Here is a 72,089-nt window from a genome sequence, read left to right as displayed (position 1 = left end):
TGTTGGGGGGCAGGAGAAGGCAATGAGCTCAGTTCTGAAAACTGAGCATTCTATAAGACATCGAGGTAGAGGTGTACAAAAGGAAGGTTGGTATACAATTCTAACTGGTGAAAAGCATCAACAGGGGACACTTGGGCTTAGAAGAAACATAGTCTTACCATGTAAATCAATTGTAGGTAAGTATGTTTAGTCAGTGTTTCAACCTGATGGCCATTTGTGGAGAAATATAACCATGAAGTAGAGCAAACTCATGTATGCTGGTGAGCACATCCTTTCCCTGTAGACCTGCTCTGTGGGAAGCTAAACCATATTCAAAAGATGCTTGGGAGGCGTAGGTTTAGAAACAAAATGAATTACTTATAAAATATTTGTTTATTAAAATATTCAAGGCAAGGATGCAGAGAAAGGGGAAATCTCTTACACTGCTATGGGAATGCAAGCAAGTACAGCCACTTTGGAAAACAGTATGGAGGTTCCTCAAAAAGTTAAAAATAAAGCTATCCTATGACCCAGCCATTGCACTACTGGGTATTTACTCAAAGGATATAAACATAGTGATCCAAAGGGGCACCTGCATCTTAATGTTTATAGTAGCAGCAATGTCCACAATAGCCAAAATATGGAAAGAGCCCAGATGTCTTTTGACAGATGACTGGATAAAGAAGATGTGGTGTATATATACAATGGAATATTACTCAGTCATCAAAAAAAAAATGAAATCTTGCCATTTGCAATGATGTGGATGGAACTAGAGGGTATTATGCTAAGTGAAATAAGTCAATCAGAGAAAGATAATTGTCATATGATTTTACTCATATGTGGAAGTTAAGAAACAAGACAAATGAACATGGGGAAGGAGAGGAAAAATAAAATCAGACAAAATCAGAGAGGGAGATAAACTGTAAGAGACTCTTTAACTCTAGGGAACAAACTGAGGGTTGCTGGAGGGGAGGTGGGTGGGGGGATGGAGTAACTGGGTGACAGGCATTAAGGAAGGCACTCTATGTAATGAACACTGGGTGCTATGTGCAACTGATGAATCACTGAACTCTACCTCTGAAACTAATACTATACTATATGTTAATTACTTAAATTCAAATTTTAAAATGTATATGTGGAAAAAAATTTTTAAATAAAATACTCAAAAATAGTAAGGTACCAAGTTAAAGTATTTTGTCAGGCCCTTGGTTCTGACAGATCTCAGTTTGAATCTCAGTTTTGACACACACTGATTGTGTCAAAGTAGAAAAGTTATACCAGTTTCCTTATATGTTTGGTAGCAATAATAATTATAACTCATAGGTTTGTTGTGATGGTAAATGGAGCTCCTATATGTAAAAACACTTAGCCAAACTCTGATGAAAAGTATTGAACAATGTATGCTGACCATTGTTATGATAATGATTAATAAATTATTACCCATCTCTACAAAAGGCATGTGGAAGGACCACATCTTCCTCTCCCCAAAACCAGTTTCCAGGAAGATCAGTGAAGCATTCCTATGACGGCTTTCTGAAGGATATCGCTTTCCTTAAAAATGCTGATAATTTCAGCCAAAGTCAAGATGAGCTTGGCATGAAATATTCTGCAGCCATCAAAAAGGATGCAAATTTATAATTGTTTTTACAAAATAACATGTTTTTCCAGTAAAAACTAAATTAAAAACAGCTTTCACTCTTAATTATCATATTGTGTATTCTCTAATCTTTCCAAATTAACCAATATCAACTTTGAATCAAAATTAAGGGTAAAAATAGAACTCCAAGATGTATTTATTAAAATATCAGCGGTAGGGCTAAGTGTTTGTCTACCTATAAAGTTCTATGCATGAATATAATGACCAACCAACATTATGAACTACCACTTTGCTTAGAAACTATCCAGAGGAAACATTCCAGTGTATTGGTTATTTGTGACAGGTATGTTTTACATACCTCAAATGAATTTTTCTTTGTGACAATCATATGACTTCCATACCATTATTACCTCAATTTTATGGATGATGAAAATGAAGCATGAGGAATTAGTATAACTTGCCCATAAACACACAGACCACTGGCAAAAGCTGTCCAAGCTCAGTACTCACCTTCAGCCTCCATGGTAGGTGGCTCTTCTCAATGAAAAATGCATAAAACCCAAATGGTGAAATATCAGTATGCACGTAATGAGTTTTAAAACTGTCTTCATCTTTTTTCCCCAGCCTCACTAAGCCTGATTCCATCCTGGAATGAATAGCCATAGCTTGGAGTAGAGAAGAAAGAAGGGAGACAAAGAAATGGGGAGAAAAATATGAGGAAGGATCTTCTTCAAAGCTGTCTGCAGCTTCCCAGAAGGAGAGGAGAAAAACAAAGCTTCCTTTTCTCATTAGCCGTAAAATTGCTCTGCTGATATCAACCAAAAACATTTGTTAAAATTCACAGACTTACAAATATTAATAAATAAAGGGCTGGAGAGAAAGGATTCTGGGAAGATGACCAAGTAAGAAGCACCAGAAATCCCTCTCTCTACAATTGCACCAGCAGAATCTGTCTGATGTAACTATTTTGGAACTCTGGAGTCTCTTGAAAGCTGGCAGAAGGCTTTGATGGCAAATTGCAGTTCATATTGGTCAATTTCAACTCCTAGCACAGTAGCAACTACCCACCTCCCACCCTTCAGCCCTGGGACTGGCAGCTATGCCTATGTTCCTGGAGCAGCTTGTCATCGCTTACAGGAGCCAGGGTGGGCAATAAGGATTCTGTCTTCCAAATATCAGTGATCTGTGCTCTGATTTCTGATTGCTTATTCTGATCATGAAAGTGCAGTTAAAGAGGCAATGGCCATTGGTACTGATCCTCTTCCCATTGTTGCAAACCCCTAAGTCTCTGGCTGAAATGACAGCCAGGAGATGTAAAGGGCTAGAATTTTATTTTGTCCCCTTTATTGTTCTCTTTTTCTCCTTTTGAGAGACAGACATCAAGGACTGTGACCTTCAATTATGGGGGCGGGGGGGATTAGAAAGTCATCACGCATGCCCAGAAGGTATAGGCTCAGAAAAGATCTGAGAAGATGTAGAAGTCCTTAGGTTTACACCTTAGGCTGATCCTTGGAACAGAGATGGCCTACACCAGTCCTACAAACAAACTAAATAGCAAACCCTTGGGGATAGGGGGAAATCTGAATTTCTAGAATTATATCATTAGATATAAATATCCAGATTTCAAAAAAAAATCACAAAGCATGCCAAAAAACTAACAAGCAAACAAACAAGCATATAGCTTATTCAAAGGGGGGAAAAATGAACAGAATCCATCCCTGAAAAAGACCTAATGGAAGATCTACTAAAAAGTATTTTAAAATAACTGTCTTTTTAAATTTGTTTATTTATTTTAATTCCAGTATAGTTAACATATGGTGTTATATTAGTTTCAGGTGTACAATATAGTGATTCAACAATTCTGTACGTCACCTGGTGCTCATCACAAGTACACTCCTTAACCCCCATCATCTATTTCCCCCATCCCCCACCCACCTCCCCTCTGGTAACCATCAGTTTGTTCTCTAGAGTTGAGTCTGTTTCTTGGTTTACCTCTCTCTCTTTTTCCTTTGCTCGTTTGTTTCATTTCTTAAGTTCCACAAATGAGTGAAATCATATTGTTGATGGATTTCTCTACCTTTAGTGCAGCAGTTCTTGGTCACGCCACTTCAAAGAATGAAGAGGTAGACCAGACGAAAAGTGGTGGGCAGCAAAGCAAAGTTTATTGAGCGATCGTACAAAGCTCCTGGAAAGGGAGGGGACTCGAGATGGTTGTCATTGGAGTTTCTATGTTTAGGGGTTTTTATGAGCTCTTTTGTGGAACTATCTTAAGCAAGCAGGGTGTGCCGAGTCAAGCCAATCAGGGTTTTCATCATGTTTCTGTCTACCTATTAAGTTAACGTCTACATGCTGATGGTCTTTTTTGGCTGACATCTGGGGACTTATATCTTAACTGGCCCCGGCTCCCAATGGTTAAAAATGCTTTGTGGTTAATTTTTTTTTTTTTTTTAGGATATTTTGCAAAAGTCAGTTCTGCAAAGTCTATAAAACAGAATGCTAGTGTGGTCCGGTCTAAGCTGCAAAACAGGATGTTAGTGCTGTTTTATTTTAATTACCCTGACTCCATATTGTTTTATTGGGGACCCTGGCCCTGACTACCTAACTATCCAACTAACTCCTAACATTATGGTATTTGTCTTTCTCTGACTGATTTATTTGGCTTAGCATTATACTCTCTAGCCCCAACCATGTTGTTGCAAATGCCAAGATTTTATTCTTTTCTACGGCTAAATAATATTCCATTATACATATCACATCTTCTGTATTCATTCACCTATTGATGGACACGTGGGCTGCTTTGGGCTGCTTTTCATAGGTTGGTTATTGTAAATAATGCTGCAATAAACATAGTGGGTGGGGCATGTATCGCTTTGAATTAGTGTTTTCTGTATTTTGGAGGTAAATACCCAGTAGTGCAATTACTGGATCACAGGGTAGTTCTATTTTTTACTTTTTGAAGCACCTCCATACTATTTTCCACAGTGGCTACACCAGTTTGCATTCCTGTCAACAGTGCACATCCTTGCCACCACCTTCTCCAAATCCTTACCAATGCTTGTTTCTTGTGTTGTTGATTTTAGCCATTCTGACAGGTGCAAGGTGATATCTCATTGTAGTTTTGATTTACATTTCGCTGATGATGAGTAATGTTAAGCATCTTTTCATGTGTCTGTTGGCCATCTGGATGTCTTCTTTGGAGAAATGTCTGTTCATGTCTTCAACAAATGGTATTAGGAAAACTAGTCAGCTACATGCAAAAAAAAAAAACAAAGAAAGAAACTGGACCACTTTCTTACACCATACACAAAAATAAACTCCAAATGGATTAAAGACTTAAATGTGAGACCTGAAACCATAAAAATCCTAGAAGAGAGCACAGGCAGTGATGTCTTTGACATCGAACATAATAACGTCTTTCTAGATATGTCTCCTGAGGCAAGGGAAACGAAAGCAAAAACGAACTATTGGGACTACATCAAAATAAAAATCTCCTGCACAGAGAAGGAAACAACTAATAAAACTAAAAGGCAACCTACTGAATGAGAGGAGATATTGGCAAGTGACGTATACAAAAAAGGGTTAGTACCCAAAATATATAAAGAATTTATACAACTCAAGACACAAAAAACAACATAATCCAATTAAAATAATTGTCTTAATGCTTAAAGAACTGAGGGAATATATGGATAAAGTCAAGAAAATGATATATGAACAAAATGGAAATATGAAGAAAGGAATAGAAAACCTAGAAAGAAACCTAATAGAAATTCTGGAGATGAAAGGTATAATAACTGAAATGAAAATTCACTAGAAAGATTAAAAGGAAGATTTGAACAATCAGAATAAAGAATCAGTAGACTTGAAGATAGGACAATGGAAATTATCATCCAAAGAATATAAAGACTAATGATGTATTGTGTGGTGACTAACATTACATAATAAAATTAATTAAATTAAAAAAATAATAATATCTAAAAAAACAAAGACTATAAAGAAAAAAAGATTAAAGTGTTATAACTTCAAGGTGTTAAATGTAATTCCATGGTAACCACAAAGAAAATAGCTTAAGAATATACACAGAAGGAAATGAGAAATAAATTTAAAATCAACTAAACACAAAAGAACACAGTAATGCAGAAACTTAGAGAAGAAAATAACTTTAAAGTATATAAAAAACAAATACCAAAACGACAGAAGGAAGTCCCTCCTTTTCAATAATTACTTCAAATGTAAATGAATTAAACTCTTCAATTAAATGGCAGAGATTTGCAGAATGGATAAAGACATCATCCAGCTATAACAGCCATCTACAAGAGACTCATTTTAGACCCAAAGACACAAATGGTTGAAAGTGAAAGACTAGTAACCAAAATAAATCAGGGGTGGCTATACTAATGTCAGATGAAAGACACTTTAAGTTAAAAGAGATTATGAGATGGAACTGGAGGGTATTATGCTAAGTGAAATAAGTCAAGCAGAGAAAGACAATTATCATACGGTTTCACTCATATGTGGAAAATAAGAGAGATAGCTCAGAGGACCACAGGGGAAGGGAGGGAAAAAAGAAGGGGAAGAAATCAGAGAGGGAGACAAACCATGAGAGACTCTGGACTCTGGGAAACAAACGGGGTTACAGAAGGGAGGGGGATGAGGGATGGAGTAACCGGGTGATGGGCATTAAGGAGGGCACGTGTTGTGATGAGCACTGGGTGTTATATGTAACTAATGAATCACTGGATTCTATACCAAAAACTTATGATGTACTATATGCTGGCTAACTGAACATAATAAAAAAAGATTATGAGAGCTTTAAAAGGGCATTTTATGTGAATAAAACATTTATTTAATATAGTAAGCATACAAATCAATTATAAACATTTACACATCTAATAACAGACCATCAAAACAAACGAATCAAAAATTGACAGCATTGATGGGAGAAACAGACAGTTCTACAATAATAGTTGAGAGTTCAATACCCCACTCTCAGTAATGGATATAACAACCAGACAGAAAATTTGTAAGGGAACAGAAGCCTTGGACAATATAATAAACCAAGTAGACACAGCACCATATACATGACACTCTCCCCAACAACAACAAAATGCATATGGAAAAGTGCATATGGAAAAAATTCCAGGATATACTATATGTTAGGTCACACACTAAGTCTCGGTAGATTTTTAAAAAAGTAGATATCAAAGCATTTTCTCCTACCACAATAAGATAAAGTTAGCAATCAGTAACGGAAGGGGAACTAGAAAATTCACAAATTTGTGGAAATTATACAACACACTTATAAATGACCAATGGATCAAAGAAGAAATAACTTGGGAAATTAGAAAATAGTTAGAGACAAATGAAAACAAAACACGACATGCCAAAATATATGGGACAGTGCTAAAGGGGAAATTTAGTGAGTGCCCACTCCCACTCCCCCTGCTGTGTTCCCTCTCTCACTCTCTCTCTGTCAAATAAATAAATAAAATCTTTAAAAAAAAAAGAAGGAAACTACCTCAACATATTAATATCCATATATAAAAAACCCACAGTGAACGTCATACTGAATGGTGAACTATAGGAAGGAAATTCTTATACTCTCATACATGCTACATGCTACAATATGGAGAGAAACTTGAGGACATTCTGGTAAGTGAGAGAGCCAGTAACAGAGAGACAAATACTGCATGATGCCCTTTTCTTAAGGTACTTAGCATAGTCATAATCACAGGCACAGAAAGTCGAGGGGTGGTTCCCAAGGACTTGGGGAGGGGAGGAATGGGGAATTGTTCTTTAATGGGTATAGAGTTTCCATACCGCAAGATGAAGAGAGTTCTGGAGATGGATGGTGATGATGGTTGCACAACAGTGTGAATATACTTTACATTGCAGAACTGTGCACTTAAAATACTGAAAAAAGCAGAAAGACTAACATTTGCAGCCCTGAGAGCTGTCATGAACAGGTAAAGTAACTTTTCCAGTTGAAACAACAGAAATGACTCTTATTCAGTTGTTTATAAAATGCTTATTGAGACCCTGGAGCAGCACTGGAGATGCAAAGAAGAGACGCCTTCAAAGGGCTCACCACCCATTGGGTAAAGCCAGAAATCCTGGTGGAATGAGAACAATAATGGGAGTTCATATAAACTATGAATACGACAGGAGAGATGGGATAATTGTGATTTGAAGATGAGGAAGGTGGCCAAGAAAATCCTCCTGGTAAGAGTGTAACAGCTAGAGCAGGTCTAACATGCACCTAGGATTTCAGAAAGAAGAAGGCCAGGGGCAGTCCAAGCAGAGAGAAGAGTCCACGCCAAGGACTGCAGCATCGAAGGTCCATTCTAGCTACCTGCCGTGCAGAGAGAACACTAGTGCAGGGCACAAACATGCAATCCCACCTCGACTGTAGACTATGTATTGCAGGGTGAGCTGTTTCATCTTTCTAAAATGTACCCCCCTCATTAGCAAAATGAAGATAATGATCCCTACTTTATAGGGATATTAAAATAATTAGTTGTGCTTAGAGATGTTTGTAGCTTGACACTGATGCTGGCCCATGGGAAATGCCCCCTGACTTATAGCTCTTAGAGTGACTGCAGATTCCTCACAGAATATACATCAGACCAGCCTCCTGGCTGAACCTCACAACGTGGCCGCTGAGCAGCAGGACCACAACTGGCAGCGAGGATGCTGAGGCAGCCCTGTCAGAGAAGCCCATCTCCAGACTTTGCAAGTAAAAAGTTGGTGAAGGCTGCTGAAGGCCCGCAGGGCATGACCCCCGGGGACTTGGCCTCTCCCAGTAGACTTCTTCAGAGCCATGACTCAACTCTCTGCACTCCAGCCATGGAAACTTTATGTTCAGGAGGCTGGAGGCGGTTTTTCTTTCTCCAAACCAGTCTTCCCAGCCCTCTCATTCCCCAGCCCCCCGACAGGACATGGGACATGGAAATAAGTTGCTGATTCCAGTTGGTGCAGGGCCAGGTCAGATGACCCTTCACACAGCAGGGGGCACTGGTCTGGGAGGGGGATGTGCATCCATGGGAGAAATTCTTAGTCATGATGCAGGAAGTGAGCTCAAAAAATAACAAGACCTCCAGATGAAAATTCGTCCCACTACCAGCAGCCACAGCCTGGCCTTGGTGTGAACCTTGCAATCTTCCTGACTTCATCCTTCCCCTCGCTCTTTCACACCATCCTTTTGAAACTGCTTCCAATTCCTCATATATTTACTTCTACTTCATACCTCCAAATGTTTGCACAGGAGAATCCCTTGGCATGGAACAACCTCTATATTCCCTTTATCTAACTAACTTCTATGTACCCTTCCAAAAAAAAAAAAAAAAAAAAAAGGCTCAGCTCAAACTTAACCTCCCCCACCAAGAAGTTTCCTTGGCCACTCCCTTCCCGCTCAGATTCTGATATCCCACTTCTGAGCTTCATGGTCATACAACAGATACTTGGGGATCACCCAGGGGCTGACAAGCCCTACATTCTCATGGAATTTTGTAGATGCTAGCTATCAAATAGTATCACATGATTTTCAGTCATCTGTTTATATGCCTTTCCCACTTGAAGGAATTTTCTTTTTTTTTTTTAAGATTTTATTTATTTATTTGAGAGAGAGAGAGCACGAGAGGGAAGAGGGTCAGAGGGAGAAGCAGACTCCCCGCTGAGCAGGGAGCCCGATGCGGGACTCGATCCCGGGACCCCAGGATCATGACCTGAGCCGAAGGCCGTCGCTTAACCAACTGAGCCACCCAGGCGCCCTGAAGGAATTTTCTTTAATGGCAGGGACCGAGTTTGATTCATCTCAGTTTCCTCAATGCCTAGTGTAATATATTCAATATATATATTTAATGAAGGAAGGAAGGAAGGAATGGATAGATGAAAGGAAGGGAGGGAGCAAGAGAGGTGGGGGGGCGGTAGAGGGAGGGAGAGAGTGGAAGAGAGGGAGGGAGAGAAGGAAATGAAGGGAGGGAGGGGGGAGAGAGAGAAGGAGGGAGAGAGGGAGAGAGGAAGGGAAAGGGGGAGAGAGGGAAGCAGAAAGAGGGAGTGAGAGAGAGAGAGGAAGGGAAGAAGGAAGAGACAGAGGGAGGGAGGAATAGAGAAAAGGAAGGGAGGGAGAAGAAGGGGAAGAGAGAGAGGAATGAAGCGAGGGAGGGAGAGAAGGGTGAATCTCTGAAATCTCCCCTCCCCCCCACCACCTCCCACCACAGGGGGCAGATCTAGTTCCCCAGCCAGTTGCTTCATATTTAAGTGATCTACGCCTTGCTTTTGGTGCCACTCCACTGGAATCTTTCACAAGCCTGATATTGGCTCTAAACAAGCACCTCTTGGACACCTTTTGATATGAGATTGCAGAATGAGCGTGTGTTCTGGACTCCTTCAGACATCTGTTTACTCCCTCTCTGCTACTTAAAATCTCTCTGAAGTTCGGAAGGTTATTTTACATCTTTGCCTCATTTTGCTCATCTGTAAAAACAGTATTTATTATACCTACCTCGAAGGTAAGAGTAAAAGGACGCAAGGAATATTTGAGTTCTGGGGACTTTTTATTAGAGCCTAAAGCAATTGACAGGGAATCTCTCAGCTCTCAGAGTTATTATGAGGTTTTCCTCAGTTTCATTCCCTTTTTGAAAACCCAAGGAAGTTTTATAAGTAAACATTGTAAAAATGTCTCCTGCTTCTCACAATCACACACCTAGTGTACTAATAAAATTAGACCTCCTCTTGGCTCAACATATGACTCCCTCAGCTTAAATATTTCCTGCTAAATGGATCCTTTAAAAGTCCTGGGGGAAAATATTTGCATTAAATATGCCAAGAAAATGAATACATACCTACAGCATAACAAGAGCAAATTCAAATTAGTGAGAGAAGCATCAGGTTTACAGTAAATAAATAGGTAATGCATATGCATCTCCTGCTAGAGGACAGACAGCAAGCTGGAAGGTCCAACACAGCACACTTCCACATATGGCTACCCCCTTCACGCCGTCTCTGACCCTTAGAAAGCTATTCCATTTCTCTGGGCCTCAGTTTCCCCATCCATAAAATAGATGCAACAACAATGTCTTTGTAAGAGAGGTCGGGTGTGGATTAAATGAAAATAACACCAGACCTGTGACCAACTGCCTAGAACATAGGAAATGCCCAATAAATTGTCACTTTCTTCTTTTTCATAGAAATCCTCAATTTTCCTCATATTCAAAGATAGGGAAATTGCAATACAAATGAGGTGTCATCTATACCATCTAGATCACAGAGTTTATTATCGGGACAATACCCACTGCTGGCAATATGGTTAAGAAACTGATCTGTTTATACTCTTCTGGGAGCAAAGCAAATCGTTTCAAACCTTTAAAACATACACAGGTTGAGAGTCGTATAGAGATTTTAAGAAATACGTATAGCCTTTCACCCAAAATTCTACCCTTGGCTATTTATCCTAAAGAAGGAATTTCCAGCTCTCCTGAGGACCTCTGGGGTTGCATCTTGGAGGTAGGGGAGCAAGTAAGCTCTATTTCTATTATATATCTTGTGAGTCTATGTGATATTTTTGGCAGGGGGAGCTATATTTTTCTTCCCCCCAAAATAAAAGAACTTATAATTTGGAAACTGGTGTTCACAGGCAATAATCCAAAAGGAAAAGTTATAAACACAACGAATTTTAATTAAGCAATAACTTATATAAGATTGGGAAAAAAGTCGACTAAATATCCAACAGAGTGTAAAAAAATTTTTAAATGGACTGTTCAATAAAATGCCTGGCAACTTTTAAAAATAATCACTATAAAGACTGAATTTTAACACAATAGCAGAAATAGATGGAGGAGGAAGAGTGGAGGGAAAGCCAAGTCTTCAGCGTTTATTGCTGATTATTTGTCAGACACAGAACCACGGGCTCATGGAGAATGTGGAAAAAGCCTATAACATCTATTGTGTGAAAGAAACAGAACCCAACCCACTATATATCTGTCATCATGACAACTTTAACCAAACTCTTTATGTTCATGGTCAGGGACTACAAGAGAACTTTAAGAAGAAAAAAAAAAAAAACTCAGCAAACTTTGATTTTCTGAGATGGACAGGTGAATCATTTTATTTCTTCTGTTTTTCTTGTACTTCTCTTCTTTGTTTATTTCTCTAACATTGGTCTCGTAAGGAAAGAAAATTGTACCCTACTTGAAGAAGAAATTTGCAATAAAACGCCATCATTTCCAGTTTGTAAGAGAACAACCAAAGGGTTCTCCAGTTGAAAAAAAAAAAAAGCGCCTCATAATCAGATTGCTGAAAATAAACCATTTTATATTAAAAATTCTTTTTGTTGTTGTTGTTTTTTTTCAATTAATAGAAGCACACCAATTCCAAATAGAAACCGAGAATGACTACAGCCTCCCAGCGCCTGCGCTGCTCCTCCTCCGATTGATTCTGCCTGGCAGCCAGAGTGATCTTTTGAAAACAGAAATCAGGTTGCGTCACTCCCCTGATTTAAAAAAAAAAAAAAAAAAAAAAATGTCCAAAGGCTTCTCATTGCACTTAGTAAAATAATCCAGCTTCCTTGCTGTGGCCCCCAGTGCCCTACCTGATCTAGTCCTCATGTCTCCCTCCGGAGGCTCCCTTCCCAGCCTCCTTTGGCTTCCAGCCCCACCCCCACCCCCATTCTTCCTTCGCAGACAACCCCATGCATCTATCTCCATGTCTTTGTACTTGCATTGCTTTGAATACGTTTTCTCTTCAGGTTTTCTCCAAACTGGGTCCTTTTCATCCCTCAGATCTCCCCCAAAATTATCAGGGAACTGTTGGACTCCTGGGATGCACCAGGCCCCGTTTTCCGTGCTAGTGGTCAGCAGTTTACCAGACCAGCCCCAGCACCACGGAGCTTATGATTTACTGACTTACTTCAGGAAGTAAACAGGCAAGGACAATTCACTGTGACATGTGTAATGGGTGCTGAAGAAACAGATGGCAGGGCCCCTGGAGTGATAGAACCCAGTCTTGCACGAACTGGCCGGCGGGGGGCGGGGAGAATTCCAGAGAAAGTAGCATCTAAGCTGAAAGATGAAGAAGGGCTAGCTAAGGAAGGTGTAGGCAAATTGTTCCAGCCACGGAGACCAAGAAAGAGTGTATCTCATCTGGAAACTGAAGGTGGTTTGCTCTAATTGCTACAGCCTAGTGGATTCATCCAGAACTCTGCATACACAGGTTGGGGAGCTCTTAGTCATCTTATTGAAGAGGTAGGAATAGGGGGATCCCACCAAGAGTGCTGCATAGGCATATGGGTCAGTTGCCAAAACCAATTATGCACTACTTTCCTCATAGCCTTGCAGACACCCCATGCCAACCTCACTGCCCTCCCTCCTGGGTCCTCAGGAAAGTGGTGGTGGGCCCTCAGGCCCCTGAATGAGATCCTGACAGACTCCTTTCTCCTTCTAGACAACTCAAGTGTGCCTGGGTCACTCCACGCACCCAAATTGCCTCTGGGACAAGGAAGCTCAGAAGCTCCAAGGAGATTAGATTTTATGTTTTAGGTGCAGATCCCCAAGGGGAAGGAGAACGAAGGCATGGTCATGAACTTAGAAAGGGTCTGCCTCCCACCCCACTCTATGGGTACAGCTTTTGAACTGTGCAGCGGGGGAGACTGCACATAGGAGACCTGATGTGTTTTCCTATGTTCTCACCTCTCTTGGCTAATACTCACATGAGGGGCAGTTTGGGATGAAGTGGAGAGCAGAAACAACCCAATCCTCAATAATAAGCAGCCCCTGGGAAGAATCTGAGATGCCAAGAGACCTGGTCTCTACCCTGCTGTGTTTGTTCAGGCTGATATAACAAAATACCACAAACTGAATGGATTAAACCACAGACATTTATTTCTCACGGCTGTGGAGGCTGCCATGTCCAGAATCAGGGTGCCATCATGGCTGGTTCCTAGTGAGAACCCTCTTCCTGCCTTGCAGATGGCTGCCTTCGTATTTTATCCTCACAAGACTGAGAAAGAGAGAAAGCGAGCTCCTTGGTTTCTTGTTCTAGGACACTAATTCCATCATGAGAACTCCACCCTCGTGGCTTTATCTAAACCTAAGTACCTCTCAAAGGCTTCATCTCCAGACACATCCCACTGGGGGTGAGGGCTTCAACGTATGAAACTGGGGAGACACAATCCAGTCCATAGCATCTACTGACTCTGACTCTCTTGGGAGTTCTCTGTCATTTCCCTTTTCTGTTCTTTCCATTTTCCTGCCAAATGAGCAACGCCAACAAAAACAACAAGCATCTATAATTATGAAACACTTATTGTGTGCTGGGTACTATTCTAGAAGCTTGACATGCATTAACTCCTTCAATCCTTACACAACCCAAAGAGTCAGGCGACATTATTTTTGCAACTTGACAGCTCATAAAACCAAGACACAGAGACGTTATGAAACTTGCACCAGGTCAACTAAATAACCCTTTAGGGAAAGAACCCTAAAGATGTAAAGAAAGGACAACTAGGTTTGAGAGACCCTACTGAAAGGAGGAGGGTGTTGCTGGCAGAGAGAAGGCAGTGAGGAAGGGTGCAGCCACAGGGAGGTACAAAGTGAATTGGAGGAGAATGAGGGTGAGCCGAGAATTCCAGACCTCCCCTCCTGTGATGGCGCATCTCATCACCTCGTACAGACTCGGCACAGTCCCTGCTCAAATGATTGCGTCGCCAGTTATGACATCCAAATTCTGCCGTTTCAAAGCTCCTTTAGGAGGTCTATGCTTCTGTGTTCCCCAAAATAATTTTCTCTCATCTCACTTTTAAAGTATCTGAAAAGAGAAGCCTATTAATAAAATGAATAAGGAGGAAACCAGGCCAACTCGAAGCTCACAACCAGGGAAGCTTTGTGCTTTTTCATTCAACTTTTAGGGGGTGAACCCACATTTGTGGAAGGAAATTGGGTAGCAACAGCCCTGGAAATTGTTGCTGTTTTCTGAAATATGATACTTGGCAAAGGAGCATTGTGTGAACACTGTTCCAAACAGGACTGTGAGGGGAGGAGCCCCTGCAATTATGGCCACTGTAGATAAAGGGTCTATATTCAAAGACATCATTGTGAAGATTCAGATGAAGGGGTAGAATTAGTGAAATAATAGAAGTTAATTTCTATTTTCCTTTTTCTGAGTGAATGAGGCATATAATTAAGTCAAATAATCTTCACCCACTCACACGTATGCGGAGCACATGTACGCATGCTCAAGTACCTACACACACACACACACACACACACACACACACACACACACACACACACACACACACACACCCTCCTTCTGTGTCTTTAGTCATAGCCACTCACACCAGAAGAGCATTGACACAAAAATAACCAGTTCTACATGGATAGAATCCCTCTCTATCACTCTAACTCACTATCATCTTGTGAAATCAGCCAGTTGCTTTATTGGGAACCCATTTGTTGTACTGGTGTGGTGATGATTTCAATTGCAGATGTGGATTCCAGTCCCAGCTACATCAAAGGGAATTGTGTTAGCTCCCTCCGGTCCTCAGTTCCCTAACCATACAAATGCCTGCCATAACAGGGCAAGGGGCAGTGTTCTTACCTTAAGGATGTGGATTTTTTCCAGTGAAGAAACTAACAGCTAGGGTAAATGCAAGCACCCTCTCTCCTTGCTGTGGAATTGCCTAGACTAGAACACTTGCCGCCTGGAGAACATTTGCTTCTTGTCTTCACATTTGTTCAGCTGGACGATCAGCCCAGCATACTCAGGAACAAAAGCATCTGGCTAAGGTACCAGATCCTGAGCCCCAAGAGCTTGATGAAGACCAAGAGCTCTGCCAGGGCCACTCAGGCTCCTGTTTTTCTCAGGGCTGGGATTAGGGTGAGGCAAGTAAGGCACTTCAGGTGGCACATTTATAGAGGTGCCCCCTCTCAGGGCATGCAAGTACCAGGTACTTACCTTTTCTCCCCTGGGTGCCTCACTCACCTTGCCCTAGTATCAGCCCTGGTCTTGTTCCAGGCTTTGACAGGTCGAGATCTTGAGTCATGTTTCTTACTACAACAACCCCCTTCTGCTCTCAGAGGACATGGTGCTTGCATATCATTTCCCTTTACAGGGTTCTCCTCCTTCCCAAAAGGTTCGGCTACGTTTCCATACATCTTATATAGCTCCCTTCCCTTCTCTTAAACTATTAGGGCTGGTGCAGTTTGCTGGACATGAGTGCCTTCCTTTCTCTTTGCTGCTGACTTCAGAGCTTTCTGGGGCAAAAACTAATGGTACATTGTGGTCCCAGGCGGACACACATCACAGTCAAGATTAGTATTAGGGCAGTGTTTCTCAACCTATTTTTCATTATTGCTGTCTTCTGGGCCAGCTTCCTAACACATACATTCTAAATGGAGGCAATATATCCTCCCCCAGGAACTTTAGAGACATCATTTTCTCCCACTTGACCCTCCCTCCATGGAATTTGAATACCAAAGATATACTGTATATCTGTTTACCTTGTCACATAGAGTTCAGCTTTGGAGGGTTAAAAGCTATTATAATACCTAAGATGTTTTCACGCTCCTCACTTCAAGAATCACCTTGAGGGGTGGCATTGCCCCCATTGAAAATTAAGGTATTAGGGAGCTGGCCTAGGAAGATGGTAGCCAGACTCCCCTTTTGTTCCATTGATCTCCTGCAAGTGAGACAATGTGAGCCCTTGGTTGATTATAGGCTTAGTAGTTGAGTTCAATAGGTTAAGAGAACTAAAAATTCAGAGATTTTGGAAGCTGGGAGCTTTCACTTTTTCCTATTTTCCCTGTGGGAGATTCCCGGGTTTATCTTCCCAGCGGGTTGAAGAGATCGCGAGGGCTTAGTAGTCACTGGTCCACCTTTATTTCTTGGTGTAGCTAATCCATCTAAAGAACCTGAAAGTCTTGGGGATTCATTCTCCCATTTTCTATGTACCCATCCATATCTGGTGTGAAATAATGATCCCACGTGGCTGTGTCTGACTGGCAGACCTAGACTTTCTTTCCAGACTTGAGGCAGAGAATATTAGCAAGTTCCTCTGGCCACAGTTCTAAAGCCACGTTCTCCAATCATTCCTCAGTAAGTAGTAAAACTGACCATTTGAACTCCATCTCTTTCATACCTTATTTCTCACTTGGTTCTAAATTCAGAACGGGAAAAAAGAGGTGTTGTTTGTATGTCCCCTAACACTCCAACATGTATAGACCTCGTGTACGTTGTAGGTTTTCAAGAGAACACTTTGTGGGTTATATTTCATCCACTGTCCTGGGATCTAATAATAATACATTGTAGATAGTTTCACTAAATATTTTTGGATAATGAGTAGTTTGATGAGTCAAATATTTCTCTGAACTTTGAACTCTCATTTAAAAATGTTTATTCCAATCTTCAGTCTGCAACAAATTTGCTGTGTGATCTTGAATCTACTTCTTCTTCCCTGGTCTTCAGTTTCTCCATGGGAAAGAGAGCTCTGAAGGTTCTTTCAGCTCTGCTATTCTAGGATGCTGGCACAGATGCATAGATATGTGGTGACCAAGGCGTTTAAGGGGTTGGGGTCTCAGGCAAAGAAAGAGATCCCATGGAATGTCCATGGTCCTGAACCCATAATTGTTCAGTGTGTCAATGTTGCTTTTCCAATTTCTCTGGACCTGGATGACAGCCACTCAAACTTTTCCAGGTATCCAGAACAACTATGAAAGAACAAGGTGGGACACAAAGGATGAATGAGAGGGAGAGAGAGGAGAGAGTGTGAGGCAGAGAACATGGAGGTGGTCAGAGAGACAGAGGCAGAGAGTCAGAGAAAGAGAGAGAAACATAGAAGGAAACCGAGTTAAAGAGAATGGCAGAGTGAGATGGGGGAGAGAGAGAATCCTAGAGAATCTGAGAGACATAAAAAGAGACAGAGACACATATAGAAACAGGAAGGAAAGCAAAAAAAGAGAGACCAAAACACGGACTCAGAAAGAGATAGAAGCAAAGAGAGTATCACAGGAAGCACCAGAGACAGAGACAGAGAGACACAGAGATAAAAAAACAAACAAAAGAAAAGCAGAGCTCACGAGTTGCTGACCAGACACAGCCACGGAGAGATTTCCAAGGAAAATCTCTGGCTCAGGAAAAAGGGGGGAAAAAGAGGCATTTTTATAACCTTTCCAAATTATCACCATTACCGAAATTTTTCCCCTTTCAGGTATCTTGGGTAGGGGCCAGGGCCTCCCGTCTCTTTCCTGTTCTCCTCCTCCAAAGCTCTGCTTGTGCACAAAAGACAAAGTTATTTGAGTCCCGGGTGCTGTTAAATGCTCTCTTGCCTTCATTTACAATGTGCTAGAACATGATGTTCCTCAGGAGATTTCGTGTGGGAGAGAGTTCCTGCAGCCAAGAATAGCAGGGGCCGCCAGCCATCCTCCTGAAACCACGGCACAGCCAAGAGTGGATGTGTTCACACTTCAACTTCATGAGTTTGCAACTTCGGTTTAATAGGCCCAACAGTGCCGACACCAAACAAATCTCTCCCTGGCCCAGAAGCAACCCTACTCCCAGGCTGAGCTCCTAGGAAAACACTTGCTTAAAATCCAAAGCATGCAGCCTGGGCAGGAGTCCATGTACTGCAGGTATTTGCTGATTTGTGTGTATCCTTCTAGGAGTCTAGGAAGTCTTTCTTCATCTTCTGCTTCCCTGGACTGCAGGGGCTCAGGATCTGAAAGGTACCTGCAGTCATTCACCTCCAGTGGCGCTCAGCATCAACATCGATCCACATGTGACTCCGCTTCTCACTGCATTTTTAGGCCCATCCTATTTCCCAGTCTTTCCTCCCACTTCAGGCACCTACTCTCCTGTGTAGGGGAGATTAGGACAAAAAATAAAATAAAATTTAAATACCATCACCTTCTAGACATTGACCTTTATACACGTGCATCCATGAACGCGGACTGTATTATTCCATAGGTGTCACACTTTGACCTCCAGGATACTGTGCTCTATGATGCATTCTACTCCTTGTCTCATTGCTTCTCTGTAGTAAAAGTACCCAGCATGGTGCCTGCCACTTTGGAGGTGCTGTACAAATATCATGAATGAAGTAATGAGCTTTGATCTTCACTTGACCACTCCTCCTTACCACATGTGGCCAGTGAGTGAGGTTCACATACAGGGTTTCTGTGGGCTTCCTATAGGAGGTGGCAAAGAAGAAACTCCCCATCTGACTCTGGGTGTACTCAAGGAGGAATCAAATCATCCTGGGGCCATCCAGAGTAAAGTGAAAAGACCATGGGAATTAGAATCTAGAGATCTGGAATAACCTCCTGGGTCTACACATTTGTTACTTGAGGGATCTTGGTTTCACCTTTTCTTAAAACACGGGTATCAAAACCTAAGGCGTTTCCCTCTCACGAAGGTCAAATGAGCAACAGACAAAGGCTTTTGTAAATGGCAAGAATTTAGTTCTTTACTCTTATTTTAGGTTGTCTATGGTGTCATTAAGCCAGAGGCCAATGAAAATGAGTTTATTTTAAGCTCCATGAGGAACAGTGCCCTGCTACACAAGAGGCACTTAATATTTATTGAATAGGGGAATGTCCTTGATTCCTTCTCTCAACTCTCTTACTCTTCATTCTATTACCTACCTGACTTGTACAGCTTTGTCTTCTGTTTCACGCCAGACCCTGTGCCCTTGGCCTAGAGGACAGAAGACTTTCCTCCCTTCTCACTGTCTCTAGAACCTAACTTCTTTGGGATCTTGACCACAGAATCTTAATCACTTCAAACACACATGTTCATATCAAATCAATAGCCAGTCAAAAACATCTCTCCCTGTGCAACAAGCCATGAAAGAGGAAAGAATTTTTAATCCATATTGGTAACAGAGATTTAAAGGGAAACACTCTGCCCCTGGGGTCTCAGAAGGATGGAAGGAAAAGTTAGCCGACTGGCCCCCAAGGAGGGGACAGAGCTGAGGTCACCTGACCAATCTTTCATTTCACCTAATAATGTCCCGTCCGGTCTTTCTAAACTCATACCTGGGGCTCAGAGGTCAATCCCTCACACTCTGCAAAACCAGCAGTGCTCCATCAACAAGGATGAAGGGGCCTTCTAAATATCTGAGAAATCTCTAAGGAGAAACAGCATTGCTTTTGTGTGCATTTCCACTGGCAGAGCCTGCTAATAAAAACAGCTTCAAAATTCAGGCTACATCTAAGTCCAAATTTTCAAGCCTTTGCTGTTAATCCTTTTTTAATTGACATGGGATGTATTCCCAATTATTAATGGAAAGTGTGCTTTCTGGAGTCTAATTAAATGCTCTAATCACATTTCTACCATTAAAAATGGTTTCAGGTTGTTGTTTTGGTTGCTGTTGTTTCTCTAATGAGCTGTTTACTCTGCTGCTAACCACAGTGTGGACATAAGGGGGTTTCAAAAACAGCTCCAAATACTCAAAAGGAAATAGCTTTGCTATTGGTAAAAATATCAACCTCATGTACAGCAGGGGGTGGTAAGAAAGCCTAAATTTATTGCTGCTGTGTTGAATGTGCAAATGTCACTTCCTTAAAGAGGGAAAATTAGTTTTTAAGCCTGGTTTAGCAGCCAGAATCTCTGGCTGTCTGCATAATATTGGATTTTTCAAGGCTTCTATGATGCCCCGGGGTGGGGTGTTTTGCATGCAAATTGCAAATTATATAATGCTAAAGATGTTATATAAGGAAAAAATGAAGACTGGGTTCTTATTTTTTTTTTCCAGTTTCCTCTTCAACCTTTCTGGTCCTTTGACTTCAGCTAACATTTATTGAGCACCTACTGTGTCTTAGGTGCTTTTATATCATTGAAAATTTATGACAATGATTCAGAAGATGTAGAATTATTTGATTTTTATGGATGAGGAACCTGGGACTCTAAGAATTTAAATGACCAAGCCATCCCATAAGGAAGAGGTATTGCTCACTACTCTACACTAGAGCGTCTCAAACTCGGGCACATATCAGAATCCCGGGAAGGGCCTGTTATAAACTCTGTGGTGGGGCCCGCCCGAGAAGGTACATTTCCAACAATTCCCAAGTGATGTTGCTGCTGCTGGTCAGGGGACCCCACTCTAAAAAGTACTGTTCTCCGGCATATGACCTCGTTGACTCGTTGACCTTAGAGGAAGAAGGAATTCCAGAAGGTCATTCAGTGCATGTCTCTGCTTTAGGTAGGTAAAATAATAATTATACCTGTGTTATAGATGAGTCATTGGAGAATTGTTGGAAGCTAGAGAAGGAATGTCTTGCCCCAAGTCAGCCAGGTAGGAAGTACCAGGTTATTACCATTTTTATCATTGGGTTGGCATCTAACCGATAAGACTCTTTTAAAGTGTGGACTCATCTAATGAGCCAGTGTCCCCTCTTCCCCCTGCTCTGTGGGCCAGGTTTCAGAAAGAAGTTAGCTGGTTAGTTTCTTCCGGAAACCAGGCCCAAGGCCCATCACCCATGATGGGGATGTGGAGAGTGGGTGAGGACGGGGTGGGAGGCAGAAGGACCCCTCAGTCTAGGCTTCAAATTAGACCTCAGCTTCACTGAGGCTCTCGTCTGCCCCAGAAGGAGCTATTCAGGTTCCTCACGCAGTTCTAGAGAGAGGTCATTGGGTTGAAGGAAAAATTCATCATTTTATCTTAAACTTTTATATTCTACCTGTAATAAAAAAGAGAGTTCTAACTATGAACTCTCTTTTTTTTTAAGTAATCTAGTAAGTCTCTGTCTCTCTTTGTACTTTTGCACCTGAAAAACCACTTAATTGAAAAAAAGAGGTTTAAGTATTTAAATATAAACATCTAAAATATGATTTTTATAACCCTATTATCACATTTCTTTCTCTTTTTTTTTCAACTTAAAAGGAGCCTCCCAGAAAAGAGTGACTTGGTCTCTCTCAACCTTAGAGAGACTTTAACTACAGTGCCTGCGGAGGTATGGAAGCCACACCTCACAATGTTTAGCAAAGTCTAAATGAGACAACAATTGCAGAGAATCCTGGCTAAGGGTTCAAGCCCACTCCTCTGGAGGCAGCCTTTCTGCCCTGGTAAAGTAAGAAGAGCAGAGCCTGCACCTGGCCTGGCTTTCAGACCAGGAAATCTTTGTCTGCAGAGCCTCCAATCAGCCTCCTAACCCACGCCCCTGAAAACCTGGGTGCCACAGTGCTCCAGGGTGGCCGCTCTGAAACCTAGGCCTGAGCCTTCCATTCCCTGTAGCACCCTCCCCGGGGACTCTGCGGTAAGACAGTGCCCACATCCCTGAGCACTGGAGCCAGAGCTGAGGCCAGGTGTCTCGTTTACTTGTCATTGACTGCCGGTGCTGGCTTTGGTGGCAAGCCATTGCAAGGTTTTTATGAGAAGAAATAGTGTAGACAGTGACAGTCAAGGAAAAAAAAACATTCACTAAGGATTTCACGTCTACTGTTTGAATATAGAGGGAAGTTCAAATCTAATTTCTACAGAACCATAAGTGCTTTTTAAAAATAAAGTCCCAATACTCTGCCCCGCCTGTTCGTTGAATTTGAGCTTGCACCTTCATAAATGCCAGCACATCTGTAGATGGGAAAATGCTTACTCCAGAAAGAGACATGCACATTCTAGAAAACAGGAGAGGATTAACATTTACCAGGAAGCACACAGCTGGGGAGGCGCAGGACGACGATCCACCCCCAGATCCCTCTCATTTCAATCTGGGCTCCTTATTTGCCACCCCACAGGTGGGTCAGGAAGCAGTTATGGCAGGATGGCTCCAGAAGGCCAGAACCTAGGACAGTGCCCCCGCCATTCACAATGAACCCAGTGTCCTGAAATCTCTGTGTCAACTTGGTCAGTCTGTTTATCCAGGTTTGAGCCTCAAACACCTTATCTTTTCATTTCCTCTGACTCTGAAATTCTGATTCAATAAAATCCACTGGTCTGTCTTCATCCTTATAGACTTCACAGTCAGGATACAAAGAAAAAAATTTTTTTTAGTTCTTGCAGATCTACAATACAGTTTAATTCCTCTAATTTTGTTTTGTTTTTCTCTCTCTGTTCTCTCTCTCTTTCTCTGTCCTTTCTTATTTTTCTTTCTTCCATGTCTGCCCCCTCTGCTGTCCATTCTTTTGCCTAGTATTCTGTGCAGGCCAGCTTCTTCTGCTGCTCACTGCCCCTCTGACTGTTAAGTAGACAGAAATACTTAGACAAATGTCCCAAGGATGCTGGGTGATCTGGGACAAACCACGCACCCTTCTAGGCCTTTCATCTCCATCTATTAATTGAGAATTTGTGGCCAAATGATCTTTTAGATTCTTTTCCCTGTATAGCTCTCAGCCTATTTTTCCCCTCCCAGAAGGAAAAGAACATTTGATGGCACCCCAGTGCTCCTGCCCACCTTCCCCAGCACCACCTTCTCTTTTGTCTCCTATCTTTCTTCCTGGGAAATGTGATATTTCCCAGGACTGCTGAGTGCCTCCACTCTACCTGGGACGAGAGGAGACAAAGGCATCAGACACTCCCTGGCAAGTGAGCAGACCAGCTAAATGGTGCCAAAGGTGAGTGATGATCAGGTTCCAATTCAGCAACCCAAGGAGCTTAAGGGCATTTGGACACTTCTCAGACATTGGGCTCAAGAGCAGTGAGCACAATGAATCTATTCATGACAAACCATGTCATGGAAATGGATGAGAATTGGGATGAGCTTTGCAACTGAGGGCATGGAAGGGACAGAGTGGCTTTGATGTGGACCTGAGGGATACTTCTGACCAAGACTGGTCAAATCATGGTATGGGCAGGGAGCACCTTAAAGGAGAATGCAGTTATAGTAGAGACATAATTGTGCCAAGAATAAAATTATCCATGAGCTCAGAAGTACTGTATGCTGAAGTCTGTTTTATTGCTTTTATGTGGAATAATTTTTGGTGACAGTGTTCCCCACTTAGAGTCTTGGTAAGGTTTTGTTGAACAACAGCCCCATTAGTGCTGGAAATGTAGGCAGTGGCCCTTCTGATTCAGTGTGACTGTGATATGAAACCTGAAGCCTCAGATTATAACATGAACCTCTGGTCCTTGCTCTCTCCTCAGACCTCATCTCTGTAGGGCCACCTGCACATATTAAGCAGATATGCACTGATTCAGGCAAACCAGTTGACATAAGATTGAAATGCTCTATGTTATTTGTTGAATAGTCACGGCCTGAGCCCCAGGGTGCCCCCACCACCTACCTTAAAACTCTCCCAGCTTTTCCTGAGGTCCATTAACTACAGTGACTGCCTGAACCTGCGGGGCTTCTCCTGCTCCTGTACTATGTCTGCCTTCTGTTCCAGTTGGTTGGACTTTATGGCAGACAAAGATGAGCTGCTCAGATCTGTCTTTGATGAAGGACTTACCATTGCATTGCAAGGAATCCACATGGCAGATCTTAGGCAAGATTTGATTTGGCTGCAGAGAGCCAGGGTCCTGCTCTTCCATATCAAATAAATGAGTAAGATGTGATCTGAGGGCCTGGCCACTTCAGCTCAATGAGACTTTTCCAATAGGCAATATTTTCTCTAGACCACCCCATGGGATTGGCCATCTCCCCATGCCCAACTTTACTTTTCCTCTTTTCCTGCCACAAGTCAACACCTAATAAACCTTTGGCACACCTCTGTCTCAGCATCTGCTTCCAGAGAACTCAGTCTGTCACAATATCGATTTTAGGGGTGGTTAAATACTTTTTCTGCCAAGTCTGTTTACATAAACTGAGTTATTTTTCTTTTCCAAGGCACTTCAAAGTCTCTCATGCTTCTCAACCTTAGAATTACTCTTCCTTCATCTTGGTATAACGTCTAGGTCATGATTCTTCGCCTGGATTATTTGGCTCTTTTTTTCAGATCCCATCCCCCTAAGTCAGGAGATATCAATCCTGGGAAGCTTCTCATGACTATAGAAGAGTTCTATTGGGGGGACCTGGGTGGTTCAGTCAGTTAAGCGTCTGCCTTTGGCTCAGGTCATGATCCCAGCATCCTGGGATCAAGCCCCGCATTGGGCTCCCTGCTCAGCAGGGAGCCTGTTTCTCCCTCTCCCTCTGCCTGCCGCTCCCCTTGTTTGTGCTCTCTCTCTCTCCCTGTCAAATAAACAAATAAAATCTTGGGGGGTAAAAAAAGAGTCCTATTGCTGTGTAACAAATGACCACAAACTTAGTAACTTAAAACAGCACAAATTGACTATCTCAGAGTTCCTCATAGGCATGGATTAGCTAGGTACTCTGCTCAAAATTTTGCAGGGCTGAAATCAAGGTGTCGACCGCAGCTACAATCTCATCCAAGGCTTAGGATCCTCTTCAAAGCTCATTTAGGTTTTTTGACAGAATTCAGCTCCTGTGATTGGATGGTTGATGTCCCCATTCTCTTGTTTGCTATCTTTCAGGCCAACAGGAAAGGGTCTCTTCAGACATCATCTTTCTTGAAGGGGATCACCTGATTAGGCTAAGCCCACCCAGAATAGCTTCCCTTTTTGATTGACTCAAAGGGTATTGATTAGTAATGTAATCACAGGAGGCATGTCCCATCTTACTCATAGGTTCCCTTTACACTCAAGGGGAATAGTCTCTATCTCCAGCACAGCCAACCACAATGGCAAAGAAGATAAAGAGTTTTGCCTAACAATGGGAGGTTCTAGCCCAGAATGATGCAAGCACGTTCGTTCACAACTCATTGGCCAGAACTAGCCTTATGACTCACCTGACCACATGTATCCAGGGAGTGGCTAGAAGCATAACAATTGGAAATATTTGACAACCATCACTGAAGACTATCACAGAGAGTCATTGTCTTCTATTTCTTGATCCTCAGTACTTGCCTAGCAAGTAACTGAAGCATGGCAACAAATATGGATGTCAAGAAAGAACACTTCCAAGGTTATCTTTATCAACCATTCTTTTCCTCCCTTCTACAAGCTTGAAACTCAGAAAATGACAATTCATTCAACTGTTTTCAGGGCAGTTTTGTATTTATAGTTGGCTTGACAAAAGTATTGTTATTGAAATTAGGAAAAACAAAACCCATATTTTAGAAACACAAAAGCATAAAGATACTTCAGTGTTACTATATTTAAGAGAAATGTAGGTCTCTAGTATATACATTAACCTTATCAATGTGTTTTGGTTCTTAGGAGTCTTCAGGGGACTGTCACCTTGCCTGTGAACTGAGGGTAGCTATTCCTTCTACGATTCTGAAAAAGAGATGTTAAAATAGGTTTAGAAAATAAGTGTGGTATGAGTTAAATATTCATAGTGAGCATTTTCATTATCCTTGTAAGAAAATGTCCTTGAAGAAGCAAATTCAGAACATTCCCTACATTGTAGTATTTTTTAATCTTGTTATCGGTATGATACAGATAAACTTCGGAGCAGTGATGCACAAACATTCATTCAAGCAGCCACAACACTGGAATGATGCATTTGGGAGGAACAATAAGCAGACTGAAGCTGTATCAGCTTTTCCCCAAACCACCGGTTTAAAATAGAACACAGTAGTTAGTCCAACATTTTGTGTGCCTAAAGAATCATCATCACTGACTTCACTTTGATTCGTCTCGTATAGTAAGAGAGTTTAGACATAAATATCAAAGTAATGAGTTTTAACACTCTTCAGAGGTGGACAAAGTGGGATCGTAGATAAGCAGATATGGAAAAGGTGGCCCCCTCTTGTAGTGGTAGACAAGGGTCCCGGTCTATCATCGGACTCTCCCATTCTGGTTCTGTCAAAGAGATTCCAGGCATGGGGATGGAACAAGGTTAAGGGGCTGTCAAGAAACCTGTCTATCCAGTGCCCTTCCTTTGCTTTTGAGGCAACAGATAAAAATGTCATTACCCCGAATTCCAAGTGACACAGGAGCAAGGGAGCTGCAAGCATTCAGATTCTAAAATGGAGATCTCAGTTCCGGACTGAGACAGGCAGAGAGAGATGAGTCAAGTCGGTCAGCACAGGGCATCTGGGTGAATAACACAAAGCCAGGCTTGTAGGAGCTACACAGATGGGGCCTGGGGTAGGTGCTCACTCAGCATGCTGTACAGTAAGACCAAACCATGTGTAAGTAAGACAGACTATGGAACAAGAATAAACCAGTGTAGGGTCAGGGCTCAGTGAGTGGACCAGGGACAGAGATGTTTATCAACAGCTAAGAAGAAGAGAAAGAGAATTGGTGTAAAGGGTTAATGCTAAGAGCAATGATAAACAGGTATGCCAGGTATGCCATAGGACCTAAGATTCCATTGGAAACCCAGGTATACTTCCGCTTAGCATTATTTCCCTATAGTTCCCCCCTTTCTAAATATTTTTTATTATGTTATGTTAGTCACCATACAGTACATCATTAGTTTTTATTTTATTTTATTTTATTATGTTATGTTAATCACCATACATTACATCATTAGTTTTTGATGTAACGTTCCATGATTCATTGCTTGCATATAGTTCCCTTTTTGAAAATTTAGAGGTTCTTTGCCCTTTTTATTTCCCTTAAAGCTGAAGATCATTTCTTAATTTTGTGCAAGAAACAACACACGGGTATGAACACTGTAGAGTCTGAGGCTAGACCACCGTAACTACCTGGGAAACAAGTGAGCATGGTGCTGTAATAACAAATTGGAAGAGTGAAGACACCTGAGGAGGGCAGGCCCTCCATGCAAGCCATTAGCAATGTTGCTGGGCATCACTTACGAGCCATTCCCTGTGTGAGGGGCCAAAAGGACAAATTCAACATATATACAGTAGATACTCAATAAATACTTTCTGAATGAAAACATAGCCCAGTATTTGCCATCAGGGAGTTTTCAGGCTAATAGAACAGAAGACAGAGTGTGAATACATGGAGCATTAGCTGCCTGCTCCACCTAACACAGAAAGAAGTTGGAAACCATTTCACTGGGGTACTCTCAGCTTCCCTGGTGAGAAACAGGAGCCACCTGGCAGTTGTCAGCAAGATTGGTAGCCCCGTTGCAGTGACAGGAAGATTTTTGACAGAAGCATAGAAGTTTCTTAATGTATTACAAACTGAATTGGTGTGACACTGAGGGAGCCCACACATCCAAAAGAGAGCAGCCACATTCCCAATGCTGCTGGATTTCACAAGGGGGATAACCTTCAGGGCAGCAGTTACCACTTGGTTCAACAGGATGATGATGGAGGTACTGTGGCCAATCCAGCAAAAATTTGAGCAGTTGGTGAAATGTGCTGTATAGATCTGGTGGGCTGTTTGGCAGGTGGTTACTTTAGGGGAAGGATATCCATGAAATTAAGAGAAAAGGACTTTCTTCCAATCAACTTCCCTTGAAAAGAAATTCATTTGTTAATCAATACAGGCTATACAAGGATCCCTTTGTTCTCAGTTTCCTAACAGCCCACGAGGCTTTGAGTGGGAGCTTAACACTGATAGAAGAGTTCACAGGCCCATCTGATACTGGTCCCTTGACCCCAAATTCGAGTTGACTTTTCTCTATTGGTTGCTAATATGGAAGCACAAACAAACCATTAGCAGGGACTGCTAAAGTCCAGAATCTAGTCTTGGGGCCATGGGCCATGTGACCTGACTGGGGATGCTGGACAAGAAAGGGGAAAGAGCTAAAATCCAGAATGAGAGAATCTGGGTGATAGGAAAATCAGCCATTCAAACCATTCAATCCCAGAGAGATAAAGCAACCTGACATTCCACCTGAACCAGCGCTAGCACCTTAGGGAATTATCAGATGAAAGGCTGGAGAATTACTTTTAATAGTAATGGTTTTCAACATCAAGATGAGTATGGAGGACCAGAAACCATGCAGTGGTCAATAAGGAACAAAACTCATTGCTCCATTATAAGAACATATTATGAGCAACTATATGCCAGCAAATTAGATAATCTGGAAGAAATGGATGCATTCCTAGAGATGTATCAACTACCAAAACGGAACCAGGAAGAAATAGAAAACCTGAACAGACCTATAACCACTAAGGAAATTGAAGCAGTCATCAAAAATCTCCCAACAAACAAAAGCCCAGGGCCAGATGGCTTCCCACGGGAATTCTACCAAACATTTAAAGAAGAATTAATACTTATTCTTCTGAAACCATTCCAAAAAATAGAAATGGAAGGAAAACTTCCAAACTCTTTTTATGAGGCCACCATTATCTTGATCCCCAAACCAGACAAAGACCCCATCAAAAAGGAGAATTACAGACCAATATCCTTGATGAACATGGATGCAAAAATCCTCACCAAAATACCAGCCAATAGGATCCAACAGTACATTATAAGGATTATTCACCATGACCAAGTGGGATTTATCCCTGGGCTGCAAGGCTGGTTCGACATCCGCAGATCAATCAATGTGATACAATACATTAACAAAAGAAAGAACAAGAATCATATGATCCTCTCAATAGATGCAGAAAAAGCATTTGACAAAGTACAGCATCCTTTCTTGATCAAAACTCTTCAGAGTATAGGGATAGAGGGTACATACCTGAATATCATAAAAGCCATCTATGAAAAACCTATAGCGAATATCATTCTCAATGGGGAAAAACTGAGAACTTTCCCCCTAAGGTCAGGAACACGGCAGGGATGTCCACTCTCACCACTGCTATTCAACATAGTATTAGAATTCCTAGCCACAGCAAACAGACAACAAAAAGAAATCAAAGGCATCCAAATTGGCAAGAAGGAAGTCAAACTCTCACCTTTTGCAGATGCTATGATACTTTATGTGGAAAACCCAAAAGACTCCACCCCAAAACTGCTAGAACTCGTACAGGAATTCAGTAATGTGGCAGGACATAAAATCAATGCACAGAAATCAGTGGCATTCCTATACACCAACAACAAGACAGAAGAGAGACAAATTAAGGAGTCGATCCCATTTACAATTGCACCCAAAACCATAAGATACCTAGGAATAAATCTAACCAAAGAGGCAAAGAATCTGTACTCAGAAAACTATAAAATACTCATGAAAGAAATTGAGGAAGACACAAAGAAATGGAAAAACTTTCCATGCTCATGGATTGGAAGAACAAATATTGTGAAGATGTCAATGCTACCTAGAGCAATCTACACATTCAATGCAATCCCCATCAAAATACCCCTAACTTTTTTCAAAGAAACGGAACAAATAATCCTAAAATCTGTATGGAACCAGAGAAGACGCCGAATAGCCAGAGAAATGGTCAAAAAGCAAAGCAAAGCTGGCGGCATCACAGTTCCAGACTTCCAGCTCTATTACAAAGCTGTCATCATCAAGACAGTATGGTACTGGCACAAAAACAGACACATAGATCAATGGAACAGAATAGAGAGCCCAGAAATGGACCCTCAACTCTATGGTCAACTCATCTTTGACAAAGCAGGAATGTCCAATGGAAAAAAGACAGTCTCTTCAACAAATGGTGTTGGGAAAATTGGACAGCCACATGCAGAAGAATGAAACTGGACCATTTCCTTACACCACACACAAAAATAGACTCCAAATGGTTGAAAGACCTAAATGTGAGATAGGAGTCCATCAAAATCCTAAAGCAGAACACAGGCAGCAACCTCTTCGACCTCAGCCGCAGCAACTTCTTCCTAGAAACATCACCAAAGGCAAGGGGAGCAAGGGCAAAAATGAACTATTGAGATTTCATCAAGATAAAAAGCTTTTGCACAGCAAAAGAAACAGTCAACAAAACCAAAAGACAACTGACAGAATGGGAGAAAATATTGGCAAATGACATATCAGATAAAGGGCTAGTATCCAAAATCTATAAAGAACTGATCAAACTCAATACCCAAAGAACAAATAATCCAATCAAGAAATGGGCAGAAGACATGAACAGACATTTTTCCAAAGAAGACATCCAAATGGCCAACAGACACATGAAAAAGTGCTCAACATCGCTCAGCATCAGGGAAACCCAAATCAAAACCTCAATGAGATACCACCTCACACCAGTCAGAATGGCTAAAATGAACAAGTCAGGAAATGACAGATGTTAGCGGGGATGTCGAAAAAGGGGAACCCTCCTACACTGTTGGTGGGAATGCAAGCTGGTGCAGCCACTCTGGAAAACAGTATGGAGGTTCCTCAAAAAGTTGAAAATAGAGATACCATATGATCCAGCAATTGCACTACTGGGTGTTTACCACAAAGATACAAATGTAGGGGTCCGAAGGGGTACGTGCACCCCAATGTTCATAGCAGCAATGTCCACAATAGCCAAACTGTGGAAAGAGCCAAGATGTCCATCGACAGATGAATGGATAAGGAAGATGTGGTATATATACACAATGGAATATTATGCAGCCGTCAAAAGGAATGAGATCTTGCCATTAGCAATGACATGGATGGAACTGGAGGGTGTTATGCTGAGCGAAATAAGTCAATCAGAGAAAGACAGGTATCATATGACCTCACTGATATGAGGAATTCTTAATCTCAGGAAACAAACTGAGGGTTGCTGGAGTGGTGGGGGGTGGGAGGGATGGGGGTGGCTGGGTGATAGACTTTGGGGAGGGTATGTGCTATGGTGAGCGCTGTGAATTCTTTTTTTTTTTAAAGATTTCATTTATTTATTTGAGAGAGAGAGAATGAGAGATAAAGAGCACGAGAGGGAAGAGGGTCAGAGGGAGAAGCAGACTCCCTGCCGAGCAGGGAGCCCGATGCGGGACTCGATCCCGGGACTCCAGGATCATGACCTGAGCCGAAGGCAGTCGCTTAACCAACTGAGCCACCCAGGCGCCTGCGCTGTGAATTCTGCAAGACTGTTGAATCACAGATCTGTACCTCTGAAACAAATAATGCAATATACGTTAAGAAAAAAAAAAGAAGAAGATAGGAGGAGGGGAAGAATGAAGGGGGGTAAATCGGAGGGGGAGATGAACCAGGAGAGACGATGGACTCTGAAAAACAAACTGAGGGTTCTAGAGGGGAGGGGTGTGGGGAGATGGGTTAGCCTGGTGATGGGTATTAAAGGGGGCACGTTCTGTGTAGAGCACTGGGTGTTATGCGCAAACAATGAATCATGGAACACTACATCAAAAACTAATGATGTAATGTATGGTGATTAACATAACAATAAAAAATTTAAAGAAAAAATGCTTTTGTACAGCAAAGGAAACAGTCAACAATACCAAAAGACAACCAACAGAATGGGAGAAGATATTTGCAAATGACATATCAGATAAAGGGCTGGTATCCAAAATCTATAAAGAACTTATGAAACTCAACACCCAGAGAACAAATAATCCAATCAAGAAATGGGCAGAAGACATGAACAGACATTTTTCCAAAGAAGACATCCAAATGGCCAACAGACTCATGAAAAAGTGCTCAACATCGCTCGGCACCAGGGAAATCCAAATCAAAACCTCAATGAGATAGCACCTCACACCCGTCAGAATGGCTAAAATTAACAAGTCAGGAAATGACAGATGTTGGCGGGGATGCGGAGAAAGGGGAACCCTCCTACACTGTTGGTGGGAATGCAAGCTGGTGCAACCACTCTGGAAGACAGTGTGGAGGTTCCTCAAAAAGTTGAAAACAGAGCTACCATGCGATCCAGCAACTACACTACTGGGTATTTACCTCAGAGATACAAATGTAGTGATCCGAAGGGGTATGTGCACCCCAATGTTTATAGCAGCAATGTCCACCATAGCCAAACTGTGGAAAGATCCAAGATGTCCATTGGCAGATGAATGGATAAAGAAGACGTGGTATACATACAGAATGGAATATTATGCGGCCATGAAAATGAATGAAATCTTGCCATTTGCAACGATGTGGTTGGAACTGGAGGGTGTGACGCTGAGCGAAATAAGTCAATCATAGAAAGACATGTATCATATGGCCTCACCGATATGAGGAATTCTTAATCTCAGGAAACAAACTGAGGGTTGCTGGAGTGGGGGGTGGGAGGGATGGGTTGGCTGGGTGATAGACATTGGGGAGGGTATGTGCTATGGTGAGCGCTGTGAATTGTGCGAGACTGTTGAATCACAGATCTGTACTTCTGAAACAAATAATACATTATAAGTTAAGAAAAAAAAAGAAGAAGATAGCAGGAGGGGAAGAATGAAGGGGAGTAAGTCGGAGGGGGAGACGAACCATGAGAGACGATGGACTATGAAAAACAAACAGCGTTCTAGAGGGGAGGAGGTGGGGGGACGGGTTAGCCTGGTGATAGGTATTATAGAGGGCACACTCTGCGTGGAGCACTGGGTGTTATGCACAAACAATGAACCATGGAACACTGCACCAAAAACTAATGATGTAATATATCGTGATTAAAATAACAAAAATAAATTAAAAAGAAAAACTCATTGCTCCTAGGGAAGGTGGGGGTGGAAAACACAAATAGATTTCAAGAAGCTTGGAGAAGTAACACAAAGTTGCCTTGAAGTCCCATCCTAAGCTGTTTACGGTTAAAGTCTGGGACGGTAACAGGTCTTTCCCAAAGGTGATACTACAGTCAAGTAGAAAATCAGTTCTAGCTATCATCCCTTTGTAGACTGATCATTGTCTAAAGAGACCAAATATAGGGAAGGATGGCCTGAAGGTATCTCTTGTATGGTGACGTCCTTGATTTATGTATCTTGCCTCTTCCTCTGGCACCCTGGTACCTGACTTATGATCTGTCCATAAGGAACTACTGCATGATGGATAAACCATCTTCCCACACCCTGGTTCCTCTGCTGCCCTTGATTTTTCCAATCTTTTGACCTGGATTACTACTGAATATCCTTCAAAATCTACCTGCAAGTTTTCTCTTCTGGGTACACCTCCCTGACCCTCCAGGATGCTAAGGGTCCCTTCTCTGTTTTCTGAAACTCCTTGGGCTTATTCGTCTGCAAACATTTTTCATCCTTTGTTATTGATGTATACTTATCTGTACCACTAAGCTGTCAACTCTTCCATCCTAGACTGTGACATCCATCTTCAAGCCACAGTGTCAGGAGTAAAACCTGACACATTATTAAGAGCTGAATAAATATTTGTTGGGTGTGTAAATGAAAGAAATGAATTAAGAGTTACTGGGGCTGAGATTTTTGAAACATCATGACATTTTGAATGTAGAAAAGAGTTTCTAAAATCCTTCATTTTACAGCTACAGAAAAAGAGTATGAGAATATTCAGGATTTTTTAATGACTTCATATATTTTAGATTGTGATGTAGTTCATCAAAGTTGTTATTGCTGACATAAGACCTCAGTTTCCCAGGGCAACCACTTGGAAGAACTACATTGATTTGTAAGCTTGTGTTTGCTAAAACCAGTTTCACTTTTTAGACACTCTCTTCTCTACGAGTTTGTTTTATATCAGCTACTATACAAATAGTAAATAGGATCTGAGATCTCCAAAATTATAGAACCACTGGCCACTGGGGTTGTACTATGATAAGCAAAGGGAGAGAGTTCCATAGCCAAGGATGTTGCCCTAGGAGACAGATCTATCTCATCACTATTTTTGTGCCGTTAGGTACTTTGAACTTCTTAAAGTGATGTATAAGCAACATAAAGGGGAAAACGGCATGGATACCATGCTGTATATAACTTCTATAAAGCTCTTTCAACCATTTCCTCATCAAAGACTCCATCGCCTTTTGGGTCTAGCCAATCTTTCAGACTCCCCAGGAGACCAAATTTCATCATGGAAACAGTCAATAATGTGTCCCAAGGTTCAGAACCTCAATTTTTACCCAAGGTCCCAGACACAATTTCTTGTGACTCCCTTGACTTCCGTTTACTTGTGACTTGGGAATCAGAGTACCAAGTTCAAGCTCTTTCTAAACATACTCTCAGAATATTTTCCTCTCGCATCCGGATCCAAAGCCCAAATTGTTTCTTTAAAATCAATGTTTCCATCTAATGTGAAATTTTGAAACTCGAAAATTATCTGATTAGCCATTTTATTAGAGGACACAGCTGAGAAAATAGTATAAATGAGCAGAAAACCCCCAAGTAAGTTTCTTTTTCTACTCTTTTTCCCTAGCAACCAGCCTTCATATTTATGTTTGGCTGACACTTATATCAGAGTGAGTTTGTATTTGATGTCTGCACGGTACTCAGGAGCAGGAGAGTGGGAAAGACCCTTCTAAAACAAATTTATAAAGATGATTATGATGCAGAATGTTCAAGATTTTAGAATTCATAGCACGTTTTCATGTTTTCATTTCCTTTAACTGTCATGACAGCCCTGTAAGAGTTGGCTAAATGGATAAGCAAGATCATGTCCTGGAAAGAGCAAAAATTATAAAATTAGACAGCTTAGCCTCCAATTCCAGTAGTGCCATTCATTAGCTCTGTGATCTTCATCTGGTGGCATTATGTGCCCCAGAACCAATTTATTTACAGCTAAGATAATGATACTAATTTTGTGCCTACATCATTCATTCAATACTGACCATCTGTCATGTTCCAGGTGTCTGTAGAGGTTTGGGAACGCCATGATAAAAAGATATATTCATGGAAACTAAATAAAGAGCAAATGCATTAACCTACATGAAGTGCCTAGCATATGACTGATCCTCAATGAATGTGATAATCTTCCACAACTCTATTTTATAGATGAAGATAATTAAGTCCAGAAAATTATATGATCCATCCTTGGTCACACACCTGGTAAGTGACAAAAAGCATCACTTGAAACTAGACATACCAGTCAGGTCCTGGCAGGAAATCAAAACCTCAGCTGGGATTTTAGAAGAGTTTTTGTAGGGATATAACTATTTACAGAAGTGTCAGCCAGGTTAAGGGAGCTGAAAAAGGGGTAGCTACATTATGTAAAATTGAAATGTTGAGACACCCAGAGACGAATGTTGACTGGAGGTGATTAACAACATCTAGTCTTAAAGGGAAAAGAAAGGGCATGTATAACAGAAGCCCATCTGTAGAACTATATCTTTGAAAGAACACACCCCCTGCCAAAACCACCCTGAAGCAGGGAGGAAGCAGAAAGCGTAAAGCCTTAACCTTGTTTTTTCTAATCTCTGGTCTCCTCCTGGAACCCCTCACTGACCAAACTTAAGAAAAGACAGGAGACGAGGGAGCCCTGTTGCTACAATCTATAAAGGTCAGCCTCTTGATGCACAGAGAAGTATGGAGAAAAGCAGAATTTACCCTTTTGTCCCAGTAATTCACACCCCCTGACATACAAACTATACTTTAGCCTCCCTCAAGACTCCCCAAATCTCATCCGTCATATCATCTGCTTTGATGGGATCCATGATCTCATGCTCTGTCTCAAGTCCAGATGTGGACAAGGTTACCTGGAGTCAGACCTTTGTGTGAAGATCCTCTTGAGCCAGAGATCCATAAACTAAAAAGGCAAGTTACCTGTTCCCCAGTCACCCAATATGCAATGGTAAGACAGTGCCTTAGTCCATTCAGGCTTCTATAACAAGAACGCCATAAACTGGGTAGCTTATAAACAATATCAGTTTATTTCTCAGAGTTCTGGAGTCTAGGAAGTCCAAGGTCGAGGCCTCAGCAGATTCGGGTTGGATGAGAACCTGTTCTAGACTGCTGTCTTTTTGCTGTAGCCTGACCTGATGGAATGGACAAGGGATATCTCTGGGGTCTCTTTTATACGAAAACTAATCCCATTCATGAGGGCTTTGCCTCTGTGATCTAATCACATTTTGTGACAAGAGTTAATCAAAAAAAAAAAAACCCCTAACAACCCAATATAGACAGAAAAGCAAACAGTATAGACCCTTAGGAATAAAGGTTCAAAAAAGAAGGCAAGGGACCATGATCACTTGAGGTGCTTCCTGAGAGCAAAAGGAATATGAAATGGGGCAGTGGAGGAAGTTATGAGTGTCAGCTATGAACTACACGACCATTTGTAGATCTGAGGACTGTGCATTTTCTTTTTTGTTCTGATAGAAATATATTTATTTGATAATAAGTAATTTTTTGTTCTGTTTTCTTTTTCCCTGTCCTATTATCCTACTATATGATACAAAAGATTTTAACAGTAGTTAACTTTATATGTCAGATACCAAAGGGAAAGTGTGATTCAGCGAGGAGAATAACACCCAGTGCTCCATGCAGTACGTGCCCTCTTTAATACCCATCACCGGGCTAACCCATCCCCCCACCCCCTCCCCTCTAGAACCTCAGCTTGTTTCTCAGAGTCCATCGTCTCTCATGGTTCGTCTCCCCCTCCGATTCCCCCCCCTTCATTTTTCCCTTCCTGCTATCTTCTTCTTTTTGTTTTAAACATATAATGTATTATTTGTTTCAGAGGTACAGGTCTGTGATTCAGCAGTCTTGCACAATTCACAGCCCTCGCCATAGCACATACCCTCCCCAATGTCCATCACCCAACCACCCCATCCCTCCCACCCCTCAACTTTTTAAACTCTGTGGTCAGATGTAGAGATGGTCGTGGGTTCCATGCTGTCCTCACTGTCTTCTCCACGTCTCACTCTTCCTCCTGTCTGCTGGTCTAACCGAAGTCAACACCGATGGCTAGATATTTGAGGCCTTAGACCACCCGACATAAATCAAGTGTCCAGGGGACTGTTATCTTATGAGTGGCCTCAAGTCAGACCAGAAGATCCACCAGTATGGACCCAGACAAAATTGCAGATCCACCAGATTTGTGAGCAAAAAACAGGTCTTTGTTTTAATGTTTAGACCACTAGGTTTTTGGGTGTTTTGTTTTTATGTAACAATAGATAAATAATACATTTGGTATTATTGCCGATGTTATTAAATAGGTATTTTAAATATATAAAGTAAATATTTAAATACATGTTTTAAGTGTGCTTCTGAGCTAGTGGCAAAGTAGATAGATTTATAATGACACTGTAAACCCCAAAGGATCTTTCTCCCACCAGCTTACTGATGGCCTCACATTAGACAGGGTACATGAGTGTGTGTGCATGTGTGTGTGTGTGTGTGTATGCAAGCTTGTGTACATGAATGGGTGTGTTGGTGTAAATCTGGCATAAACCAGGAAGTCAATAAATGTTTTTAATTGAATTGCTTGAAAATGTTTTGAGCCTCATGGAATAGTGGAAGGTACAGAAACTTCAGATTTGGGATGTTCCATCATGTAGCAATTGTACCCTCTGATAAATTGATGCCAAATATGGTGCTGTGATGAGGCAAGTTTACTACAGAACTAGATTATTTGGACTTAACTCACAGATCACCCATTTACTAGCTATTTCACATTGGTCAGGTTTCCTGGATTCTTCTGCCCATTTCTTTATCCATAATGTACCCATCCATAAAGCTGTTGTGAAGACAGAGTGGGTTAGATCAAAAAGTCCTTTGAAGAATAAGTGTTCAATAATTATATACATTGTAACTTATGTAACTACATAACTCCTCAGCCTCAGTTCCTTCGGCTACAAAAATGGTAAGCATTACGTCAATCTCCTAAAGCTGTGAAAATTGCAGAGAAAATATGTGCAAAGGTCTTATCACAAGGTCCAGCTCACAAGGAACTCTAATCACTTTTCTCCTCCCTCCTGTTCTGACTTCTTTTCTTCCCCTCCAACACAAGCCTGAGAGCCCCTTGGCCTCACAACCAAGGGAAGCCCATTCACATCAAGGTTAGGTAGGGGTCAAATGAGAATATACACACATTCTCCATGGAATGTTCTTCACATGGCAAAGGCCCTGCAGGTGTTTGTGTCTCTTCTTTCCTCTTCCCAACTTAACCAAAGCAGAGACTTAGATGCTCCTGAAGAGAAGGCAGGGCTTTCTCCAAAGCACCCATCCTTAAGGCAAAATGTTAGTTGAACTGCTTGGTCTCTCTGTGCCTTAGTGTGCTCATCACAGAATGAGAGGTCTAGAACACCTATGACATCAGGTGGTTCTCAATGGATTTGATTGGGATGAATATCACAAAACCAGAGATGCACAAGGAGAATGCAGAAGCCGAGCTCTGATGATGTTACTCCTACGCTCTACACTCCTCAGAATCCCCTCATTGGGTAAGAGCAGGGGACAAAATCCTGAATGCTGATCTCCCAATGCCTTTTGCAATCTTGAAAAGCTGCATGGTCAACCCAACTCTTCCCAGGTACTACATTCTTCCTCAGCAGCAACACATCTGCTATGTTCTCAATGTGTGCTGGACTTCCAGTCTTCCAGGTCTTGGCTTCTGTCTTATTGTGTTCCTTGAAGACGCTTCACTGAGATTTTTCTCCTGTAGAAAATCTTCTGTTGAAGTCCCCCATGCCCCAGTTAAAAGACTGTGACCCCTGACTATTTACTCCCATTGTACCTGGTTTGTGCCATCATCCTAATACAAATTATACTCTATGTGAGATTAAAGCATAAGGGAGCTTCTTCCCTAGTTGTCCAGCTATTCTTTGAGGGCAAGAATGACATCGAATTCATTTTTGATATTCCCTATTACAGCTAACATTATTGCCTTGCACATATTATATGTTTCACATATTTTTCTCTCTCAGTAGATAAATGAATGAATGGGTTTGAAGAGAGATCTCAACTATAAAAGATAGTTGTGTTTAGAGATGAAAATTTAAATCATATACAATTTCAGAACTTGTTTTAAAAAGGCTAGAATCTGCACCTAATCCAATTATAGAAAAAAATAATGCAATTGAAAAATGATAAATGATAAAACAAAGTCTTTAATTTTGTTTTTATATTGTCTGGTTGCAATTTGACTATTATGGACAAATAATACTGTCAGCCTTAGTAGGATGTGAATGCTAACTAAGTATAGCAATTTGAATGGGATTGCACTATGTAAATAGTATTGATTTTTTTTGTTTGTATTAGAGTAAATCACTGTTAGAAAATAGCCTTCCAAGTCAATGGTTCTAATTTAAACTTAATTATTTTAATTATTCCCCAAAGCAATCACATTATATTTTGCCCATATATCCCCAGAGAGTATACCAAGCATATGTACATACACACGTGCACTAGGATCCCAGACACAGAGTTTGCACTTATCACCCCTGCTCGTATGAACCCTCCTCAGGTCAAACCCCACCCTCTCATGGAACTCCCCACTGCCCGTCCCCACTCACGTTCTCTTCTGGAACACTTCTTGTCACTACCACAGGTTGGACCCAATATCTACACTGGTATTATTTGAATAACATAAATCAATTCTTTGTTCAAGCAAAGGTGAGGAAATGTGATGGTGACAGACCTGGACACCTTGCCCTGTGTTTTAGGGGTCCCACTTGAAGCTCAGACTGGGTCAGATATACATGAGCAGATGGGCAGGGCAGCAAGAAGAAACCCCTATGAGCAAAACAAGGAAAATATTTTTGCATATACATTTGTGGGGAGCAAGGGCAGGAAAGAGTGTCCTTTGCAGTTATTGGTCCCCCAGTCCCATGGATGTTTGTCAGCCATGAAAAGAGGGAGGTCACCACCATTTAACTTGGAGACACAACATCACTACTTTGGTGCCTAGGGGCGGAGATGTGGCCGAGTGGGGCCTCCACAAGGGGTTCAAAGTGCTTTGATGTCCCAAGGCAGGAACAAATTCCTCATAGCCCCCACAATGCTGGCAGTTTCTGGAGAAGCAGAAACCTTTACCAAGACATCAGTGTTCTGTACTCAGCTACAGCAGAAGAAGGTGTGACCCTCATCGGTTTTCCACAATAGACACTGGCAAGAGAGAACCAGAGCAGATGAAGGATAAAGGAAAAGCTAGAGAGCTCGTGTGACACAAGACTCTGGGGGATCCAAGAATGCAGGGCTGGGAATGAGCCAGAGAAAATGTGACTGCATTATTTTGGCTTTATTTGGGCAGATGGAATGATGAATCCTGGAGAAATTCTTCATATAAGGAGCAGTTGAAAGAACCATTGACCTGGAGAAGACAAGAGGAATGCCTCTCTTTTATTATCATAAAGCCCATTTAGAGAAGGGGAACTAGAATTTTAAGCAACTCTAGGGGAGCCAGGGGGTGCAAGTACAAGAAGAGGCCAGTCAGTTTGGCTGCAGGAAGAATTTCTAATCGTCAGAGGTGACCAGTGAAGGAGAGGAGGGAATTTTCTTCGGTCCAAGGTTCTTTGGCTGGACTAAGAATTAAATTGACATGAGACAGATTAACAGGAGGAAAAAAAAAAAAAACAAGGTTAATTACATGTACACGGAGGCCCAATAATGAAATTGAGACCTAAAGAAATGACCAAGGCAGGCAGTTTTTATACTTTTTAGACAAAGAGACAATGAATCTCTGAGGAATTGACAGGACAAAGAAGACTTAACTTTGGGAGTTTCAGTTCGTAAAGAATTCTGAACAGAATTTGGGCTTGGGGAGTAAATTAGTAAAAAGTAACAAGAGTTGTCTGTACTGCCTTCTAGGCTCCAAATTTCCCACCTCTGGTGTTGAGAATTCTCTATACTTCCCAGTACAGGGAGGGCCCCTTTCACAAAGGAGATTTATTTCCTGCTTTCAGAGGGAGAGAGGGCCTGAGTGTCCTTCTTGCACAGACTGTCTCTTAAGTAACTTTTATTTAAAATAATCAATATGCCAAAGTGGCACATTTTGGGCAGCCTGCCCTTGGCCCCTACACTGACAGCCAGACAAACTGCTTCAGGAGGTAGTGAGCTCATTCCCACTGGAAGCATGTAAGCAAGGAGACTGGATCCCATCAATGATGTTGAGCTCATTCTTGGGCCAAGCGCAAGACTAGCTGTCATAGAGAAGTAAAAGAGATTAATTCCGCATGATTCCAGAAGGGAGGAAAAGGGGCTCGTTGGTTGAAACTACAAGGAAATAGATTTTAGCTCATTAGCAAGAGCTTATTACCAACAAAGCGGGAGGCCATACGAGTTGATGAAATTGCTCTTTATCACCAGGCATGTTCAAGCAGAGTTTAGCTGACTACATTATAGGGCTTCTTAGCCCTGGATAAGATTAGCAAAAAAAAAAACAAAAAACAAAACAAAACAAAACAAAAAAAAAACGGAGTATGTGTTCGGCTGTGCAAAGCATTTTCTTAACAGTTAAACCTTCTCATCAGCTGATGTGTATAGAATTTCAGTGGTGATGATGACGTAGACTTATTAAGACTAACAGAAGAGACTTCCATAGCACTTGACATATGACCTCCCTCCACAGTTGTAAGCGCTTTAAGTATATTAGCTCATTTAAGTCCCACACAATCCGATGAGGGAAGCGTTATTATTATGATTTTATTCCCATTTTATAGATGGAGCACAGAGAGGTTAAGTAGCTTGCCCTAGATCTCACAGCTAACCAGAATCCCACCCAGCAAACCTGGTTCTGCCATCCATGCTCTTAAATAACCCACCACATTGGCCAAAGTGGGGCTGGAGTCTCAGGGACCCACCCATCAGCCGCAGCGGCCTTGAGGCACCACCAATAATCTTGTGCGCCTTTGAGAGCGATCTGGAAAGTCACTGAGCCTAAAGGACTGTCAGGTCAGTTCCGACTTTAATTTCTATACAAAGGAATTCACAAATGGAAATCTCAGAGGACTTGGGCTCTGCTGAGGGAAATAAATTCATACTCTTCTTTTCCTGGATGGTGTGAGCCAGAAGGGGCTGTCCCTCAGTGGAGGAGAGTAAGCTCTGGCTTGGCTACAGAGAGAATCACATTACCTGTGGCCTCTCTTCTTTTCAAGACTTGCCAGTAAAAGAAATCTGTCTCAGAAAACTCTCTCTTCATCTAACGGTCACAGATTACCCCCAAGGAACTCATTAGCAAAAAGGAAAGGAAGGGAATAAGGGAAAGAGGGAGCAACAGAGGGACAGAGGAAGAAAGGATACAAGAAAGAAAGACACAAAGAAAGAAGGGCACAAAGGAAGATACAAAGACAGACAGATACAAAGGAAAGGAAACAACCTGATGAAGTTTCTGAATGTTAATCATCAACCCCCTCTGCAGGTGAAGAGCAAACCTCACTGATGTAATGCCCCTGACTAGAATAGCATTCTACTCTCTCTTCTGTCATTTACTAGAACTGGGAAGACAAATGAGCCAAGGATATTAACAGGAATCTGAACTTTATTCCAAAGCTGCCATATGCTAGGCTTGAAACCAAGCTCTGTAGCATATGTGCCCAACAGCAACTGAATGCGAACAATTTCACAGAAACGTCAAGTACAGAGTGGCTTCGTGCATTTGTCTTCAGGAATTCCCAGAGCCTTTCTAAGCATGGCAAATCCTGCAGCTCGCCTTGGTCCTCTTTGGAGCACATCTCAGTTCATAGATGGGCTAAAATGCTTTAAACTCTCTAGAAATTCCTCATAAATTAATACAACCCACCCGCTTTACCAACATTAAACCAACACATCAGAAGGAATAGCACCATGCCAGAGAGATGAAGGGAGGGATTTCAGAGACCATCAAATGTAATAGTGTCATTTTCAAATGAGGAAACTAAACCCCATGATACAAAGTCAGGACTAGAGCTTGAATTTCTGGTCTCCAATCCAGCATTTTGCATTGAGTATTTCCCCCCGCTTCACTGCTCCACATCATATCTGAGTCTTTCCAAATCATTTCATGTCTCTTGTTTTCTTTAACCCCTCCCTCTTCTATAGTTTCACAAGAGAATCAGTCAAATGTCTCAGGCCAGCCCTCTGTCCCGTTTATTCTTAGAGGACAAAATCTACAAAAGGTCAATTTGGCCAGAGATAAAGTCATCAAAAAGGAACCCCCAAGTACTGGTCATTATTGTATGTTACATATTTTTTGCTGAAGGTCTAAGCACTCTTTTTCAGGATAAATTAGTAATTCCTGGTCCTCCCTACTCCAGGATAGCATAAAGGGTTTCTGATGCACGTCTCAACTCAGTAAGCAGTTCTAGATGGAGCTGATCCTGTTTTCCTTCCTTCCGGGTTCCATGTGGCCCTTTGGTGTTCTCTCTCTCTCTCTCTCTCTCTCTCATATTCTTATGCTCTGTGCTCTATTTCAGTATCCAGAAGCTGACCCAAATATGCTGATATAGATATTTCAATGCATAATGGAAGAGAAGGCTCAGCTTAGCCCAGAGCTCCAATTGTCCTTTCCTGTGCTCTTTCCAATACCATCAGGGCAACTGTGAAGAGAGTGTTTTTGTTTACAAGATAATAATGGTAGGGCTGAATTTTAACCCATAGAATTACATAAATACCAATGAGCTCTATTGATATAATGAAATCAATCAATCAGTAAGAGATAGCTCTTCCACACAGTAGAATTCCAATCAATAAATGGAGGAGAATAGAAGGAAGTCTAGAATCACCAGTAGACAAACACCACAGTAAATAGCATTGCAGATTTTTTTTTTTTTTTTTGGTAAGAGTTTGAGGAGAATCATGATTTCCGTAATCTCAGAACATCTCACCCAAATATTTGTCAACAACAAAGAAAAAATAATTTTACAATGGAGAAATTTGACAGATGTTAACTTAACCAAGGGATCAAGGTGAGCATGACTAGCTATAAGACACTGATGTCATGAACCCTTTGATAAGATATACAGAAGACACTAGGGAATTTTTGCATAACTCTTGGCTAAAATGCATAAACACTGATAAGAAAACAAATCCATTCTTGGCACAAATCCAGACTGAGGGATAGTCTACAAAATAATCGATCCCTGCTCTTCAGAAGTACCAAAATCATGAACGGTGAGAAAAGACTGAGGGAACTGTTACAGAGGGGAGGCAGCTAAGGACATCTAATAGGAGAGAAATGTAACATGGGATCTTGAATTGGATCTTAAAGGAGAAAAAGTACACTATTGAAAAATTGGTGAATTTTGAAAAAAGTTTGTACTTCAGCTCATAATATTGCACAATATGAATTCCCTGGTTTTGATAATCCCACTTTAGTTATATAGGATGTTAGCATTGTTAACATTTGGGAAAGTGGAGTCAGGCATATAAGGGAACTTTTGTACTATTTTTGCAACTTTTCTTTAAGTCTAACAGTAGTCAAAATAAAACAAAGAAAAGAGCATGATACTTTTTTATTCTGCCCTTGTACCTCACATGTATCTTCCTAAAGTATGACTGTCCCTGTCGTGGTACTAACAAAGTAAGAACCAAACTCAACATTGATTCCTTGGAGGATTCATAACAAAAATAACAGTAAGGAGTCATTCAAATTTTCACCTAATTTGCTCTTAATGGACACCATGGAGAAAATGAAACACATAACGGACCTTACAGTCAGCCTCACTACTTCTGTTTCCTCACCAACTTGATTGCAATAAAGCAATGTCTGTAGGGGGAACAGCAAGATTTTAATCTTGACAGATCACTTATGTTTTATTGTGTTTTGGAGTTAGATGTCCTACCATTTATTTGCTTTTAAAATACACATAATGCCATCTTTATTTATTGTTTTCCCTTAAGCTTGTATTTTTTGTTGTGTCTTGATTACACTAGTAATAATCTTTACCAACCACAACATTTTCCAGAAATGTAATCCTTGTGGTTGGCAAGAGTTATTATTTCCAGAAAGATGGAGTAGCATGTGTAGATGGACTGTTTCTTTAATAAGCTACGCTTAGGATCATCTTGTAAAAAGAGGTTTTATGTGTGAATGGGAACGAAACTTCAGTGTCTTAGAAAGGGGCCCTAGAATGTTTTACAAGGACAGACAGTCTTATGGTAACTACTGTTCATTGAGTGTCTTCTGGATCCCAGAGACATGCTTGATACTTGACCTGCATTATCTTAGTCAGTCATATATCAGAACTTCAAGGTAGCTTTCTTTATATTCATTTTAAAAAAATTAGAAAATTGAGATTCAGTTTTCACACAGCTAATAAGTAGTGAGAACCAAGAGCTAAATCCTGGTTCTCCTGCCTCTAAAACCGCATATTTCTTTTTCTTGTAACAGGTAGCCCAAGACACCAAAAGTCAAACATCTTTAGGATCAAGATGATTTGGCCAAGTGAATACCTTAAAAATATCCATCTTATCTGAGAGTATTGATGATGTTGTTCGTGCTGGCTGTGTCAGAATGATCTGAGTACTTGTTCTCTGTCTGATATGACAGTGAGCGGTTCCACTTCCTGGCCAAGAAATACCAAGAAGACAAACTTAACCAGCCTTCCTTGGGCACAAGTAGCCCCCTTCCAGAGGAGGTGACATTTAAACTGAGTCTTGAGAAATGAACTATACAGCCAGACCAGTGTGGGAACTGGTTCCCAGCAGAGAAAACAAAGGTAGACAGAGTCATGAACTGGGAAGAACTGCAAAGTATAGCTAGAGTAGAGGGATACTTTACATGGTGCCCACGTACACATAAGAAACACAAACAGAGATCAATCATAATTAGTACCTTAATAGAACTTGCAGTCTAGCCAGGGAGATCCAACTTCCACACAAGAAACAGACATGTTTTAGAATGAGTAGTAAGATTCATCTGTTGATGAATTTTTGTAATGCCTCTCCACCATCTTAGCTTCTGCTGTACCTTCTCACTTTTGCTATGTAGACAACATATGAAAATTCTACTTGAAAAGTAAGGGGGGAAAGGCGGTCTACTTCTCAGTATTTATTACTTTGAAAACCCAATGGTACACTTAATATTTTTTTGTGAAGATAGCTCATAAAATTCTCATCCCTGCCAATCAGATCCCTTAATAAAGAAGCTTGATCCAGGTTAGTGGATTTGCCAAGTTTATAATAAAAGCCATCATGGCACTTCACCCACATATTATGTCTCCTTAAGCAAGGACAGAACAAATACCAACCAGTGGGAAATGGGATTGCTATTTATCATCGACTGTTGTGTCTTGGGCACTGAGCACATTAACAGTGAATACTTAGTGAATGGTCGCTCTGTGTCAGGCACAGACATAATTCTTTTATAGGAATCTTCTTGTGTAATCTTCACAACTACCTGAGGTCTTAAAATATTGTCCTCAGTTTGGAAGAAGAAATTGAGGCTTCGGGTAGGTAAGTAAGTTGGCCAAGTACACCAATGAGTAAGTAGCAGAACTAAGAATTTGCCCCTACTGTATCTGACACCATAGAGACTCACTTTATCTGTCTAAAAGTCCTATAATTTAGTGAATGATTCTCCTGGGTCAGAGGTGTGACCCTTGACTCCCCAGACTTCATTGCTTACAGGCAAAATTGAGGTTCACCATTCTAAATATACCATACTCTAGCTAGCCCCATCCAATTTTGTTAAATGAGTACTCCAACTTTCTGTATGAAGAAATGTGGTCAGGAACAGCCATGGGTAACTTGAGCTTTCACAAAAAGAGAACTAGGAGCTCTAGTGGCACATCTTTCCAATGTGCAGAGGCCATCTGGCTGGTGGCAAAAGCCATCTGGGACCCAGGCATCTTCACATGCTGGGAAAGAAAGCTAGATCTCATGCCTCCCAAAGATATCACAGGAGGCACGCTGTGGGGGAGAAAACGGAATGTGGGGCAAAAGAGACAGTTCAAGTGAAGTGCCAGAATTCTATTTATCTTCCACTGAGTTTCCAACCTTCACATTCCCACACTCCCATGGTGTTGTCTAAGAAAGGTTTGGAATAGCTTGCCCAGGGTACACACAGTTGGTAAGTAACAGAGCCAAGTGCTTCAAAAAAGCTGTCTGTTTCCTAATCCATTGTTCCGACTATCTGATTTGTGCTGACTTTCAACTGATGTTTGCAACTTCATGGGAAAGATACTTAGGAGCCTTTCTGCCCTGAGCAAGTCCTAACATGCTCCAAAGTTTAGTTTTTCTCCCCCTCTTTCTTCTCATAATAGAGACATCATAATCTCTCTTTCCAAACTGTTTGAGATTAAATGAAGTGATGTATGTATTAGCATGATAAACATCACAGAGCAAGCTCAAGGCAAAAGGGGCTCAAGCTGATGTTTAGATTTCAGTAGAGCCAAATATCCCTGAAAAACCCCTTGTCTTCTGCTTGGAGAGAGGACAAAAGAGTAAGAATAGAAAGATAAAGAGAAAGACAAGGATAGAAGGTGGAGAAGATTGCAAGGAGAAAAATTAAGTGCATTGAATAAGGAACTTCAACCAGTCAAAGCTCTCTCTACCTGTCCCTCTCCTTCTTCCATATTCATTATGCTCCTCTCCCCTCCGTGAGGCAAATCTAAAACCAGCTTTTTAGGGAGTTACAGCAGCCATCTTTACTAACTGCATGAAATAGTTAAGCAAAGCACTGTTGAAATAATGGCTTAGCAAAAGGGTGGAAATTATAGGTTATACTTTGACAAGATATGGTTTTAAAAAGGGGGAGTGGGCCAGAACTACGGTTCCTTGAAGACAGACTATGTAGCAACACTGTGAAGCTGCTTTGCACACAATGTTGGTGGAAAACTGTACCAGTCAGCATTTTCAGCTATAAAGAGTGACAGACCCAGACTCTGGCTGATTATTAAAAGTTATTGGGAAGATCATAGAATTGCCAGGAGGCTGTAAAACCAGAGTTTGAAAATGGACAGGAGCAAAAGATGGCAGCTCTAATCACTGTAGTTGGAAGTCTGGTAAAGGAGAACCTTGCTGCCAGGGAGCCACATGGACTTGACAAAAGAGTTTTAAAGAGAGTGAAGGCAGAATATCAAGTCCAGACCAGTTTCCAACCTCATTTCCTTTGAGTAGGGTTGGAACCAAAAATAGCAGCTGCCATTGGTGTGAGACCCTTTATTTTCTACAGCACAAGTCACAAAGCCAGCCACTAGCCATTTGGCTAGTGACCTTGGGAATCACATAAGCTTCCTTCAGTTTAAGTTCTGCATTTGCCAAGTAGAGATAGTAACCCCCAAACTGTTTATGCACAGGACTGCTGTGACAAGTAAAGGGGTGGGGAGATATAAATGGCCTTGAAAACTCATAAGTCCCTGCAAAATACTAAGAAGCCTCTTCATAGTCATTAATTTTTAATTATTACTGAAAGGTGATATCGTACATGTAAAAAAGCAATGTCTGGAAATAATTACCCCAGAGTCAAACACCTTTTACCATCTTGATGGCTTTAGAAAAGCCCAGTTGACTTTCTGAGCCTGCTTACTCATTTATAAGATGGGGAAAAGTCGTCTATCTCCCAAAATTAATGTAAAGATCAAAAGAGATGTCACATGCAATGAAGAGTTCCTAGAACTTAAGAAAAATGGTAGATAAAAATAATTAAACCAAGAACTAGTAAAAGTAGTAATACTAGATCATGCCTCATCTTTCCCTGGATACTACTAACTCTCTCATCACCTATAGCAGTTAATCTCATATAATTTCATAACATCTCTTGAATTATTACTATTCAGAACTGATAATTAAAATTTTATTTATATTTTATTGTTGCTGTTGATGACATGTCATCTCTTGCAGGTCTATTTGATTGAACTCACCTTAACCTTAGCCAAGAAAGCTAAAAATCCTTCATGAATCCCTGATTTTCTATGTGTCAGCCACAGCAAGGAAGAGGTTACTGAGGATTCGGAACACTTGCTGAAGCATACGGCATCCGACCTTGTCAGGAGCCCTCGGGTTTTTGCCAGCACTTCTGCTCTTCCCTAAACACAGCCCTCGGTGGAAAAGTACTGCCCGGACTCTGTGAATTATTAATCTTTCATGACATCAAATACCCACTAGATGAAAAGAACCAGTGGCCTCCATGAGGATCTCAGAGAAAACCAAGAGCCAGTGATATCCTTTTGACCACAGTCAGGATTTTCCCTTCTCCCTTCGTGAGTGGAAGACACCCTTGCTCATTCTTATACACATAACTTGAACACCATCAGACTGAATAAAACACTACTGTTTTCTTTGGGGGCAGATAGGGAGGAACAGGCTTTAAATGAGTCCTCATTTAGTCAATGATGTCACACCAATTTTAAATGAATTTATGTTTTGAGTTCATGACAACTGGAGAACAAGAAAGGGTTCAAGGACTTTTCAGTTTTCTGTTTTCCCCTCAAGGATCAGTCGCTGAATTCAACCAGATCAAAATCACTGGAGGATAGAAGATTATTGACACATGGAAATTTCCAGTAGTAAAAGGTCCATAGGAAATACATCTGTCATTTTATACATTACTTGACAAGGCTTTGAGTCAAGTTTTTAGTAGGGCTAACCTCTGAAAGAATGGATTTATTTTTAAGTCAGAGAGAGAAAATGGCAGGACACAGAAAGATCATGGCTCAAGAGATTTGAGTTCTGTAGCCTTGAGCTTTCTTTCAAAAGCATTTAGTGAACACAGGTACTCTGGAGTACACAGACATATCCACCAGTGAAAACCATCTACCATTTATGCAACACTTAGTATGTACCAGACACTCTGCCAGATGGTTTATTCATAATAGCTAATTTACCCTCACAACAACCAAAGGATACATCATTTTGTGCCCCTTTTGTTTTGAGGAAATTGACGCTTAATAGAATATGCATACTAAGGTCAGCAGAGTTGAAATTAAAACCCAGATTTATCTGGATCTAAAATTCTTGGAAACAAACAGGGTGACTGGAGGGGAGGTGGGTGGGGGAGGGGGTAACTGGGTGGTGGGCATTAAGGACGGCACTTGATGGAATGGGGACTGGGTATTACATGCAACTGATGAATCACTAAATTCTACCTCTGAAACTAATAATACACTATAGGTTAATTAAATTGAATTTAAATAAAAAATAAAATTCTTAAAATCATGTCATTTAGCAGCAGAATTTTGTAAGTAAACAGCTAATGACAGAACAATATGCAATTAGGAAGACCAAATTAAACTTGTAATAGCTAGAGAGTATCTAAAACCATAGGGAGGTAGTAGAGTGATGAACTGCCCTGGTTTGTCCAGGATTGAGGGGTTTCTCAGGATGCAGTAATTTCAGTGTTAAAACTGGAGTCTGTCTGGAAGAAACCATGACAGGTAGCCACCCCAGAGGTAAGTAGGGATCAGGTACTGAAGGACAATTTATGCCAAGATGAGGAGTTTGACCTTTGTCTTATAAAGAACAAGATGACGGAGACACATGACTGTTCTAGAAAGAGGAGGAGGACCGAGAGAGAACTCTGGCTCCTGGGTGAATAATGAAATTAGAGATGGTGAGAATGGTGGCTGGGAGGCTTAGAATAAAGGGAAAAATGGGGGAGAGGAGGCATAAAGAGGGAAGAAGCAAAATAAACAGCATATTTTCTTTTAGCTCTAAGGTTGCTATTCTAGGATTGGACTTCTCAGACAGCAAAATCTAATCTAAGCTAAACAGAAGTCTATATGATATATTGACTAAATAGACTAGAATATATTAGCATAAAATTTAGTACTTACTTGTTATCGGTTCAATTGTGTTCTCCACCTCCCCCGCAAAATATATGTTGAAGCCTTAACCCCTTAGTACTTTGGAAGGTGACCTTATTTGGAAACAGGTTCTTTGCAAATGTAATTTAGTTTAGATGAGGTTGTATAGGTGGAAGGTGAACCCTTACTCCAACACGACTAGGGCCCTTGTAAGCGGACAGCTACATGAGGACAGAGAGCCACAGGGAGAACGTCATGTGACAACCAAAGCAGGCACTGAAGCTGATGCAGCTGCAAGCCAAGGAATGCCAGTGATTGCTGGCAAACTACCAGAAGCTAGGAAGAGGCGAGTAAAGATTCCTTTACACATTCCAAAGGGAACACTGCCCTGCTGACACCTTGATTTAGGACTTCTGGCCTTTAGAACTGTGAAACAATCAATTTCTCTTGTTTTAGGACACCCATTTTGTGGTACTTTGGTACAGCAGCCCTGGGAAGCTACTACACTAGCCAAACTCTATCCAAACTTTCTTTTACCAAAAAGAGATAGAACGTAGATAGGGCAGAATATAAATATTCTGCTATGAAACTTCTAGGAAGCAGGCACCAAGCTGAATGTTTTCTTGCGACTTTTTCAGTGAGTCTATGACAGTCCAGGCAGAGGTGAGAACCTGAGACTCAGAAAGAGGTCACAGCTCAGCCACAAGTACACAGTTCAAAAGTGGCAGAACCAGGGTTTGAACTCATGCATATCTGAATTCAAAACACAGATTCTTAGCTTTTCCTCCCTTGGATTTCCTAAAAGGAGTGACAGAGAAGCCAGGGCAGTGAGCCAGATGAAACCGAAGAACCTGGCAGAACCCCCAGCAATTTACAAAACATGAGAAAGCACCATCTTGAGGGTGCTGGGATTGGGGTGGAGAGACAAGCGGAAGAGAGACTTCTTTCCCCATAGCCCTGAAACACCATAATGTGATGACGTCCTTATCAGCAGGACTCACCTCCCATCTTCCCTTTGGACTCTGGAACACAGGGGGAGGCAAAAACAAAGTGTGTTCACAGAGAGTCGAGAGTGAGGAAGTCTTTTTACAAGTCTCTGGGGCCTTACAGGGAAGACACTTTCCTAAAGTTAATTACTTTCTGGATGAATATCTGATTAGAAATATCATTTGCAAGCCCCACCTGCTGCGGATGTCTCCTGTTTTTAAAGTAGATGTTCAAAAAATGTTAAAATCCTAATATATATCTTCATCTCCCATGGAAAACAGAACAGTGATTATTTTGGTCCCCAGGGAGTTGGGATCCAGTCACGGAATTCATCTTACCCTTATGTAATCTAGGAGAACAGGGAACAGATCGGATGAGAAATCTCAAAGGAAAACATGCCACCCACAAAATTAGCCTGAGTCATTGCTCCAAGCGAGAGGCTGGGTTTAAATCAGAACTAATTTTTACAATTTCAAACAATGACCCCTTGGCCCTGACGATGAGGCTGTTGTCTTTGGAAATTAGCCAGTGTGTTTTCCTCTGTGTGTTAAAAATGTACTTGCTGCAATATTCACAATATAGAGGAAAAGCACAGAGCCAGAAGCCATGAAAGGAGATTCCAGTCTCTACTGTGTGAATTAGGTACTCTGAGCCTCAGTTTCCTCACCTATAAAACAGTTTTGATTCTGATGCGTTTATCTCTTTCCTGGTTACTCTTCCCTCTTACTTCCTCCCTCATCCCATCTGCCTTCCTTCTCAACTCCTCACCTACCTATTGCCATGATGAAGAGACAATGTAAGTTGAGGGGTTGGTGAATGCACTTGGACAAGACACAGGAAGGGCCCATACCATGGATTCATTCATTCGTTTGTTCATTCATTCATTCACTCATTTCACAGAGCATCTATTCTAAGTTTCAATCAAGTGCTAGGCTTTAAGGCTAAGTGACTAGGATATCATCCTTGGATCCCACAGTCTTGGTGAGGAGAGAGAAAAATAAATGGTTAATTACAAATGAATGTTACAGGCAAGGAAACACTCAAGATTGAATGCAAGCAGGTATTAGAGGGCCTTATCTAGTTTTTCTGTGGGGGGAGGTCATGGAAATATTTCCAAAAGAAGCAAATCTGGGGAGGGGGATAAGAAAGAGAATATTCTAGAAGGAAGGGGTACTGAGCAATAAACAAAAGTTCAGATAGTTATGTATATCTCTAATTTTAGGGTATGAGGCTGAAGCAGAAAACAAAGAGTAAGGCCTTATGGGTGTTGTTGAGCAAAACAATTGACTTTCTGATCATGGTTTGAATGGAGAGCTGGAAGGGTCCATAATTACTTTGCTGGTACTAGCATATCTAGCAGTGAGTCAACAACTGTTGTATCTCCATGCATGAAGGACATCACTTAGAAGAGTAATGAGAACCATTGTGTGGAGTTCCAGAGGACTAGAACCGAAGGGCAGAAACTCCAGAAAATCACAAACTTTTAGCAGTCAGTGCCATTAAATTGGAAAAGGATGCCTGGAGTAGCAATAATACCCCACCAATCATTGGCCTACCACTTGCTAAAAATGTATCATAGTTGGACAACATAAGCTTTAAAATCTCTTCCAAACCAGTGAAGCTTAGTTGGTATTCACATTTCCTCCCAATGGACATCTGTTGAGTCATTTATAAAAGAGAACACAACAACAAATTGGCAATATTTCTGAGATTCTTCTGCCAATAATCTTTTTTCATGAATTCTTTCTTCCCCACTTACCCCAATATGAACCCCTTTTGAAGCTTTCTATTAGACAAATTGTATTTATCAAATAATCATTGTCCAACTTTATATTTCAGTAGTACAAACCAAACAACAGTACTGTGATTTAAGTAGACATCTTTGAATATTGAAACTAGCTTGAAGTCTGCCACCTGGGGACTCAAGATTGGAAACCTGCAGAGAAAATAATCTCCAAGGTCCCCACCAGCAATGTCAGTCTATGACTCCAAAGATTGGAGTGAGAAAAAGGAGGGAGACATTGGATCCTCTAAAGAGTCTGAAGACAAGCTCTGAGAAGAGAAAGTAAATGTGAGCTTATATACGTCGTGAGGAGGGAAAGCCAGTGAGAGGGAAAATGCCAAGAACAATCTAAAGTAGCAGAGAAGCAGGAACATGGATGGAGCATCGGGTGAGTGGGTATGAAGATCTGGCATAGAAGTCCCCTGGTCTATGTAGGCTGGCTACCCACTGACTTTGACTTTGATTAGGGTCAAGACTCTGGAGTCTTCGATTCTATATATCAGGCCGGTGATTCTTAGCTTTAAAGTGTCATTGCAAGATTAAGTGAAATAGTACGTAAAGCAACTAACCTACCCTTAGCACACAGTAGGTTTTCAAAGGACAGTAGTAATCATAAGACAGTGATGCTTTAATCAAGAGGTTTAGACACCAAGGAGCAGTTTAATTTGTTTACTGTGCAGTACTATTGCTCTAATGACAGCTAGATGGCTTTAGAGGCTGCCTAGGGATGGTGTGCAGTTGTCATTGTAGATAATAAAAGCAGAAATGAGAGAAGAATTAATGAGGAAACCAGACGAATCCAAAATGCTGGGCCATCATCCGTCTGGACCGCATCAGTGCAGGGGAGGGAAGGGATGACGTAAGTGTTTATTTCTAACTCTCCCTCTCTCAGAATGCTGAGGGCTTTCAGTCTGACTTCTGCTTTTAGCACTCCCAATGCACCTGGACTCCAAACAGCATTCTTTTTAAACCTTTTGTTAATATTGTTGCTGTTGTCATTGGCCTAGATTCCTTCAGCACCTGTGTGTATGATTATGTTCTTGGTACATGGGTAGGAAGCTAATAATGATATGCTCCCCAAGAACCAGGAAATGAAGCAGAAAGATTGTCCTCCCAAGAGTTAAACCAGGAAGTTAATCCAGTTAAAACAAGATATGCAAAGTCACCTCCCAAAGACTGTGAGCCCCAGGCCAGCAGGATTGGGACTAGCCTCAATGAAGACATTAAGGTATCTACAGAAAAACTTTTTTGGAAATTGGAAACTGACCAGCATGGAAACATAGAAAAAGAGAACCAAGCCCTGTTCAAGGTCATGCCACTTATCTAGTGCATTGGAATCTGTCATGGATGCCAATTGAGCAGAGGACAAACCCCCCAAATCCCTCACATGGCTGCTGACACCCTACATGATTTAGCCCCCTGCACCTCTCTCTCCCATTCAGTGCCTTCTCCCCTGGCCTTCTTGCTGCCTATACAATATCTATCCTCTCGGCCTGGACTTCCTTTCCCCCTAATTTTACATGGTGCTCTCCCTCATTTCATTGTTTAAACTCAACTCCACAGGGAAGTCTGTCCAGACCACCTTGTCTAAAATCCATCCAGCAGAGAGCCAGGGCCCCACAACACGTTTGCAACTTGTGAAATGCCCAGACACTGTCTCGAGACTTACGAAAACAATGAATGCAAAAACACAATTCAAGGGCAAAAGCCAATAAATATCATGGCAGAAAAAGCTGATTTAAAAAGTTGAGAGAGGTATACTCTGTACAACATACAGCTGGTGAAATATTTAGTTTTGTGGATTGCAATGCTGCAACAATATTTTCTGAACAAAGAGGAGAGTCCTCCAGAAGTTTATTTATTGGAGCAAGGTTTCATTGTCATGAATCTGGCTTGCTAAAGCAAGTGAATATCTTCTAGAATACTTATTCACTCTGTCATTTAAATGTATTTGGTGAAATTTTTAAATTATTTTCCCCAACCCCACATTTCCTGAGACCTTGGTCTTACCAAATGACGTTTATGAAGTCATGGATCTTTGAGAAAGGGAAAAAGAGAGCTCTTTTTTATTACAATTTGGCAAAAGCATTCCAAATGGAAGATGGAGATGTCAGACTATCTTATGACATCACTACTCTCTCAAATCCAATTCATGTCCTTTGCTCTGATTGCATTCACATTAAGCAAGGTTCTGATTATGACTTGTCTTTTCATGTAGGTCCACTAGGGAAAGAAAGAACTAGAAATGTGGACCCAAACTTTCTGTCTTCCTATGTCAATTGTATATCTCACTGTTTATCAATATAGAGCACAAATGGCCTCCTGAATATTTAACTTGTGCTTTTGTATTTGCCGTTTATGTCTTTTGTACTGTGGCAAGATGCCTATTGAGATTCTGATGAGGATGGGACAGGTCTGTGCATGTTTATATCAGAGAAGAACGGAAAGAGAGGATAAAAGCTTTTTGGTTACTAGCTCCTGGGTCCTTCCTAATTATTATCTGACACTACATGAACCAATGGGAGAAACATGAAGAATGTGTGTGAGGTGTGTGTGTGTGTGTGTGTGTGTGTGTGTGTGTGAGTGTGTGTGTTAATTGTTTCAGAATTTTTGTGGGGAGCCAGAAGTGGGAGGAAACTGTCATTGGAAATCTGGTGGATCCCTTTATATATGGTGTCCATGAGGCAGTGGGGTTTGGAGAAAAATGGCCTGGACAACCAGTCTTGGGACCCAAAGCCTAGGGCACCTGTGGTCAAGCATGTCGCATAGGGAACAAAGCCATGCTCTTCTACAGGACCCTGAGAGTCTGAACAAGGAACTGGGCAAATGCAACAATCCAGTGGGTAAAGCTTGAGTCAATTCCAATAATGTGAAGATCAAAAATGGATGGTGATGCAAGCGTCCTGTGAATCTAAAGACCTTTACTCCCATTACAAATGAAGTGGCATCTTATGTACCCTTCTCTGCCCTCACTCGGCATGCACACAAATCAGGATTCTGATTTTGCACAGTGCACGTCCAGCACTATGGTGATGAACACCAAGCTGGGAGGTTGTTTTGCCAAGTGCTGTCCAGCCTCTGGGAATAACATGTACCACTCTGTAGTTTCTTCTTTGAAATTTCAACTGCAGGTTGGGGCTGATCTTAGAAATTGCACAAATAGATAACATTTCTAGGAGTAATCACTCAAATTTACTCCATATTTGCTCTGGATACGCTTTTATTGGGGAAAATGTCTCTCCACTGCAAAAATAAATAAATAAATAAATTGTGAAGTAGGTGTTATGTTCTCCACTTCACAAGTGAGCATACTAAGGCTCAGAAAATTTAATAAAATCACCACAGCCACTCAGCCAGTAGATGACAGATCTCACACTCAACCCTGAGTGCCCAAGTCCAGAGCTGTTCTGGTAAAATTAAGTCATTCTATAGTCATGAGAAAACTTGAAAGTTACATAAAGACATGACCCACTTACTCTTTAAAAGTAGGCACTTACTGTGTACCAGACATCATGTTAGGTCCATTTAATTCAAGTCCCAGTCCTGAGTAATGTAATTGTCCTCAGGTGGCAGTAAACACGTGCCTTGGGCTTACTCATGACAGGTGCTTATGGATTCTTCCATGGGGATGGGAAAATGCGAGGAAAGAATGGGAAGTTTCTTCAAGAGAAGAAGCTGGGTTTCAAAGACATTTAAAGCAAATATGGGCATAGAGGTTTGAAACAGGCTGTGGGCAAAGTCAGGGAACAGCAAGCTGTTTATTTTGCTTAAAGAATATGGGGCAAGTTTCAGGAGTGAAGAGGTAGGAGAAGATTACATACAACTTGGGGAATAAAAACAGTGTCAATTCCTCGGGACTGCCAGGAACGTCCCAGAATGAAGACAGGTCTAAAGATCAAAAACTAAACTCTTAAGAAGTCTAAAATTCTAGAACTTTCGTTATTTCCCTACTGTTGGGAGTCTCATCATGTCTATAACTTTCCTTGTAGGAAGTGACATTAAAATCTTTAATTCAAAAAAGATCCTGTGGACTCTCATCCTTGGCAGCACAAAAACAGGGAGCCAATTTGGCTAATTCAGAAAGCAAACTGGTGCACAGTGGTGACCATTTTGAAGATCAGAAAGAAACTGAGTCTCCAGGGCCTGTGATAAGAAAACCAAGATGAACACAGTAAATAGATCGGGCTTGAGTGGGAGCCCTGGGGATGAACAGTGGATAAGCCTGGGGGCTCCTGGATAAGACAAAGAACTCCTAGCAAGTCCCCCTCCTTGAACTACAGAGCTCCAAAGAGATAGGAGTGAAATCACAACCCAGTGCTCTGATGATCTTCTCTCCCGGGCTCTGGGCATGGTCTCAGGAATCCTGCCATTAAACTCCTACCTCTGGATGCTCATGCTTTGGTTTCTAATCCAACATTCCTAAAGCCTTTCATCTGTGTCTCTGGACTCAGCCTATTGCCAGAGCAGAGCCTCGCTGGCTGTTTAATGACAGTCTAATGAGGTCTCAGAGTGTCCTAAAGGGACGCCTCTGGCCTGCTGCTTTCCCTTTAAGGAGGGGCCTTTGAATCAAGGTCTGCATTAGGTATAAATCAACTTTCCGTCTGTGTCTGGTGCACACATGGGTGAAATCCACCTCCATATCACTCATTCCTGGAGGGGATTTTCTCTCTGCATTACACCTGCAGAACGCCATCCTCTTTTCTCTGGCAAGCCTGGATACATGATTAATATTTTAAGTCTCCCAGGTTCTGCTTTCCCTAGTTTCAAAAGTGCCTGAATGTTGGACTTTTAAAAAATGTATTTATCTCCCCATCCAGACCACTGAGGAAGAATTGCAAGTAGAAGGCACAGCCACGGGGGCCGAAACAAATCCGGGCAAATCTTTAAATTGCTTCTGCAGTCATCTGGGTTTTCTTTCATTAGCATCTCAGATGCTACTCCTTTCCCCTGCTGACCTTCATTTTTGAAAGGAAGAGAGAACAATTTTAAAGGGCATTATATCTTTTCCTTCCAAAATGTAGACTTGAAACGTATGGTGAGTGTTCTTAGCTTGGTTCAGAGAGAAACTGGTCTGGCTTCTCCTCCTGTCCTGGGCACGGCCATCTTCCCCAGCTCAGCTCCCAGAAGGTTCCTCTAATTTCCCCCTCTCCTTCTCTCCCTCCTCTCTCCCAGAAGCTCTGCCAATGTTTTCCCCACCAGGCTTCTTGCATTCACCTCACGACTGGCTGCAGGCACCTGGTTACCTCCTCATCCGCAGTCTCCTTACAGCTTGGCTCTTTGGCTCCAGAAGCAGAAAAAGCCTTAGATATGGAGGCAGTAAGGGCTGATCACACACCCCAGAACCTGGGATCTGATTGTTTACGTCCAAGTTCAGCTCTGACACTAATTCCTAAGCTGGAACACATACGCTAATCATGTTAAGCTTCAATTTCTTTACCTGTAAAATCGGCATGGTGATAATAGTATATGAATAATAAAGAGTCCATAAATGATAAATGAGAAAACAGACAAGATTCAAATGTCACAAAACATGTGCAACTTGTTCCATAGATCTATTGTGGGCATCTACTACACAGGTAGCCGGCGTTTGGGGGACCTTTGTCTGGAAAGATGCTCACTCAGTTCCCTTGCATCTCTAAATTCTTAAGCATTGATCCATATCATAGATAACTATTTATTGAGCGACCGTGACTGTGCTGGGTAGTAGAGACACAAAGAAAAAGGAGGAGCAGTGTTTGTTTTTGTGGTGTTCACAGTCTAGTGAGACAAAGTCACCAACAGCCACAGGAGAAGCTTTGGTCACTGCCCTCTACTTAGCCAAGTAGCCAGGACAATGGAAGCCCTTCTCTTATTGGGAAACACAGACTGACTTATTCCCAGAGCACACTGAGTGTCTGCAACCAGTAGACTCCTCTCTATACACTGTGTGCTTCTGCCCTCACCAGGTTTTGATTGAACACTGTTGTCCTGATTTCATCGAATCAATGATCTTTATGCATTGACAATGTATTGTGAGGGCTTGGAATGGTACAAAGGAGTGCAAAGTAGTAGAGGCAACAGGTTTCAAAGAGCAATGCTGCAGAGCAGGGCAATGACAGGATTTGAAAGCCAAGGACCCCGTAGAAGTCAGGGCACTCGCTGGTTCTGGGAGTTTGGGCAGTGCACTTGACCGAGACCATGTTCCTATTTGTAAAATGGAGATAAGTCGGCCTGCCTGTCAACAGCTTTGTGAGAAATAAATGAGATCATGTACATGAAAATATTTTTAGATGGTAAACCTTCTCATGATGTTAGTTTCAGAAGCTGGCATAAAGAAAAAGCTAAAGAAAATTCATGGAAGGAATAAGGAAAGATGGGCAGGAGGGAAGAGACAAGACACAGAGGTAGATTTTTCAAAACTATGAGATTGAAAAATACCTGCTAAGGGCTGATAGGCTCTAGGAATTCTGAGTAGGAATTGAATGAATCACGGAACACTACATCAAAAACTAATGATGTACTGTATGGTGACTAACATAACACCATAAAATTACATTAAATTTAAAAGAAAAGAAGCATATTAGGAGCTGACATGCATTTTAGCATTAATGTAAAAATACTCTAGTAAATTGAAATAAGGTAGAATTGTGAGGGGCAATATCAGAGAGAAAAAAGACCAGCTGAAAAACAGCTGTAATAGCCAATAATAAACTAAGGCAACGTCAGTTGGAATGGACTCAAATTATGGGAGGAGTCTAAGGAGGAAGACATTTCAAGACGTGGGGAGGAATGGAGATGTTAGAAATTAATTTTCAGATCCCTCACTGGTCAGCTGGCTGGATGAGCATCTTGTTTAACTAGGACAGGAAATATGTGAGAGAAAGAAGGTTCGAGGAGGCAGTGATGAATGCAGTTATGGATTGGCAGAGTGGCGGGTCCCGTGGGACAGTCAGGTGAAGATGGGAGCCCATAGCTGGACACAGAGGTCTGAGGCTCAGAATCATGCATGTGGGATTGATTCCAAGAGAATGACCGAGGTCATCCTCTGGAAGCTGTGTCAAGTGAGAATAATAAAAACGGGCTCAGGACAGAACCATGAAGAGGTCCAATATTTTTAAATGGTTCTAAAAAGTTGTAATCCATCAAAGCTACAAAATTCATATGCAATTATCAAAGATAGGTTTAAAAGCACCGAATCTGGAGTCAGACTGACTGGTTTCCAATGCCAGTTCCACCACTCATTAGCCTGGGCAAGTCAGGTCAGCTCTCTGAAACTCAGTTTTGCCATTTGTCAAAGGGGAACACGAGAGGAAGCAGCCATTGGGAGCATTAACCAAGATAATGTGGGTTAGGTGTTTAGCCCAGCACCTAATTCAAAAACACATAAATAAATTTAAAGTATTAGATGTCTTAGGGGATATGGGGCAAGGCTTTCATTTGTGTTTTAAGCTTTTTTCTATCCTCTGAATGAGAGTTTTCCAGGCCACCTGTCTAGGAAAAGACCACTGAAGGGGTCATTTGTCATTTCCTCCTAGATTGGTCTTTGAACAGCCTCTGGCCTCCCTCCATCCCTTTCCTCCTTTCTCTGCAACCCTCCGCCCACCTTGGGCATCAATGCTTGTTCTCCTTGCTAGAGTTCTCAGTGTTCTTGGCCTCTGTGTATATTGGTCCTGAGGCACACGGTGGTACCACTGGGGGTCCCGGGCAGGAGTGTCTACTGCCTGCCATGCAGAGGCCTGCTGCCAAGCCCCCCCTCCACTTCCACAAACTCCTGGTCCCAACAAACCAGAATGTCCATTCCTCCTGTGCAGGCTGCTCTGCCACTTCCTGACGCTTCTCTCCATCTGTGCCCCAGCTGCCACTTCTTGCAAGCAGTGACCCTATTACCATTGCCTCTGACCACCAGCACTTCTGAAATTTGGGGACTCATTCACTCATTCAAGAAATATTTCTTGAGTTCCCATTATGAGCCACTGAGCTAGGTATTGGAGATATTGAGGAGAATAAAACTTCCTCTTAGGGAGATTATCACCTGAGAAAAGAATATATTAACCAACCAAACATAAATCAAACAATAAGATAATTTCAATGATGAAAGTCTGAAAGAAATAAACACAAAGATGAATAGGGTAGGAAAGGGTAAGATAAGGTAGGATAGGGTGGGGTAGGGTAGGGTAAAATAGAACAGGGTAGGGCAGGGCAAAATGGGATTGAGTAGGGTAGGGTAGGATAGAATAGGTTTGAGATGGATCTTTAACACAGTGACATTTAACTGAAACCTGGATCCTAATAATATTGTGTGTATGAATGTGTGGAGGGGAGGGGAGTGGAGATTTTCTTATTTGAGCAATTATTAAAACCAAGCACATTGCTGGATATCTTCTTAGATTTGCATTTCTCATTTGCAACTCTCCTTCTCCCTCTTGAATTAAGCAAGCTCAACAAAAGAAATATTCTCCACCCCCTTTCCAATGAAAGGAGGATGCTTTGAATTACATGATAGATTTTTCTGTTTCTGCCACTCTGGGTGCCTCCGTATTTTAAGGTGTTTGATGAGTGAGAACATGAGGTTCAAAGATGCTACCACGTAGAACATGAACTAGAAGAATTTCTTCTCACCGGCTAAAATTCACGGCAGCACCAACTAGTTGGAAATAATATAACAGCCTCTCAAAGCTGCGCAGGGCTTGACAGTTTGCAAAGGGCTTCTGTGGACTTGATTTATGTAAGATCGACCGCCCCCACATGAAATAGTATTTTCTCTAATTTACCAATGGAGAAACTGAGGCTCAGAGAGACCATGTGACTCTCCAAATATGCCACTTGTAAGTGATGAAGCTGAGATTTGAAGCTGTTGCCCATCAGTCTTTGGGCACATTTCTTACCACTGTTATTGCAGGGCTTCTAAAATCGTCTCAGGTCAATTTATGGCAGTGGGTCTGTCTTATATTGCTACGGTTAGTTTTTACTCAGCCATAACTTATGTTTGTGTCCTGTAGTTTTGCCTCCCTGAGGGTCAGGACAGACACCGCTGCTTCTCTGGCTTACTCACATGATGAAAGACAAGACTTAACTAAAAGTGTCTCCCCTGATCTCCTGGCAGTCCCAAGAGGGTGTCTAAGCATCTCCCAAAGCAACACCTCTGCTGTCCTAGAGGCTTCCATGGGCAATTTATTCTTGCCTCCCACGCCTAAAATCTGGCTTCATCGACCCTTTCCCCCGCTGGCCCGGAGAATGCAGTGGCTCCAGGGGACACTACTACCCCTACCAGCTCTGGCACTGTCTATCGAAACCTTCCCGCCATGCCCATCTCAGGTCCCACGGGGTCAAGGCACCTTAACTTGGAGGGGAGAGAATTCTGTGCTTCCTCACATTACTTCATTTAGACCCCCCAGCTGCTTTCTGGTATGGTCTCACTCTGAGCATCTTTGTGTTAGAGGTGAGAAAGCCAAGACACAGAGAGATTAAGCTATTTGTTCAGATCCATACGGGTAGTAAAGGGTAGAAGGGGGATTTAAGGCCAGGCATATCTGACTGCAGAACCCACATGAGGAAACCCTGTCCTCCTAAAGGAAAGCACTCAGCCTCAGAGAACAGATGCTGGCACACAGGTTTTGTCTAGTGAGCCTCTACCATCTTATAAGGCACCTGACTCGGACTGGTCCCTTGCCCATCCTCAAGGACTTAAGTCAAAATGCCTGGGATAAAGAGGTTGCTAGAGGAGATTGTGCTAAGAGAAATAAGTCAAACAGAGAAAGACAATTATCATATGGTTTTACTTATTTGTGGAACATTAGGAATAGCGTGGAGGACATTAGGAGAAGGAAGGGAAAAATGAAGGGAGGGAATCGGAGGGAGAGATGAACCATGAGAGACTATGGACTCTGAGAAACAAACAGGGTTTTAGAGGGGAGGGGGGGGATGGGTTAGCTTGATGATGGGTATTAAAGAGGGCATGTACTGGGGCGCCCAGGTGGCTCAGTCGTTAAGCGTCTGCCTTCGGCTCAGGTCACGATCCCAGGGTCCTGGGATCGAGCCCCGCATCAGGCTCCCTGCTCCACGGGAAACCTGCTTTCCATCTCCCACTCCCCCTGCTTGTGTTCCCTCTCTCGCTGTGTCTCTCTCTGTCAAATAAATAAATAAAATCTTAAAAAAAAAAAGAGGGCACGTACTGCATGGAGCACTGGGTGTTATACGCAAACAATGAATCATGGAACACTACATCAAAAACTAATGATGGAATGTATGGTGATTAACATAACATAATTAAAAAAATAACTTAAAAAAGAGGTTGCAGATACATAATCAAATGAAACAAATGACACTTAGTCATCAAAACATGAGGGATCTGTTTTCACATTCACACACACACACCTGCACGCACACATGCACGCTTGCACACATGTGCGCGTGCACGTCAATGGGATATTTGGAGCACAGGCAGCAGCATTTGAGCACTCAGACGCACACTGCCCCGCTAAGAAACCTGACAGTATGTCAGAGAGCTGGCATCTCTCCAGCCTAGTGCACTGGAATATACTATTCTGTCAAAAAATTCTTTGGAGTGGATGAATAGAATCTGGAGTGTCTAGATAATACTGCTTTATTATTGAAGCTTTTGAACTAATTATTTTGTAATCCCACATATTCTAATAAAAAAGCAGTGAGTTTTAGAGGCAAGAGCAAGATTTAGCATAGACCTAGGTTTGAATGTGACCTTGTAGAAGCTATTTAATTTTCTGAAGTGCGACGCACAAGCCACAGTACAGGGCTGGTAATGGATGAGGGTCACAAATGCAGCTCAACCTCCCAGCCCCGTACTCACCAGGCACAGCCGACACTGGACAAATGCTTATTCCCTTCTTTCAGCCTCCTCATTGGCATCAGCACCTTCAACCTTCAGTGACTGCTTCTTTTCTGATGCTTCATGGAGTGAACGGAGGGAAAGGGTCCTAGGAGTCAGGACACATGATCTTAGTATCTCTGGGCAGTCAGTTAAGCTATTCAGACTTGCCTCATCTCACATTCTAATCAATCAAATAAGACAAGACTAGGTGTCCTAGCATGTGTTTGTGAGGAGGAAATTAGACTCTGTCTTGAGAAGGAAATATAACAAATCCCATTTTTCAACCTTAGCACTACTGACATTTTGGGGCTGGAAACTTCTTTGTTGAGGGGCTGACCTGTGCATTCGCAGCATGCCCAGCATCTACCCACTAGATGCCAGTAGCAACCCTCCTCCTGGTTATGACACCCAAAACTGGTCCTTGTTATTGGCCTTTTTACAGCATAGAATTAGAATAGGGGTGTGTGACCAGCCCTGTCCACGGTTTCTCTTTAGGTCACTTTCACCCTGTGACAGTGGGATTTAGGACAGGAATTCCTTACTTCCAATACGTGTGTGATAAACTGGTTTTCTGAATGAACAATATATGACTTGGCCCCTCCTCTCGTTGTGTTAAACAGAAGATCTTATAAATCTTTATCCCTACCTCTCACTAATAAGCAAATGTATACTACATTTAGAAAAAGAATTAAGAGCAAAATACTCCTGGCTACAGACTGATCCCTCCTCACGTTTTTGCCCCTTTCCTTCTGAGGATAGACAGGAAGCCTCCCTCCCACTTCCACACCCACCCAAAGCCCCAGGATCTTTCCGTGGCCTCTAGAGGCTAGTGGAGAACAAGAACCACGTTGCCTCCCCCATCCCTCTACATTGTGGCCCTTAAATCCTTAGCACTTTCACCCTCTGGGAAGGCAGCTCTTCAATCCTGCCAGACCCAGAAGATGTCCTTCCTTCGCAAACCTGTAGATTTCTGGTCTCCAACCTCTGTTTAATCTTCTTCACAGCACTTCACGTTCCTTTGTCAAAATTGAGAGAACTGGAGCCAGCATTTCCACTTCTGGGTATATATTCAAAGAACTGAAAGCAAGGTCTAAAAGAGTGAGTTGTACACCTATGTTCATAGCGGCATTATTCACGATAACAAAAAGGTGAAAGTAACACAAGTGAACACCTATGGTTGGATGAATAAACCAAATGTGACAAATACATAAAATAAAATATTATTCAGCCTTCAAAAAAAGAGAGAGAATTCTGACACAGGCTACCACATGGATAAAATTTGAGGACATTATGCTAAGTTAAATAAGCTAGTCACACACAAAAAAAAAACCTTATATGATTCCCCTTACATGAAGTCCCTAGAGTACTCAAATTCATAAAGACAGAGAATAAAGTTGTGGTTGTCAGGGGCTGGGGAAAGGGGGCAATGGGGATTTAATGTTTTTAGAATTTTAGTGTTGCAAAATGAAAAACTTCTGGACATTGGTTGCTTAACAATGGGAATCTATTAGTGAACCGTACACTTGAAAAATGGTTAGCATGGTAAATTGCAGGCTATGTATACTTTGCCACAATTTAAAATAAAATTAAAAAAAAGAAAACCCCCAAGAGACCTATGTCCTCTCCTCATCTCTGCATTGGGGATCCCCCTACCTCCTCGGCAGCTCCACACGTCTGCAAATTTCCTTGTCTTGTGCCCCTATTTCTGGTACCAGGGAATCTTTTCTTCCTCTGCATGATCCTTTCTTGGCCTTTAAAATAAGAAGGGTCATCCTCTCCATTCCTTTCTCTCCACTTCTCACCAAGAGGTAAATCTTCTCTCACTAGAGGGTTAAGTAGTGGGTCTCTCCCCCTCCCCTCCCTCTCTCTTTCCTTCTCCCTAACTCCATCTAGCTCCATCTTCGTCTGGGTCACACCTGCTCCCTTTCCTACATCTTGCCCCGTGGGGCATGAATTTCCCGGCCTTCCAGAGTAGCTTAGTTCATTTCAGACACTTGAGTCAAGTTCTATTGTCCAATTCAAATCTTAATGGCAATAAAGCTGACTTTTTAATCATTATCTGGCTCTTGGGTTATTTTTCAATTGGTTTGGAACCCACAGAGGAGGGCCTGTGATTAATAAGTGTCTTCAAACTCATTCCAAAGGTCCAGAGACTCTGAGAGCATTTTTTGTTTGTTTGTTTTGTGTCAACCATGAATGACATCAAGAGCAAAGCTCCAAACTTGATCCCCAAATTACATAGTATGCTCCACCATATAAGGCTCTATAGAAGGCCCTATTCCACAATTCTGCAGGTAGTTGCCCACTGTGTTAGCATCACTAGAAGTTGTCACCTTACTGAGAGCATTGCAGGTCCCCTTCACAGCTCCAAACTCTGTGTCAGGTGCAGAGTGGAGCTGCTCCTGCCTGTCTGCTGACTGACTGACTGTTATTACAACACAAAAGGGAAATGACTCTCTAAACACTATCCATTTAGGTCATTCTTCACTTGGACAGATGTCACTCTCAGTAGCACAAGAAGGCAAAAGTGATGGGTGACTAAGGGATAAGGAATATCTCATCTCACTGATTTAGATGAGACATACATCTAAATTTGATGAATTTAGGCATCAAACTTCTTGGCAAATTGCTTACCCTTTTTGAGTCTTCATTCCCTTGTCTATAAAATTAGGGTCTTTGCACAAGCACCCAAGCTCCCTTCTATTTCCAACATACTCTTATTTCTATGGTTCAATTGTGTTTTCAGCCCAGTATTAAGAAGTTAAGGCAGAAACAACCCACCTTTCTCTCCCTACTGACTCCGGCCTGTAGAAGTGTCCAGCAAGCATTTTCCTTTTTGTAGACACAGGAGGGTCCAGCAGGCTGTTGAGCCACAATATCAAACTCCAGTCAGATGGTCCCCCACTGGGTTTTTAAATCAACACGGAATGGTTCTGACCCAGTGTGAGGGCAGCTGGAATTGACAATTCAAGGGTGGCTATGGGAGGTGGCCCAAGGGGTACTCTAGATAATCAAAATGAACAAAGTTATTCTTTTCATCAAGTTATCAAAAATAAATCTAAGCCATGGGTTGTTTCTGGAGGAACACCATCCAACCATAATCTCATTCATCCCCACAGTCCACTGTTCTTCCCTCCCTGGCTTGGCAGCTTGCCATGGGGGGAAGTGAGCTGCTTGAGGTCATAAGCTGTCACACTCTGCATTTAAATATTACTCACCCAGCTCAGTTCAAGGTACAGGTCAGCCCATAGTATTAAGTTAAGTACACTGGGAAATACATTATCTTTTGGGTCACAAGGGTACAATTCAGTGAACAGCAACAGGATTTCCTGGTTGATAGATGATTCCATAAGAGGTTATAGCTTGCCTGCCCTAGAAATAATAGCAATAATCCTCTACATTCATATTCTGCCCTGGAGTCTGTGAAGGATTTTCACATCTGTTATCAAATAGGATATTCTCAGTGGAGTCAGCCCAGCATGGGAGGGGGCAGGGGTGTAGACATAGGCTGGAGCACCTATTTCCCACTGTCCATGCTGTGTTGCCTTGGGTAGTCACTTCACCCCTCAGAGCCAAAATTCACTAGCTAGAATCAGGAAATGCCGCTAATGTCTGCCTTCTAGGTAAATCAAAGAGATCAAATGAGGTGCTGTTTGTGCGTATATTTTTAATTAAGTGTCGCAGAAAAGAACCTCTCAGACATGCTCTATAGAAGCAAAATTTAAAATTATGAAAATAAGCCCCAATTTGCCTTCCAAAGCCTTAAAAAACACAAACACAGGAGAGCTAAAATAGTTTTTAAATGGTCCTCTATTTTTTTCTTTTGATCGGCATTCATTCATTGGGTAACTTTGTACAATAGCTATAAAGCTTAGGAACTTGGAAAATTAAGACATACATAGATATATCATGGTACTGATATGAAGGAGCTATCAATGTCACTGTCTCATGATGGGGCAGCTCCTAGACATATCTTCTCTTTAATTCTTACCTACACCCCACAAGGCATTATCATTATCATCATCATCAAGATCATCCCCAGTTCGTGGAATTGAGGCTCGGGAAGGTCAAGTAATGTGTCTACATCTGTCAGAGCATGGGTGTCTGAACCCCAAACCCTTGTCTATTGCCTTGCACTGCAGAATATATCCTCTCAGAAATCAGAGAATAGGAGACCCCTGAAATCAATTGTTTTGCTGGACCCTAAAAGACCAAGAGAGAAAGAGAGAGAGAGAGAGAGTATGAAGAAAGTCATTTCAGGAGGAGGTCACAGCATAAATAAATTATGAACGTGTATTTTCAGAGACATTGAGGAGTCTAGTCTGGCTAGTCCTGGTCATTACCAGAATTTCCAGCATAGTTTGGGTTCCACCTTCTAAAGACCAAGTGACTTTAAAATTCTTAAGATGACTTCTTAAGATTCCCTCCTCAAAGAACACCAAAATCCCTGCCTCTGCAACCCTATCTGCTGTCACTTCAATCACTCTGTTGCTTCCTATTGCCCCTGCCTTCTCCAGACTAAGCCCTCATGCAGATCCCATATTTAGAATAAGTGCTTAATTATTCATTGGATGTGAATGAAACCATTTTATGGTACACCAACTCTCTGACTTGGTTTGGTTTAGTTTGATCTCCATCTCTACCTCTAGGGTAGAAGTGGCAAGTTCAAATGCCAATGTTGGCAGACTCCTGTGATCTCCCACTGAGAAATGTTGAGAAGATCATCATGCTTCCAAGCTAGCTCCAACTGGGAACCAGCAGGTTTTTCATTTTAAGTATTTTATGTTGACTTTGATGCCCTGGGGATTATTAAGTATGCAACATTCATGTATGATAAAATACAATTATGGAAAATTCAACTGAAATGGACAAATGAGGATAAGCATGACAAAGACATGTGGAACAAAGGCTCTAACAAGTAGCAAATATGCATATCCACACCTCCTTTTTTATGAAAAAGAAATGCACTGTCAATAAGCAGGGTCAATGGCATCTGCTTGCATCACTTTGGGTACCCCGGTTGGAAATAGGCAGAAATGATTCTTTCTAATTTAATGGAAGTATTCTAGGAGCTCAGAGAGTCGAAGGAAGATTTGACTGTTCAGGCTTCAGGCAATACATGAACCAGGGACCCTGGGAGCATTCTTCATTTGTTCATTCCACAAATATTGTTGAGCACCTGCTTTGCCTGGAATTGCTCTCAGTGCTGAAAGCGTAGTGGAGATGGAGTCTAGATGTGATTGCAAAAGTTAATGAGCACACATGTTCCAGACACAGATGCTAAATGTTCAAATTCCAGTGCCTGCCTTCCATGGCAGGCTCTGCTCAAATTTCAATTCCTATGAAAGAGTCTGAATAACCTAGCTTGGATCAGGTGCCCACCTCCTTGGTCAGTGTTGGGGGGGAAGGGGAAGGGAGGATTTTTTGGAAGAAACTTGATGAACAGCTCCACCATGAACATATGCACAAATGATGAAAAAGGGTATTACCCAAGAGAAAAGAACAGTGCTCTCACAGGAAGGGGAAAGGGATGCCCAGAAGGAAAAAGAAAATTTGTCTAATCTTCTACCTCACAGGACAGAACGAGATCATGAATATGAAGACATTGGCACAGACCCTGGCAAAAAGTAAGTGTATGCTGGATAAATAAATAACAACAGGAAAAGTAATTTAAAAAAATCTGTCTTCTATGTGGCTAGACATCAGAGCATGGTAAGTAATTATGCAGGGTTTTTTTAAATCCAAATATACACTCAATGTGTCGGAAGTAAGATATCAGATTTAAATTATTTATGAAATTTGACAGAGCATTAATATAAGTATTTAAAATGAAGAAATGTTAGTCCTGACTTTCCCTGTGCTTGTCAGACTTCACTTCAATTTGGTTGAACATTTAATTAAACACATGCTATAATCCAAATCCTTGGAGCAATATACAGATTTTAAGAGAGATCTCAGCACACAGTATCCTCCAGGAGAGACAATAGATTATAAACAGGTCTGAAAACTATAACATATGTGAAACATTTAAAAAAGATGGGGCATCTGACCTAACTCACAGCATTATGCACATCAAATTGTATATGACTCTAGTTGAGGCAGAGCCCTTCTCCAGAAAAGGAGAGAAAGTTTCTGGTGAATATCTTGCGGCGTCTGGAAGAGAAGACTTTGAGACCACGGCAGGACAGAGACTCAGGCATGGCTAGTTTTGCCATTAACCAGAACATCAACTGTGCTGTGTCTTTCACAAAAGCGCCTCGATGGATCTTGTCTTTGGAATGGCAAGCAGAAAAACTCTTGCCTAGTATCTCCATTGCTTTCCGAGAAATTAGGAGTGAATTTTATTCAAAGCTGGAGAGAGAGAAGAGAACATCCAAAGGACACATGTGGGCAAAACACATACTTGAATCTCTCCCTGTGACTGGGGCTTCCTCACAGCATGGCACCTGGGTCCAAGAGCAAGGTTACCAAGAGACAGCCAGGTGGAGCTCACACTGCATTTTATGAACTAGTATTCCAAAACTAAGCGTGGAGTGTCACTGCCCTCACATTCTGTTTGTTAGAATGGAATCACTCAGACCAGCTCATATTCAAGGAGAGGGTAATCAGACCCCACACCTCAATGAAAGAAATGTTGAAGACTTTGCAGAGCTGTTTTTAAAACCACCAGAGTCCGTGCTCTATACCTGTATGTGTTTACATTCTTCTCCGTGAAAATTACCTTCATCCTCTCCTGAGACATCTCCTTCTTCCAAGCTTATTATTACATCAGGCCCAAGCTCCGGACCCAGGATCTAACCACCAAATTCTATAAAGTGGAAATGACACTTTCTTCAACTACATCATGAAGGAGCATGTTAAGTAGATGTGTATACACACACACGCACACGTGCACACATGCACTTGCACAATCTATACACACACATAGAATCATAATACCTTTTTCAAAACACAGACTATTATTTACACATAAAACACCTCCATTCATGCAGATTTTATGTCCCCTCCAAGGTAATTAATTTTACGGAAATTTACAATCCTTGTCCTCCTGCTTGCACCCCCCCACACACACACAGACACACTACACTCCTAGCACCCTTGGGAATACTGGACAAACACTCTTACCAAGCAAGAAATTACATTAAGAAGTTAAATTAACATTAAACATTCATTGTATGACACATGTATCAAACAAGAAGTGCTGTTTTTAGATGCCGAGATTTTCTGGGCAACCTCCAAGTGCTAATATGTTTAACCTCAACCATTGATTCCTTGTTCTGAGATGGCATTTAGGACATTGAGCTATGTCTCCTTCTGAATTCACCCTCCCAGCATTTTCTGGAATGCTGTATTTTACTGAGTTTGGGCATTAGCCAGGAACATGTCTCCTATGAGACAAAGATGGCTGGTTATTTCCAATATCTATTCTCCCTTTCACCTGAATAATAGAGTTTAGCTGGGCACATGGCCATGTAGCAAAATAGTTTATTTCCCTGTTTCCCTTGAAGCTAGGTGTAGCCTTGTGACTACTATATTCTGGTCAATAGCACGTGAGTGGAAGTACCAAATTGTTAATTCTGCGTCAGACCCTTAGCATACAGTAAGGATATACTTCCTTTCTCTTCTCTACCTCCTGATTTCTGGAGTGTGGATGTGATAGTGGGAACCACAGCAGCCATTTTAAACCACAAGGTAGAAGCAATAGGTGGAGGATGGCAAAGGAGTAAGAAAGTCAATTTCAGCTTGACTTGATATGGTTGCCTGTT

This window comes from Zalophus californianus, chromosome 2 (genome assembly GCF_009762305.2).
Source record: "Zalophus californianus isolate mZalCal1 chromosome 2, mZalCal1.pri.v2, whole genome shotgun sequence".
Taxonomy (NCBI): domain Eukaryota; kingdom Metazoa; phylum Chordata; class Mammalia; order Carnivora; family Otariidae; genus Zalophus; species Zalophus californianus.
The sequence above is the reverse complement of the archived record's forward strand: the minus strand, read 5'-3'. Positions refer to the sequence as shown.